We start from the raw sequence: 72,089 nt of genomic DNA on the forward strand, positions 1-72,089 counted from the left end.
AGGGCACCTACCACTTAGAGACACTTGACGGGCAGAAGCTACGCCACCCATGGAAAGTCGAGCATCTCAGGAAGTACTACCAGTAAAAGATAGCATGAAGAACACTACTCCTCATTTCTAGTTTATGTCTTTTAATTATTTGTCCTAGTTTATTCTTGTCTACAATACATTTTAAGCCTAAAGGGCTGAAGGTTTATTCTTTTTGGAACAATTTTCTACTTATGCATTCATCATAATAAGAGGAGTTTTATTCAGAAACGACTAGTAGATTTGTTATGTCTTTAAGGAGACAGCATTACCAAGTCTACAAAGTAGACTACCTTATCATTAAGTCCACAAAGTGGACGACCTTATCTTTAAGTCCAAAAAGTGGACAAGTCTACTACTAAGTGCACAAAGTGGACGACTTTATCATTAAGTCCACAAAGTGGAGGACCTTATCATTAAGTCCACAAAAGTGGACAACCTTATCTATAAGTTCAAAAAGTGGACGAGTCTACTGTAAAGTCCACAAAGTGGACGAATCTACTGCAAAGACCATAAAGTGGACGGCTTTATGATTAAGTCCACAAAGTGGACGACTTTGTCATTAAGTTCAAAAAGTGGACGAGGGTAAGTCAACGAGCAGATGGGTTCAGTATAACGTCCAATAAATGGACAAATCCGTTATAAAACTTACAAAATGAATAAACTTATTAAAATCCATAAAGTGGATGAATAATCAGCAAAGAGAAAGCTAAAGCTGTCACCCATAAAGCTGACGGGTACATGGAAAACGGTTTGAAATAAATTTGTCAGCCGAGAAAGCTGACGCCATCACATATAAAATGACGGATATATATAAAAACAACTTTAAATAAGTTTGTCAGCTGAGAAAGCTGACACCGTTACCCCTAAAACTAACGAGTATATGGCAGCGACTTAAAATAAGTTATTTATTAACTAGCTAAGAGAAAGCTGACGCCATTGCATATGAAGTTGACGAGTATATGGCGGTGACTTAAAATAAGTTATTTAATCAACTGACGCCGCTGCCCGTAAAGCTAACGGGTATAGAACAACCTAAAATAAGTTATCAACTAAGAAAGTTGACGCCGTCACATATGAAGCTAACAGGCACATAAAGCTGACGCCGTTATTATTAAGCTGACGGGTTCATCACAAGCAAAACAGACGGCTTTGCTACGTAACTAAAGTAGAAAAGAGAAATATGGCTCGAATATAAAGCAACACATTGAGATGTAATACAAATAAATTAATATTTTTACAAAAGCCCAAAACAACGGGCATCAAGCATTAAAAATCCATCTGTCTTTTACAAAAAAGAAAAAGAAAAAGAAAAAAAAGAATGCCTAAGTTCATAGAATTGGGGGGTTTTGAGACTTCCCTTCGCCCTCAACAAGAGTAGACTGAATGGCAGGGGTAGGAGGCTCTTCAGCATGATGGTCGTCGCCTTGAGGGTTTGCTGACGGAGTCAAAGTGATGGATTTGTCCACGGCTGGCTGAGCAAGAACGATGCTATCGTTCTTTCGTTTTGCCTCTAGCTTGTTAGCATCGTCAATTTCCTCATTGACGGTGTCGCCTACAGGAGTCGATGGAATAGGCTCGTCCATGGTAATCTTAGATAAATCTAAATCGGGATAAACGGACTTAACTTGTTTCAAGCAGTCCTCAAACTCGTCACCATAGTAGGCGGCACAAGCGTCTATAAAGGATTGCGAGTCCTTAAACTTCGTCATAGCGTCGCTCCTAGCCATTTCCACTTGACTTAGGATGAACTTCAGCTCCTTTTCTGTCGTCAGCTTGGCTTCTTCTTCTGACTTTCGCTGACGACTTTCCTCTGCTAACTTCTCCTTTAGTTCCTTCAACTCCTTACCAAGGACACAGTTCGCATCCTTATATTGCGCTTGCCCGTCGCCTAATACTTAATACGCTCATGCAGACGGGTAATCACCCTGTCCTTGGCAACACACCTCTCTGACAAAGCCTTCATACGAACCATAGCCTACATTGCCAAGAAAAACGATGTCAGGTCATTAAAACTAGTCAGGCACCAAAATAAATGCATACCCGAGTAAGATCAAACAGGTTTGACGCCCCTATCTCGTCCATTGCCTGCTCGACACAGGGGTCCATCTCCTTGTCTTTTAGAATGGACCCCGTTACCTCCACGGCATAATCTTTATGGGTTAGAAGGTAGCGAATGGGTCCATGGCGGGCCTGATGATGTCATCAGCCCTTTGCTTGCCCCATGGACGAACTTGAGAGGTTTATCTCCAGGAGTTATGGAAACCTTCTTCCCGGAACGATCATCCTTACCGTCAGCGTTCCTCTTGGCTCCTACCTTCCTGACAGAATTCAAGACTGATGACGGTGTCGCCACCCCATTGGCCTTCTCCTGTTCTTTCTTCTTGGCAGCGGCGGTAGCTCGTATTCTTTGCCTGGCTGACTCCATTTTTGCAAAAGATAGAGAGGGTTAAAAAAGAAACAACGTCAGGGAGCAGATGGAAGAAATTGGAAAATGCTCACGTCGACGAGAGTAAGCGTTTAGCTTGCAAGCCTCCTCTGTCGACTCTGGATCGCCACAATATAAATGTAAAGTGTCTAGTGTGATTAGGTCTCGACACTTCCTCTCATCCAAAGAGATAGCCATCACTCAATGGATGAAATCCTCTTGTTCTGCGGTAATGCGTGGACGAACGTTAGCTGAAGAGAAAAGGAGATGGGGTTAGGAATCAAACAAGCAGACTAAGTAAAAAAGCAGACGAGGTTAACCTGAGTTCCTGACGTATGCCTAGGTGTTGTCAAAAAAACCATGAGGCATTGACTCCCAGTCCTCCTAATGGCATACCCAGTTCGTCCTCTCTACAAAAAAGTATTTGCCCTTCCATTTTCTATTAGATTCAGGCATATCCGATACCAACTTCAACTCTTTCTCCCTTACTGCAAAATGATATATTCCCTTTGATGAGGAGATATGCTGAGGGCGGTAGCACCAAAAGAACTCGTCCAGGGTTAACTGACGGTGCCTACCACTTAGACGACCCTATAGAATCTTGGCACCAATGAATATTTGCCAGGCGTCAGGGGTAATCTGGCTGATGGATATTCCGAAAAAGTTAGCCAGCTGACGATGTAAGGCCGTTAGTGGTAATCTTAATCCTGCAGCGAACATGGAATCATACATGCCAACATCCGCAGTTCGTCCCGAATAACATCTCTCACCCTCCTCGGGGAGGCGAATTGGGATATCGTCCGGTATTTGATAACGAGCCCGCAAATTTTTGAAAATATTTTTCGACATTGTCGGCGAAAATTTATTGACGGACCATTCTAGAGGTAGGATAAAAGGACGGTCATCACCAGGAGCTCCTGAGGTGCTCTCTAAGGTTTCCTCGTCACCATCACCCTCACTCCCGTCACTGGTTCTTTCCTTTTTCTCTTCATCGGTCTTTTGGTCTCCGTCACCTATCCTTTCCTCCTCTTCACCGTCCTTGCTCACCTTACTTTCTCTAGGACTCCCTACTTCTTCATCAGAAGAATGGGCTGACGTTTCCCTTTCTGATGACCAGGATAAGTCCTCCTCAGGCTCACTGCCTGATTGAAAGACCTCGTCGTAACCCACTCCTTCGCGAATCGATGACTGTTCACTCGTCGCCTCCCTAGACATCTAACTACCTACAAACGACAGGTTTATTCGAAGAACCTAGGCCGACAACTTCACTAAAGGGCACTACTAGAAAAATAAAAGAAGGAAAAATAAAGGAAGAGAACTTACAGGTAAAAGATTCTTCGAGTAAAGGGACAGTCCCAAAAAGTTAACAGCAATTGGGTTGACAGAGTCAGAAGACCGGCGAATGAAATAAATTTAAGAGGTGACGGTCTCTCTCTCGAAATCAAAAAACGATAGAAAGTTGGAAATGAGGGAGAAAATGAAATATATGTAGGCAGAGGGGGCGCGAAAGACGAAGCGACACGCCCGTCCAGGCATGGAGCCAATCAGTCCATACCATGTGTCCCATCATTTAATGAAAGTGGCTCGAATTACCACGCATGAATGGCTTTCCAATGACATTAACTCCATAACCCGTTAGCTAAGGTTGACGGGATCATGGAGTAGGGGGCAACTGATGAGGGTGATTTTACAATTAGCTCCTAAACGCTTTAAATAGGCGATGGGAATAACGAGCCCGTCATCTCTGGTCATTAAACCACCTTCCTTTGACGTCCGTGGCTCTGCCTCATATCTGCCGGCATTAGGATAAAAGGAGCAAGCTGACGAGATCAAGGCTGCAGGTTGTGAGTTGACGACCTTTCTAGGAACAACTTCATAAGCTGATGACATTAAGAAGGAAAAGATGACGAAGGGAAAAGCTGAAGGGGATAAGCAAACCTTCGTCCATAATCTTGTTTGCTCCCCACGTATACGTGTATAAAGAAAGTTCTTGCGCTACACGTTTGACCCTAATTAAAGAGACCCTAATTAAAGAGACTCCTATAAGGAAAAGAGCTCTAAGGGATATGCAAAATTCACGAGTTACTCTCCTAGAAGGAAAGTACTTCTTGGCCAAGGCATATTTCGGCCTTACACTACTATAAATACCTCAAAACCCTTATAGACCAAGGTACGCATAATTCACCTCAGCTCTAGCACTTTAGAGTTGCGAATAAGAGATTTTCTCTAACTTGACCGTCAGAGGGTATTTGGTCGGTACCGCACTGGTACCCTTCCTAAGGTCTTTAGCTTTTGTGTTGTGCAGTTCTTCATTGGGGACACGTGAGGACTGTGTGGCTTACTGACAATTTTCGGCATCATCAAGGACGAATTGAAATAGTTGATAAAATTTAGAGTTTTACACAAAATTTTACATGACCAATTTTAATGGAAATTGTGTAATTTTATTTTTAGAAGATGGAAATTGGGTAATTTGATTGAAAGAATCTATAATATTTTCATTTTCCATTTGCGATTTACCTTGTAACTAAGCTGCTTTCATTTCAGCATTTGTCTCAACTGATGACAAACGGGAACTAATTAGGAAAGCAGATCATGAAGAGAACCTTGAAAGACCACAATTTACAGATGAAGGTAGACACCAAAGGGAGAAATGTTCAAAAACACACACATCCCAATGTGTTACCCCCCCCCCCCCCCCCAAAAAAAAACAATGATATTATTAAACGGAATGATATTAGGTTAATTCTCTTTTCGTATAGGACATCCATGATCCATCACATTTTATTGTATATTATTATCACACGTGCCCCTAAACATTATCTCGAGAAAAAGCTACAACACATGTACCAACTTATTTGAGTTGACTCGAACTTTAGACGCTATCAAGGATATTCCCTCACTTATTTTCTATTCTATTTTGGGATATTTCAAAATATTTTTTTATTTTTAAAAATAAAAGTCATTAATTTACTAATGTTTCTATTATACCTCTATTTTATTTTCAAAACTATTTAAAAAGAAAATTAACAAATATTTAAAAAATTAATCTAATTTGGGCATCTTTTTAGTTGTCTCATTAAGAATTACTCTTTAAAAAAAACTGAAAATTTTATTCAAAAGTATTTTTGTAAATTTATACATTTTTATAAGGCAGACAAGACAATAAATTATGTTATCATAAAACGTTTAACTTTTCAAACAGGGCAAACAAATTGGGACAGGAGAAAGTAATAATATTTCAGTCTTGATTTTCAAAAAAAAAAAAAAAGCTTCTGTTGTTATTATTCTATTCAAGATCAGTTACTAAATGGATTGACTCGGATCAATCATATAACCTTTTGTACTGTAGGAGACCCATCATCCAATGAAGTCCAACTCCAAAGGCATCAATCACAACTTCTACCTAATTACACAACCTTTGTACAACTTGTCACCAAGGCAGTTTCATCTATATCAGGTATTTTTCCTTTTAACATCCATTATTTCTGTTCTGTTATTTATATGTATGTTTGTCAACATATTTGTTAGGTTTTAAATCTCTATAAACTAGATTGTTTAACTTAATTAATTAACCAAGTGAATACTTAGGTTTATTATTTAGATCTAAGTTAAAATAATAAAGTCATATCATGTAAAGCAGCGGCAAATAAAGAACACAATGATATGATAATCCAAGAAGAGCAGACCGGTAAAAAACTTGGGGAGAATTTAATTTTGCTATCTTCAAGGTAAAAAACAAATTCACTAGAAAGAATTGAAGTTTACAATAAGACTTAAACCACTAACATCATATTGCTACTACACGTAGAACTTACTACCACGACCTCATGAGCTATCCGAGTGCATAGACAATTTCTTTTCTTGGTCTTTGCAACATAAGTATCCACACTTGTGACTTTGAGATTCCACTCAAAGGTTTATCAACACAACCTCTCTTGTTGGTGACTTCAAGACCACCCTTGAAAGTTTAGATTATCAGCACCTTTGATGACTAGAGAATGTAGCAACTTCTACAACACCGGATCTTGAGATTCTTCAAGGAATAACACCGGTAGAAGATATGCGAGAGCTTTTTGGGTACAAAACCCTAGATACAATAGAGGCACACTCTTCTCTCTCTGAAAAACCTTATAAAAACGTGCTTAAGGTTTCTTTTATATATTAGAAGAAATAGATCTGAAACCCTAATCCTTTTTGGGCTTGAACTGTTGTTCAGGCTTAATTAAAACTTTGCAGACCCGTATTTCGATCGATCAAGCCTATCTCTCGATCGGTCAAATCAGGCATATTCTGAATTTTTCTTTCTACGGTTTGTATGTTCTTGAATCTTGACTTGAGTCGCCTTGAGCATTGTCTAATAATACCTATAGACTCTAGGACCTATATCTAGATAAGTTTGTATTCACGATTTGTTAATTATTATAAACTTTTAGAACCTAACAGTATTGAAATGCGGGTTATTGTTAATTCAAAGTGGATATTATAAGTCAAATTTTATGGTATCTATGAAGAAAAAAAAATTATGTATTAAACTATTATTGACACTTTCATTTAAGATATGATTTATAACTGAACCCCTTTTTCATTTTCAGCATTTTGCCGAAAATGCGCAAGGAAGGAAGCTGATATTGAGAATCCCGAAATACCCCAACAAGGAGGTAGATATCTCTTCTTCTTCTTTTGTAAGAAACAACAAAAAGGTAGATATCAAATCAAGAAAGATGTTTGCACTAATTGTATGAGCCTGTTTAAAAAGTTTGAGAAAATAGCTATTTTGTAGATAACAAAATTTGAAAATATTTTCACAATAAATTAAAATGTCAGCGAATCATGGGTCTATATATACACACCGAAATTTAACAAAAATCAAAATAAGAGTATTATAAAAATCTTGTCAGGTTTTGTTATGAACTAGATTCTCTCCCCAAAAAAAAAAAACGCTATAGCGCACAGACTCATTTGAGTCGTTCCACTTGAGCTTTTGTTGCTATTGGTCTATTCAAGAGTTACTAAATGAAATGATATGGATCAATTATCCTTTTTGTACTGTAGGAGACCCATCACCCAATGGAGTTCAAGGGCATCAATCACAGTTTCCACCTAATTACAGAACCTGCAGCTTTTCGTTTGTAGAACTTGTCTCCAAGGCAGTGCAATACATATTTGGTATCCATACGCCATCCATTATTTTCTGTTCTATTATTCAATTACTTAAAAAACGTGTGTGTACTTCTCAAAAAAAAAAACGTGTGTGTACGTCACATTTACTTGATCACATTGGTTGTAAATACATGTTTAGGATATTCGGAGATAAAAAAGAAGGTAAGTGTGATGAGGGTGAGGCACACATGGTCAATTCTGATCTTGGATGAAATGCTACAATACACTACAATGTATCAGCATAAATCGGGCAGTGATTTGTTAAAGGATCTGAATTATCGTGAAAGTGTTTTATACCCAAAATCGCCGACTCTGATATATCTGGTGAGCCATCAGATCGTTGTGTCGATTGGAAAAATGTAGTCCAAGATTTTGTGCGGGCTCCCATTCCAATCAGTAATTATCTAATCCTAGCCTATTCTACGCTAATTTTTTAAGAAATATATTTTTTTTTTCAAAAATGGAAGAGAAATTATTAAATATGCTAAGAGTACAACGTGGACATGATACATGTTTCCCTCACGTAATAATAATTTTAACTAATTAAAATTTTGATAAAATTTACTATTTATGTGAGAAAATAGAGTATCATATTGTTTTATTCCAGAAATACTTAATAATTTTTTAAGAAAGAAACAAAATAGTTTTTGTTAAAACTGGGTAAAATTTTATTATCCTTTGCAGAGGCAGAGCAGGAAGAGATAAAAGAAGAGGTTAAAAGTTTTAGAAACTCCTTATTCAATTCGGCGAAGACAGCAAAAAGTGTAACACCCATACTAATTAATAGCAGTAAAAAATGGAATTACGGAAATGGTTGAGAAAATCCTTGAAAAGTTATCTAGTTGCCATGTATGATGTGGATGAAGAGAAGAAGAACATAGTGCTATTGGCGGTGGAGCATAAGCAACCTCGTGTATTCGAGCTCTTACTCTTACCCAAAGAAAAAGGTACTATAAAAAACAGTGTATTCTGTGAAGTGGATAATGATAGAAATAGTGCTTTGCATCTTGCTGCAATGAAAGCAGATTTTATTTGGCCAGTTCCTGGAGCTGCATCCCAAATGCAATGGAATATCAAATGGTATGAGGTATGAGCCCAAAACAGAGCACACCTTTCTTAATCATTGATTTCCTGCCCCCTCTAATATCTTCAATCATGCTTCGATATAATTTGAGTATTAAGGCATGGGATTTTTTTTCTCTCTATAAAAATATAATTATGTATATCATTATTATTTTCAAATTTTTTTAATGTTTTTTATTGAATTTATGAAGATATACTTATAAAAATTTAATTAATATTTCAAACATTAATATTTAATCCATCACAAGAGGTCAATACGTTTTTAGCCAATCATTTATCTCTCCTTTCTATTTGTTTTCTTCTAATTTAGCTTACTAAGATTTGTTGAACTTTTTACCCAAAAAAAATAAACAAGATTTATTGAACTAATAACTTTCTCACTTTATCTGTGTCTCGTCTTTATGGTTATGCTTATGATTTATTACTTGTGGTTATAAAATTGGGAAATTTTGTTGTTGTTTTTGTGTGAAACAATTTCTCCATATTAAATTTTTATTAAAAGTTTATTTACTTATTTACTAAAAATGTTTTAAAATATGATTGTACATTTAAAAAAAATAAAGTTTTAAAATGTTGTACAATAAACAAATGTTTTAAAATATGATTGTACATCAAAGATACTTTTAAGCCTTTCGTGAATAGTACTTATGTTATTGACAAATTTACGATATTATGGGCCTTTTTCATTGTTGATAGGATGTCACTTATTTTGACATATATTGGTTTAATTTATGTACCAATTTAAGATATTTTATATTTTAATCATTGTTACACAAGAGATGTTTAGATGACTTAAGTAAAAAAAAAAAAAATACAACAGGACACCCTTAATTGGTCGTATAATTTTGGTCTCCGAACTATTGTTAATTCATTTATGAATTATTGAATGTTTCAATATTGTGGTCCTTTCAACTTTTAAAAACAAAAGTTGAATAAAAAAAAAAAAATTCAAAAACAAGTCAATAACAATTATCATCCGTACTCTTTCTCGTCCATGTTGTTATGCTGACGTGATCAATAAACCAAGGCTTTGAGGCTAAAAGTATTTAAATTTTTTTAATATTAAATTAATGTGTTTTCGTACATTTTGATCTTTTAATATTGACATGCAATCTAGTGTGCCACATATGCATTAAGGACATTTATAGTAAAAAGAAAAAAGCATTTTCGATAATCAATAAATTTTGGAGGGATGAAATATGGTTTATCAAAATAAGAACATATATAGGTTTCTAACATTCTCCCAAACTTTAAGAAGGTGAGTATAGTTTATCCAAAAACTTAATCACATTTCAAGAAATGGGTTTATTTATTTACTCTTTTTAGTATAGGATATGGAAATTGTTTGAAATGTGAAGAAAAGCAGGTTATCTAATGTAATTTATATTAAGGAAAGAATGGATCTCCCACAAGCCATTTGAGAGTTATTTCAATGGTCATAAGAGTTATTCTTCTTGAAATTGTTACAGAACTCTCTCTCATTCTAGAGACAAAAAGGTCCTTTCACATGAAATTGAGCCACAGTGGGCAAAATGGTATTTCTCTATATGAAATTTGGAAGTTTCTATCAAGATGTATCAATGATTATTTCTCATTAGTTGAAGAATGATGCACAAGAGCTACTAAAATACTGGATTAACAGATCTGATTTGAAGTCAAAATAGGCGTTTTATTAAAATGGAAATTATGAAGAAAATATAACGTTTCCCACATGACCAGCGTACATGTTGCGGCAGGTGAAGGTCTAGTTGCTTAATATAAAGAAAGTGGACAACAATCTTATAATTACATGTAAAAGGATGAAGGAAACAAAGAAAATTTATTCACATTTGTTTATTCATACAATAACTAAGAAAGGAGTGATTTGAATTCAAGTTCACATTTTTTAAATATATTTATTTTTAAAGAAGTGCTATGTCCACAATATTTTCACAATAATTTTACAACAAATCATAGGTAGTAAGTATTTTTTTGCCCACCTGTAATAATCAATAACAATGTGACACTTTGAATTTATTATAAAAATGTTATAGACATAACCTTTTTTATATTTTTATAAATTAAGTTCACTCTATCAGAATAATCAAATTAAATAATGAAATCTACTATTAATGTGAGATGAAAGAAAAATGGTAACATATTGTTGTACTAAATAATGCTTGATTTTGTATTTGTTCTCAAGCCACGTTAAGTACTTATTTATTTATTGGAAAAATAAATATCAACAACAACTTAAAAATTTATTGAACTGGAAAACAAAGTTTTTACTAGTTGCCCATATAACAATTACACTACTACCATATTTGTGTAAAATACCTCTATACTCACGAAAAAGAAAAAGAAAAAAAGGAGAAGAGTGTAATATACGGTCATTTTCTAGAGAACGTCTAATTTCTGAATCATGATGCCTTCCAAAGTTTGACATATATCTTAATTACATATTTTAAAGTCATCTGCTCTCTCTCTTTCTTTTTTTTTTTTTTTTTTTTTTTTTAACTTTTACGGGAGACTATTTACTCTTCACTTTTGAGTCTAGAACCCTAACTTTTTTTTTTTTGGGAGTACCATATCACCACTTTCGTATTTTAATTCCCATTAGCCTTTTCAAAGAAAAAATAATCCCATTACTCTCAGTCCGTAATTTCTGACATACTACATTATTACATAAAAGTGAATTAATAATAACATATTCAATCCTTAGTGTTTAATTACCGGATTAGTTTTCTCAAAAAAAAAAAATATCCGAATAGAATTAGGAATGATTAATTAATGCACTACCGACTACAGTAAAGCACACGTAAATACCTATGCTTTTACCGCATTCTTAATTCTACAACTACTAGGACATTAACGAGATTGTAATTTGAATCCTCTCCTCCTATTTCTATAAATACCACCCCTCTCTAGTCTCCCTTTTAGTTTCACTCGTCTCTCTTTCTAACAAAGTTTTCTTTTTTACATAGTTTAATTTCTTGCGAATTTTTCTCTCTCGAAGGTTTTCTCAAATAAACCCCAACTAAGAAAGTACGTACTCTTTTTTCTTTGCTCTCCTTTCTAATTCCCTTTACTTCCTTGTTTATTCATAGCTGCACATACTATGTACTGTGTTACAAAGTTTTGATTTTGCAAGGAAAACAAAATTAGATAGTGTTTTTATCGCAAATAATTAAGGTTTGGTTCTATTTATATACAGAGACAAATTAATTTGTCCTCCAAAATACAGTCAATTTAATACTTCAATTTGATACGTGGGTTTGTTCAATATTACCGTGAATAGCAAAATTTCATTATGTTTTGCCTTCAGTTACTTTGCTTCTTTTATTTTGTTATAGATCTTAATGTTTTAATGTTTTTCAGCAAGCATGTATGGGTTTTTGTGTGATTGATCATGTGGTCCATAGAGAGAGAGAGAGAGAGAGAGATTTTATATTATTTTATTTTTATCAGAAGAGAGACAGAGATTTGAATGTATATGTATTTTATGTTCATACTAGCGTTTCGTTAACGTGTATTGGGTTGGTCTCCTATATTAAGCAGGAAATCTGGTTGCGTGTCACCAAGAGTTTGCACTTAGTAAGGAAAAAAAAAAAAAAAACTGGTTACTGTGACAATTAATTGTTAAACAAAAGAGGGGTAAGGGTAAGACAGTCATTGTATTGAACAAATAGAAATCTAGCATTAATATTCTCCTAAAAATTTTAGGGATTTTGGAGTCCATGCATGCAATTGTAGAAAAGGATTATAAATACCCTTTCTATGAGGGTCGGTGGGTGTATAATTTATGGTCCACGAAACCTTTCTTTTATTTTATTTTAAATCTTATTATTTTCTCAATTTGTGAATAGGGATCGGTAGTAGAAATAGATCAATTTTGGTAAGAAATTATTGCTAGAGGTCTTAAAGGTTATCTATTAATAGTGCAAAACCTTCACATGATTTAGGACTCCTTCAAATACTTTTTTTTTTCTTCTAATTTTTGCCTTTTAATTTTGATATAAGGTTGCTCTTTTATTTCATTAAAATATAAAAACTCCCGCAAAGCAGTATTAAGTGAAATCATTGTACCATTGTACCGATTATTCATGTATCAACTAAGTGACACGTTGTATCTCCGAGCTTATCTTTTCATCTTCTAGACAATGTACATTATGAGTTTGATCTAGTGCCTTGCTTTTGATGAACCATGACCAAGGTGGAATTTTATTATGGAGCAGAGGGCTTAAGAACTTTTTTCATAACAAAAGCAACAATTTTTAACTGTAATGACATTTAAAACAAAAAATTATCTTTACCCCCCAAAAAAGTTGTCCTGTTCTATAATTCATATTGCAAGAATATCAATTATTTATGCATAGGTCAAGCACCTCTTCTAGAGCTTGATTTATTTTCATTCTTTTTCATTTATGTTTAATTATATATAGTGTGCAATTTCATCTAACTATGGTATATCCACAGCTCCCTTCAGGCACTCAAAACATGGAATCCAACTCAGAAGAAAGATTTCACGACAATGAAGATGTAATTGATGATTTTTATGATATATGGCTGGTAAGGACATTGTATGTGATGATCTCAACTTTTGTTTTATTAATATAACAAAGCTGGATATTTTGAAAATAAAGTAATTTTTATCTTGGAACTTATTAAGCATATTAATTTGTTTAGATAAAAATTTTAAAACCTCAATTTTTCTAAATACAATATTATACTCTTATCTACTCTCAACAAATAATATATTAAAAAAGAAAAACCAATAAGCCACCCAAGTACACTCTAAAACTTTTTTGTTGTAGTAAATTACTAAAAGTTTGTGTTTGATTGCTACAGAAAAATCATCCATCCGTCTTGAGCTCTTTCGAAGAAATAAAAAGTATGGCTCATTAGAAACAGATGGTTGTGTTTTTGGATTATGACGGAACTGTCTCACTAATTGTAAACAACCCTGATCAAGCTTTCATGTTTATTGAGGTTAGTACTTTATCTAAAAAATTTAGAACATACATTTATAGTCGTGACTTCTAACTATATATATACATCATTAAAGATTATGTATATTTTTAAGTAACAAATTGCCTTAACCTCTATGGAGGAAGAATTAAATTGCCTAATTATTTTGATATGATACTTGATTGGTTAAACATTGTGCAATAGAAGTAATGTCTATACCATATAAAAAGTAAATTGAATCAAACCATAAACATACTGTTTTTCTGCAAACTAACCGCACCATATAAATGAATTTGTTCCTCCAAAAACATGTTGGCTTATAAGTTATAACACTCTATTTGTGCCTCTCGATTGACAGATGCATGCGTTCAGCGGTAAGAGAAATCGGTGAACATTTCCCAACTGCAATTATCTCTGAAAGGTCTAGGGATAAGGTAAATAACTCACAACTAATGAAATAATGAGCTAGACCTGATCATATACGAACTTTTTTTTACTAACAATTTTTTTTTTCTCTCTGCTCTAGGTGTTCCAATTTGTGAGATTGAATAACATCTTTTATCCTGGAAGTCATGGGATGGATATATCAACCCCATCAGTTTCTCTCAATTACGGTAACCATGACCATCAAACTAGGACTATTGATGAGAAGGTATATTTCTCAATTGTTTGTGCTTTATTTTCTCTACTTGGTGCTTCTTGTAATGAAAACTGTGTTATATTGTGTTCAAAACTCCTATATAAAATAATTGCAAATTTGCAATGAAATATCCATATCGTTTTTCATTCTGAGCACATTAATTGTTTTATCTTGCAGGGTAATGACAGGGTTAACTTCTGCCCAGTACGAGACTTCTTGCCTAGAATTCAAACAGTAAGAAATGATGTATATCTATGGTTGAATAACTTTGTATTCTCTTTGTCAAAGTTAATAAAATGGCAAACTCAAATGCATGATTATTAGATAAAAATCTCCACCTTTTGTTCCTAGGTCTTTGTAGTATTAGAATGCAAATAAATTATCTCTTTCTTTTTTGTTTTTATTTCAATAATGTTTTTGCTTTTCTTGTTGCAGATAAAGGATAAATTGGAAAAAAATAGCAAAACAAATAAAAGGTGCCTTGGCTGAAGACAATAAGTTCTGCCTCTCTGTAAACTTTCGGTGTGTGAATGACACTACAAAAAACGGGGCCTATAGCCGCGTTTCAAAAACGCGGCTATAGACCCCGAAAACGCGGCTATATCCTATAGCCGCGTTTTCTAGAGCCGCGTTTGTAGACGCGGCCTAAGTGGCGCAGCAACAGGCCTGCGGGGTCTGTAGCCGCGTTTTTAAAAACGCGGCTACAGACCAGACCTGAAGCCGCGTTTTTGAACCACGGCTATAGGCATCAGGTCTATAGCCGCGTTTTTCAAAAACGCGGCCATAGTCAGCGACCTATAGCCGCGTTTTCGGAAAACGCGGCTACAGACCTGCTTGAGCCGCGGTTCTTGTCGCGGCTACAGGGTGCAGACTATAGCCGCGTTTATAAAAAACGCGGCTATAGCCCTCTGTCAGTTCGTTTGCCAACCTTGCACAGAAGCTATAGCCGCGTTTTTAAAACGCGGCTATAGCTTCTCTTTTTTTTTTTTTTTCCCTGCCCTCTGTTTTGGCTGTTTTTCACTGTTTATCATAACTGAAGAATTTTCCCAGCCCACACAAACATCCAAAATATTCAACCCACACAAACAACGTGAGCAAGAGATTTCACCTCAATAAGATGAAGATTTGAGGCACAAAAGAAAATTCTCCAATTTGAGCAAGTGAGACCCCAACCTATAAAAAAAAAAAATCATTCTTTCATAAATAAGCAATTTCTTTTCTTAATCCAGATCTAAAACTAATTGAACAAGCCATACAAGTCAATTTAGGAGAACAAAAGCAAATTCTCCAATTTGAGCAAGTGAGACCCCAACCTATAAAAAAAAAAAAAAATCATTCTTTCATAAATAAGCAATTTCTTTTGTTAATCCAGATCTAAAGCTAATTGAACAAGCCATACAAGTCAACTTACAATGAATGATGTTCTAATGCTATAACCAAAGGCCTTAGTAACAATAGCAACAACAATGTCTTAACAACTATGACCAAAATAACAGATGCTAGCAATATATCCACATGGTTCCATAGGAAATGCCCATGTATGAGCATTCCAATACTTGAAAGGAAAAGTGCTGCAAAGACTATTATCATAATTTCAAATTAGTCAGCAGTCTACACTCATTTACCCCGATTCAAACACTATTCAGTTTAACTTTTCAAAAGTTAAAATAACATAAGAAAACATCACAACATGAAGTAGAACTAGAATTTAGTTTTAGACAATAGTTAAATTTATATACATGAAACGTTTGGAAATTATTAATGACAAACAAAGTACACAGTCCAAAGTATGTTGTGCAAAGTCGGTAGTAGATATCATAACACCAGCCACAAATGAACCCGGCTCAAGACTAAGGCCTAGCTTATCAACTTTGCACTGAAAATGTTATTGAATATTTTAAAATATTAAAAAGGTGTAGATAACTTTGAAGATACTCAACAATTTCCCACACTGGAGTCAAATAACTCAACAACTCACCACCTTAACTTCAAAAGAATTTTTCCCAACACAACACAACCATCTAAAATAAACAAGTTCCAACACAAATTATCCAAAATAAATAAGTTCCAACAGCAGCAAGTTTCCAACACAACACAACCATCCAAACTAAACAAGTTCCAACACAATACAACCATCCAACAGCAGCAACTTTCCAACACAACACAACCATCCAAACTAAACAAGTTCCAACACAATACAACCATCCAACAGCAGCAACTTTCCAACACAACGCAACCATCCAAAATAAACAAGTTCCAACACAACACAAGTTTCCAACACAACCCAACCATCCAAAATAAACAAGTTCCCAAAATTACAACACAACACAAGTGCCAAAATAAACCAGTTCCCAACATCACAAAAAGCCACAGCCACAGCCAACAACATCACAAATAGCCAAACTGGCTATTAACAAAAATATATATATATACAAACATTTGTTCATGTCTATTCACAAAAAACGTTTGTTGTGAGGCCTGAAGAGTTTCCTCAGTGGCATTTGGCTCCATTTTGACATACGCTTTCTTGTCCACTTCATGGTAAAACTGCACAAATTATTCACAACTGTCAAGTTAAACTTGCCAAATTTTTGCTTGCAATACATAATACTCTAAATATGAGTTCAAATGAACCATTTGTATCAAATGCCAAAATGGAAGCATATAAGATTAATTAGAAATAGGGAGAGCTCATTACAATTGGGGCTACAATACAACGAAAATATAGTACTACGAATCAATCTCTGCCCCATATCAGTTATGTTGTTTTCATCAACTTAGTAACATAAGAGGAAGGCTAGCTGTAGTTCAACTAAGTCATAAACAAGAGTAGTGTAGTAAGTTGTGTAGTCAATTTCCCATTCGTTAACAAGAGTATTGTTTTTAGGGAAATTTTTAAAGGAATTTTGTTTTACCTTCGGATGCACAGTTGCATTCCCATCAAGCATTGCCACTCTACATATATATTAAACGCATTGTATTAATATCACATAACAATGCATTGTAAAAAGTAGTGTTTCGTTAAAGGGAAATTGGTTTGCTACCTGAGAAGAATATAATTCACGGATAAGTGGGCTAAATGCGTTAAATTGGTTGAACATCTCTCTCATCGAACTCCTCACTTCGTCCAGTTGTTGTTTATGTCTTGCCTCAGATTGAGCTAGTTCTTCCCTATGCCTCGCCTCAGATTGAGCCAGGTCCTCCCTATGCCTCGCCTCTGATTGAGCTAGTCGCTCCCTAAGCTCTTCATGACTCGTCTCCAACCCTGAAATCCTTTGCGTTGTTCTGGTTGACGACAGACTCGAGGTAAACAGTGAATTGTTGGTGGCACTTCTTCCTGATGGGGTGATTCCAAAACCTACCCCGCGTACACGTCCGGGGCGCTCAGGACGATCCATCACCCGAGCATACGCATCGTCTCTCGACCGGAAGGATTCCACTACCGACCTCTCCTTCTAGTCGCATGCCCTGTTCATTCAACAATGCTGCCATCCTATCCTGTTTTCCCACAAGAACCAAACAACATATTACACACCATAAACAATACAAACACAACATACACTACAATTCCATTCGATCAAGTTGTGCTTACCATGTTCTCTTGTACACGGCTACTAACAGCAACCCCATCTTTGGTGCGGTATACTTGTTGATATACATCTGCACGCTCAACCGGCGCCCCTTTAGCTTCCGCCTACATGTTGAAATTCTTTAAATACCTTCAAAACACTTGGAGCTGGCTTACAATATAGCTGTAGTTATGCAGCCATAGAGGTTAATGAATTCTTTTCAAATCACATTTCGATTTTCAGATTTTCTATTGCTAATTGTACATTTGATTCCTCTATATATAATCCTTTTTGTTGGTTTCCTTTTGAGGTATTCAATTTTTATGTTTAAAAAAAATAATATTTTCAGGTGATATGTTCAAAATGCAATAATATTTCAAATCAGTATGAAAGTATGATGGATTTGACTGTGGAAATTCATGGGGATGCTGCATCTTTGGAAGAATGCCTAGAACAATTCACAGCCAAGGAGTGCCTTAATGGAGAAAATATGTATAAATGCGAGAGGTATGGTTGCATCTATTTTTCCATCAGGTTCAATTAAAAAATTTAGAATGTAAAGAAAAAAACTATAATTACGCATACCGGGTATCGACTGTGATATATGTGTTCTACTGAATTTCATTTCTTTTTACCTAGCGAAAAAAGAAAAAAATAAAAAGAAAGAAAGAAGAAGACTTGTAGAATAGTTTGAAGCATAATTTTTTTGAATTGTTTTTTTGGCCTTCCTTTTAAAGAGGATAATCCAAATTTGTATTTTTTTGGGTATGGTTATGGTTGAGATATGCCTAATTTGGCTGTTTTGGAAAATTTTGATGAACAAGCTACAAATGAATGGGAGTGCGGGAAATTTACGGTCCCTTTTTTTATGCTTCTAGTATGAAGAAATGCCTTTTGGCATCTTTATTTATATTTTTTGCCTCTATGTTTCTCACAAATTTGTGTTGCATTCAAGAAAGTCTTGTTCGAACAATCTAATATATTTATGTACAATCTAATATATTTATGGAGAGTTTCTTGCATATGGTGGTTTAGTTTGTCGTGATCTTTTAAGTTTAATTTACTGATGTTTTGGTTCTAAATGATGTGTTTTCCGTGTCAGCATTTGATCTCATGTTAGAAAGAGCCTATTTTTGCTGTTTACAGCTGCAATGACTATGTTAAGGCTTGGAAGCGTCTTTCTGTAGAGGCCTGCTCCAAATATTCTTACAATTGCCTTAAAAAGATTTCAGGTCTGAGCTATATTCATTTTACATGTTCTATCTTATGTTTTGTAATGCACTCTTACTATGTTAAATGCAAATTCTAACCTATATTATAGATTTTCACTAACTTATCCTTATTCCTAAAGCATATGAAATGAGGTTAAAACCATAAATAGGTGTTCACAAATTCTAAGTTTATGTGTGGGAATGCCTGTATGTGCAGAGAGAGAGGGAATTGTAGGTATTACTTTTTGCTCTTCATTTGAAACACTAATCAAATGTGTATAAGTTTAATTGGGTGGGTGAAGAGAACTTGAGATCACACCAAGGCCTATAGAGAACTTACAATCTAAACAATAATCTGATGGGTAGTTAGAACTTTAATCCTATGTTAACACTCCAACCCGTGAAGTCCCATAGAGAGAAAATTACTTATACGTAACCTAAAATTTTTCTGGGTAAATTATACTTATGATTTTTGAAATATATGATAAGTTCGATTTAGTCCCTCAACTATTTAAAAGGGACTTCTCCAAAATATATATATATATATATATATATATATATATATATATATATATATATATATATAAAAGGGAACAATTTAGTCTTTCCATTAAATGTCCAACCAGTTCTTTCTTATGTGGCTAATGACATGATGAACAGATTGATTTCCCTCCTTCAACTCGCTGCAATAACAAAAAATGATATCATAATCTACTACTCACTATGGTTTTGCACCTAAACTACTTGGAAGAAAAAGAAATACAGCAATGCAATTGAATGGAGGGACATTGTCCTCTTAACTTATAGTTCTACCAACCAAAATCATGTCTGCCTTGGATTACTGACTTCTATGTCATTTGGATGAACACTCAGGATTCTCCTCAAATTTAACAAATTTAGGATTAGCTATGTCCCTAGCTTTCCCAAACCTTAGCCTCCTATGTACATATATGGCTCTTAACCCCTACCTTTAGACATGACTCACAATATATATTTGAATAACCTGTAACTTTAGCAAAAAAGTCTTATTTTCTACAAAGCTGCAATGGTTAAAATGGTTGGGATTGCAAAATGATTTGTCCCAAACTCATTGTAGTGATTTTTTAAACTCAATCCTGAAGGGAAGTACACATGTGGTCCTTTCATGTTATATCAGATTTTCCTTTATATAATTACATCACATAAGCCACACACCCACACACACATCAAGGAAATAGTATATAGAAAACTAAAGAGTAAAATAAGAGAAGAGAAAGGATGCGAAAAGGTCATTTGGACAAAGGAAATCATAAACTATAGCCTAAAATTTAATCAGAAATTTTTGCAAAACTTTTGGACCCAGACCTGGCTATTTCCTCCTGTTTACCTCGACTAGCCGCGTTTTTTCCACTTGTTGTCTGCAACCACATTACCATCAATACAAAAAAAAAAAAAACAAAACATATCTTGAGTAAATTACCACGAAGATGAGACCAACGAAGAAAGTCAGTACCTCTGTTTTGTCATTGAACCAATACTCAACCATCTCCCTCCATTGCACTGGGATAACTTGATCCGCATCGTAGCGGCAACCTGTTCACGTGTCATGCCGCGTTTTTTGACTTTCTTCTTTAACTTGGTCCTACGATTTCTCCGAATTTCGCCTAGCTGATGCATTGCCCATGCCTTTTGATTGGGTGGTGCGACAATGGTGGGATCAATTATATATCGTTTCTGAAATGCAAAAGTGGAGTTACCAACATGTACTAACTTAATTAGAACAACGGTTGAATAAGGGAATTTACTTAGGACAACAGTTGTAAATGTAGTAACTTATACTTTATTTTCATACTACCTCAATTTCCACCCAACAATCCCGTTTATACTTTTCAGCAACGCTTGGCCACCCAGCAGGCGTAAGCGGGCATAGTAGGCCATTCTCGCAAAACGACCCCAACCACCGTTTGAACAAAGACCCGTCCCGCTTAATCGGTTGGCCTTCAGCATTTAATGGCAACTGGATTTTGTAGTCATCACCAGTCATTGCCCATATGTCAGCCAACTTCGTTTTGCCACGTCTTCCAGGCCTATTTTCTGGTGCTGGATTTTGTACCGGTGCTGGGGTTTGAACGTAATCATCTGTATATACAAAACCACCAATATTAGAACTAATTTATCAAAGCTCACAAGTACTGAAAAATATCACACCACACAAAAATTATGCATCTACCTAGTAACAAATATAATAAAAAGTTTATGATTTCATTTAAACAAAACATTAGTAAATGTAGGCCTTTCTCCCACACATTCATGTAACCCATTGGTTGTGCAAGTGTAACTGTCAATCATGTATTACAGAAACATATTTAGTTCACTTTGGATTAAATGAGGTCGCAAACAACCAATATGTTCCCTACTAGGCCAAGTTAATTGTTGATAACATTTGCTTACTAGCTTGCATTATAATTAGAATGACTACTAGTTCATAACATTCCAACATTCCAACATTCCAACATTCCAACTAGCTTCCATTGTAACTTCAACTATAAAGGAGAGCACTTTACCAAAACGAAGTGTTGGCACTTATAAAAATAAAAGGAAAATCAAATTATGACCTCTTTGTATGACAAGATTTTGTGGGATTAATCATTTTGAAAATATGAACAACCTCATTTTTCCTTAATAAATTCAAATTTAGAACGTACAATTTCAGCCCAAACTTATATTTTATCATTCTTAAGTGCACTTAATAGACCAAAGAGAACAAAAATGGACCAAAGTGGACGGAATATGCCAAAGTTGATGAAATTGGACCGGACTGATCAAGTGGACCATATTGGACCGAAATGGACTGAAGGGAAATCAATGGACAGAGCAGACCAAATTGGACCCAAGGGAAATGAATGGACCAAACGGACCAAATTGGACCACATATACTGAATAGACCAAATTCGACCGCATATACTGAATAAACCAAAGTGGACCGAAATGCTACGCTAATGTTATATAAATATAGATTATTAGAACTGAATTATGCATCTATAGTAATAAACATCAAACTTTAGATAATGTGACATGTTAACTACCTGGGGGCTGTGTCTCATCCTCACTTCCCACCGGTCTTGCCTCCTCAGAATGATGTGCTTCTTGATCTATTGCCTCCACCCTTTGTCGAGAATTCGATGATCCTTGCCCAACGTAAACCAGCCCTAATTGACGTTTCCTCCCCATTCTTGCGTCCAACACCTTTACAACACAAACATAAAGATAGTTATAGCCAACAAGGAATCATATGAATAAATAACAATTTCCACATATATGTGCAACATTGTCAAACATTGCACGCAATAGACCTTTACAAATTCTACTTACAATTTTAATAATAACTATAACATAATTACGCATACAACAGCAGTATCCTATTACACTACTCATCATCACTGTACTCGACTGCGTTGTCATCTTCATCGTTGGACTCATCATCAATGAACTCACAAGCATCGAAGTTGTCCATTTCATGAACATCTCTTTCCCCAATGACAGAGGCATCAATTGTCATGCCCTCCACATCATCTCGACCCCAACGAAGGTCATCCCTACGAACATCATTACCACTTATACTATACGGAATGTTCTCATGAAACCCATCTGCCTCATCCTCGTTACAATTGGGGCCAATACCGGCATCAAAGACATCTCTGGCTTTCGTTTTAACGACGACATACCAATCTTTCTGTCTTTTATCTTCAACATAAAATACTTGTATAGCTTGAGACGCCAAGACATATGGTTCATGCACCATTTCCTCCCCACCATGTATGGAGTGAGTAAAATTCACCATAGGAAACCCAAACTCATCAGTCTTATATCCCCTCCTATTTTGATCATCAACCCATGTACACTTGAATAACACATGTTTGATACTGCCAGAATAATTCAACTCAATAATATCTCTCAACACACCGTAGTACGTAATGCCACCTTCAGTGGCGACACTAACTCCACTATTCTGCGTTGTTCTATTTGCCTCGACATCGGAACTCCTAAATTTTAACCCATTTATGACATAATGTTTCAGCCGATTGACCGAAGTATATGGCCCTTTGGAAAGTGTGACAAGTGCATCGGTAAGTGCGTACTTTCCCTATCGGCATCGATCATAGACATCACCTAATATAACCAAACAAACTTATTATCATTAGTACAATCATTCTACTTATGGGAAAGTTGCAAGCTTAAGAAGTGACACCTACGTGAGACCTAAACCAGCTACAAAACTTCTCCATGTGGTGCTTATGAATAATAGCATTGGATATACGACAGTGGCCCCTTCGAAGTTCATCCTCTATGGCCCTTTTGTGCATCCTGCATGCGATGGCAATTATATTAGTGTTAACACACGTAGCGAACATTGGATTTTCATACAATTATATTGGTGTCCGTAGTACGTACTCACGAAATTGGTAAATGTTGTCGGAATTGAATAGAACGTAGCGATGAGCTTGGGTCAGCTCCCTATTGCCTAGTGCCACACTTGAAACCGCCCCTGTTGACTCCTCCATCGTCCTTGTGGGTCGATTAAATATAGTTTCAACTCCTTCCATATACCGTGAACAAAATGTTAAGCATTCTTCCACTATGTATCCTTCAGCAATACACCCTTCTGGAGCAGCCCTATTTCTTACGTAAGACTTAAGACGTGAGAGGTACCTATAATGCGCATGAGAAGGTTAGCAATTGACACTAGTTTTTACAAAGCGCACATTATTTTTACATAATTTGACATGTATCACATACGACTTACCTCTCAATGGGGTACATCCAACGGTACTGAACTGGACCACCAATCTTGGCTTCAGTAGCCAAGTGCATGACCAAATGTACCATCACAGTGAAGAAAGATGGAGGAAATATCTGTTCCAATTCACACAACGTGACTACAATGTCTGCCTCAGCACTCGCTATATCTGAAACCGTAAGGGTTTTCGAACAAATTTTCCTGAAGAAACATGCTAACTTTATCAAAGGCCTAGTAACGTGCGATGGCAAAGATCCTCGTAAAGCAATTGGAAGGAGTTGTTGCATCAGGATGTGATTATCGTGACTCTTTAAACCAGAAATCTTGCGTTCTTTCAGATTGACACGGCGGGAGATGTTGGAAGCATATCCATCAGGCACTCTGACGTCCCGCAAAACTTGCAAGAAACCATCTTTCTCCAATGTAGACATATGAAAACACGCGGGCGGTATCCTGTACTTATCATCACCTTTTCGTCGTAGGTGGAGCTCACTCCTTATTCCCATGTCCGCCAAGTCAAGGCGTGCCTTGTAATTTTCCTTTTTCCAGTCCTTCAAGTTCAACACCGTGCCAAGTATATTGTCCATCACATTCTTCTCTATATGCATGACATCAAGATTGTGTCGCAACTTGTGATCCTCCCTATAAGGCAAGTTGAAAAAAATACTTCTCTTCTTCCAAACACACTGGTTTGCCTCACCTCTCTTTCTTTTCTTGTATTTTTCTTGACATTTCTTTCCCAGACAACGTCCAACTAAACTTTCAGTGTCCACAATTATGCTTGCCGCAACTTGTGGCATAGGAGCCCCTCGCATATCAGTAGATCCATCAAATAATGTATCTTCTTCCCGAAATTCGTGGTCCCTACCCAACCATCGTCTATGTCCCATGTAACAGAATTTGTGATCATTTTTTAAATATCGCGAGTCAGTCTCTAATGCACAACAAGGACATGCATACTTACCCTTCGTACTCCAACCCGACACATCTGCGTAGGCAGGAAAATCATGTACAGTCCACATCAATGCTGCACGCAATTGGAATACATTTTTGGAAGATGCATCGTATGCTTCTACTCCAACATCCCATAATTCCCTCAGTTCTTCTACTAAGGGTTGCAAGTACACATCTATCGCAATCCCTGGCGATTTAGGACCAGGAATAACTAGTGATAGAATCAAAGATGACCGTTTCATGCACAGCCAAGGCGGGAGATTGTAAGGGACTAGCATGACAGGCCAAGTGCTGTGAGTAGTACTCAGAATTCCGAATGGGTTGAACCCATCCGCAGCTAGACCAAGTCTGACATTACGAGGGTCAGATGAGAACTCTTCATGCGTACTGTCAAACATTTTCCATGCATCCGAGTCAGCAGGATGCCGCATTACCCCGTCATCTGTACGACCATTAACATGCCATTTCATAGAACTAGCTAGGTCGGGTGACAAAAACAGTCGCTGCAATCTTGGCTTTAAGGGGAACCACCGTAGGATCTTTGCAGCTTTCTTCTTTCCCTTACTAGATGATGCATTATTACCTGTAACAGATGCCTCATTCGTTTTCCACCTTGAAACTTTGCAACAAGGACATGCCTCAAGGTTAACATTCTCCTTCCAAAATAGCATACAATCATTGGGACAAGCATGGATCTTCTCATAACCCAAACCCAAATCTCGAACAATCTTCTTAGCCTCATAATGGTCCTTTGGCAACTTAGCGTCTGAAGGAAGCATATCCATCAGGACTTGAAGCAACATAGTAAATGACTTGTTCGTCCAACCACAAAGAGTCTTCAACTGGAACAACACAACGATGGCTGAGAATATGCTAAATTTTGTACAACCAGCATATAAGGGTTTGTCCACATCATCTATCATGTTGTAAAACTTTTGTGCATCATCAGTCGGTTGGGCTTCAGCCGGTTGTTGCACTCTTTCACCTTCTTCCATTGGTTCGGGTGGCATTTCATGTGTGGGGCACAAATCATGCAACATCCCACGAAAGTCACCATATTGTTGTAGGGACTCTTGCACATGACTACTCCCACATTCGGTGGCCGTTGGCACATCGGCCGATTCCCCATGCCATTTCCAATGTGTGTAACTTTGAAGCATCCCCTTTCTCCACAGATGTTCACGTGCCACCCCTGGCGGGACCAAACACAAATTCACACATTTGGTACAAGGACAAAAGATTTTCCCATCGCTTGCATGTTCAGATGCAAATTCCACAAACTTAAGTACACCTTCAATATATTCCATTGAACCCCTCTGCTTCTTCATCCAACTTTTATCCATTGCTAGACAAGATTTCGAAATTCGACCTACAACAACATTTGGTAATGCATAGCCAGTAACCCTTCAAATGAGTTAAGATGAAATTATGAGTGACAGTTGAAACTTGTTGAACCAAGTGTTCGTAAAATAGAGGACAAATTTTAGTCAAACAATCCTATCTTTCACCAAAAGCATGCTAGTGCATTTAGGTTATTGTCAAATTGTTCTATAGAAATGTAGAATGTGTCTTTGGATGATGGGTTTGCAATAAATATAGTATTATGAAGAATGATTTTAACGTGGTTAAGAAAGATTGAGGATGTTTCGTTTGACAATAACATTTTCTATGTACAAAATTGTAGACCCCTAACCATGAACCTTATGAGCTAAGGTGGCATTTAAACAAATTTGTTGAAGATTATAATATAAATGGAATGTCACCAACAAAGGATGACGTGTAGATGTAAAGTCTCACTTATTGTGAATATAGTCGTATTTTCAAATAAAGAAGACAATCAAACTAAATGCAACTATGATCATGTGACACTTATTACTTATTACATAGGGGACCTATAGCTACGTTGTTAACAACAATGGTATAGGTGGTGGGTTTTAGTTGCATTTATAACAAACGCGGCTATAGGGCAACTATAGCTACATTAGGGAATACTCTTTCTATTTTTTGTATTCATATATTACACCCACGTGCATGTCCCACAAGGCAACTAATTAAAAGAAAGCTACCTTATATTCGACAAGCAGTGGAAAATGAAGAATCACAGGTGGCTCAGTGTTTTCCTACCTAAAACCCCCATTAAGAAGCAACAATAAATAAGAAGTACGATAAGATGTAGAAAATTGGACCACATGTACACAATGTGGTAACAATCATGCACACATGTATATTTGAAAAGAAAGGTAAATATTATATTACACACGAACTATGAGAAATTTTATTGTAGTTTGTAATAAAAATTTACAGTTTGTGACTTACGTCACCGTTGACCTCGACAAGAATCATTAATTGGTATTTCATTGGAACTAATTTTTGGTTAATGACAAAATAGAATAGAAAAATGGTTATCTTGCTTACTCAATTGATTTTCTATAGAATTGTAATATTTCATTTCGGCTATAAATAAAATTGTTGCCCACATAAACAAGGTTTGAGGGAACTCACTTGTAGTTAAGGAGAAAATGATGTAGGAAACTAGATATCAGAAGCTTAGCCAGGTCACTTGCAGGCCAAAATCTACTGCCCGCACCAGATAGAATGAGAGCTTGTGGTTTGGCTTTTAAATTCTATTTACAAGAAAAATAACAAGTTAGTTATTTCCAGAAATATAGGCACGGGGCTTTGCCCACTTCTTTGAGGTGCCAAGAGTTGGTCTAAGTTGCCTCGAAAAATTGATAAGATTTGTTGATTCTATCAGTAAGAAAGAGCCTAATGCATCCATGTAATTAATAACTAATTACTTGTTGAGAGTTGATTGTCACATTTTCTTATGGAGATTAAAGTTTATTTAATTTATGAAAATCGTTAGGCAATATCAATTTATACGAAGGGTTAAAATTAATTTAATTTATGAAACTTGTTTTTATTTATGAAATAAGTTAGCCAAAAGGGAAGACATATAGTCTGGAATAAGGATCAGAGGAAGTTTAGGTTGCATATATATATGTGTGTGTGTATGTGTGTGTGTGGGTGTGTGTAGACACGCACACACACTCAGGCGTCTCTTCATGCAATTTCAAGGGCGAGGAATTCACCCATTCAAATATAGTACAACTTCTCTTTACAGGGCGAGAAATTCACCCATTCAAATATAATTCCACTTCCCTTTCCAATAGGGTACTGCACGCATGCATGTCCCAACTGTGTTTGTTTTACAATTTTTTTTTTTTTTTTAAATTTGTTTGATAGGGCCTACATATGTCTCAGATATGGCCCTATCATACAAATCTGAATGTACATAAAGGCTTACAACGATGCATCAAAAGCATCAAATGAAGCAAGATATTAAACACAACAGAACACATTGTAATCAACAATGTATCCCAAGGAAAAAGATATATATATATATATATATATATATATATATATATATATATATATATATATATATAACAACTACAGTTCTACAGCTTACAAAGAACGATGTTGAGCAATAAGTAACAAAAGAGGAACAGCCAGCTTTGGTTCGTCCTTTTGGAAGCAATGAGTCCCGTAGCCTGATAGTGGAGTTGATCAATGGCTGCATAGAGAAAATATCTTCAATTGACATTTCTGAGGTATACAACAGCCATCAAATTCAAATATAGTTATCATATAACTATTTAGCTTACATGTTGTTATAATTTATTAGGAAAAGTGGTGAGCTGTGTATTCACAGCATCCAAGCAGCAGCACTTGATCCTGCAAAAATACAGTGCCAAGAATGTCAAACAATGACCACCTAGTCAAATTGGCAAAAAAAGGAACATATTTTTTAACGACTTCCAACCAGTCAGACTATATTCTATGTCTCTAGCTAAAGTAGTTCTTCATGTTCAAATTATTATCGTTTTAATCCATTAGCTTGTAAAAAAAAAAAATAGTCAATTAATCTAATTCTTTGTCTAAATAGTTTAGTAAACAACTATACCATTTAAATGTTATTTCTACTATTAAAAATTTAAAAGAAAACATTCATAAGATTCATTATTTAAAAAAAAACTTATTGTTTGATATTATTAAGTTAAAAATTCTTAAATTACTTAAAATCCTAATAAATGTAGAAAAAAAATAATTAAATTAACGCATTTAGTTATTTTATAATTGGACAATTATTTGCTTCCTTTCTAACATACAACTTACATATATTTATCAAAATATATAACATACAAGAGAAAGAATATATTGAAAGAAAAATCAAAGTAGACTTAATCTCAAATGTGTACCAAACTCTAGAATCATAAATTGAAAAAGTAATAGTTTCATGACTAACAACACTTAACTCCATAATCAGTTTAGTACAAAAATAGTTTTAATCAAGTTGTAAATCAAGTGATTTCATTCAATTGGATATAAAATTTAATCAAAGAATACACAACCCATGGCATATACCCAACTCCAAGACCATACCCCAATTGAAAATTAACAAAAAATTTAAAAAACAAAAAAAGGATAACAAAGGACGCAAAAGAGTATCAAAACAAATCTTAGGTGACTAGTTATTAGTGATGGATAAGAAGATGATATTAGTGACAAACCCAAATTAAAACCAATAATAACTTACTACCTAGGATTTATTGTAAAATTGTTATGAATAAAACATTTCTCTAAAGTGTGTGTATATGTATATGTGTGTGTGTATATATATTTACATATATCTGTGTAACACATGTATAGGAAAATAATAAAGGATAGGATTGAACTAGAAACCAAACTGAATTAGTATAAAAAGAACCTGCCCTACTTGCTAATTATAGCAATATTATATTAAAATAAGAGCATAGATGTTGTGGATTTGCTTGCTTTTTGCCAAAGGAAGTATGGACAGGTTACAAGTAGTGAAATGCGAAAGGCTATTCCATTAGGACAGAATTTTCATCCAAACTAGTTTGAAGGAATATTCCTTCAATCCACTACGTAAGAGATCAAATGATCACCCATACATATTTTTAATCATATGACTCATTAAATAGTCACGTGACTTGTTTAAATCACTTAATGAGTCATGTGATTAAAAAATGAGCGGATGGTCATCAAATCGCCACATAATGAGTTAGAAGATATTTCTCCAAAATGATTTGGAGGAAATCTTTTTCCATTCTGTTATGTCTAATGGAGAGAAAGGAATAATTGAGCCTTTAAATGAGTAGAATTCGTAGTGAATTCCGTACCATATTCCCGAGAACTTTTTATGGTTTGATTTAAAAATTAGCCACCATTGACTTTAGTAGAATCTGGTTATCTCCTAAATTTTAGATTGTAAAATTTGTAGGAGTTGCTCTAGTATACTCCCTGTGTACTGGAGTAATCTTCTCATATCAATAAATTGATCTTTTATTCATTAAAAAAAAAAAAATGCACAAAGTAATTTTGTAGAGTATTCTCACAGATGTTTAAGCTCAGATTACATTCACACACACAATTGAACCAACCTTCTTGTCAAAGAGAAGCCAAAACTTCCACATATAAACGGACCAATTAGTCCTTCATTGAAAAAGAAAGACTTAAGGAATTATTATAGTCACAAGAAAGAGAACAGTGCCTCCTTTTCCTCTTTATTTAAAAATTAATTTTTATAATAAATAACGTATTCCATCTTGTTAGCAAACCAATTGCAATGAAGCATATATACATTATTTTTATATGAAAATAATTTTATTATAAAAAAGAAAATTAGCCCTTTTTAAAGAATAATATCTTTATCTAACAACCTATTTGCATAACATTCACAATTTATTTATTTAATTAGTTCATTAGTCTAGAGTGTATCTCACGCACTTGCTTAACGTCTTTTCCTCCCACACTGACACCAGCTTCCACAATGAATGGGTGGCCTTCAAAAACTTGAGCACTGCATGTAATGGTAAAAGAGAAACGTCACATTTACAGGGAAAAGGAAAACATCAATGAGCAGAAGAAAAATCTAACTCTAAAAACATACAATCTAGTTCATATACAAAAAATTATATTACCATACAACATATGAGTGTAACCCTTTAAGTCTTTTACACTTATTACAAGGAAAACTCATACTACGTATGAGTCAGTTTCATAGAAGAAGCAGATCAAGCATGCGAGGTTCAAATACAACCTGCCTGAATAAGTTGCAACCATGTCTGGATGCAGCTCCTTTATAATTCCAAGACGAAGATTGTATTCACCTGCAGGGCTAAGAAGGAAGCTGGAGTTGTTCCAGATTTGAGCATAGGTGGGCCATGTGAACGAAGCATGAAGGAACACGTAGAACATGTGATGGTTTTTGCTAGTTAAGCTGCCAACCAAAGGCTGCGAAATGGGGACGTGTTTTTGAATTTGAGAAAGAGTCATCAAGGAAAGAAGAAGAAGACCGATCGAACCGTTATTCAAAGTTCTCTTCAGCATCTTTTCACTCACGCTTATAGTAGGTTTTACACCCTTCCTACCTACTAACAGAAAAGGCTATATACTTCTTCGGAATTATCAACAGAAAGTAATGTGGAAAAGAATTTCTGGGAACTTGATTGTACTTTAAAATCTTTTTGGTAGGCTATTATTAATAATTTAAAGCTTCAATGGTATTTGATGTGAGAAGAAAAAAGAAAGTTGCACGAAATTCCCAATTGCAATTTCTTCTACCCATCCAATTCAAATTGTGGAAATGAAGGACTTCATCTATTAAATTCCAACATAGTTCATGTAAACAAACAAAAATTTATGAGGACTCCTTCAAAAAATTCTTAATTTGACCCATGTTTAACCCCTCTTCTTTGGACTGTTCAGGTTTCATGTCGTAGTATCTTTGAAACTTATTTTATTTTTTATTTGTCATATAACTATTTTCGACAACTCTCTTGGACCCATGTAAACAACTTGCATTTATTTTTTTTCCTACCGGACACCCAATTATCACACTTTTTGCCATCATTATTATCGGGGGCGATATAAACTCAAACCCAAATGCTTAAAGAATGTGTTATACCCTAAACCTTCGTATTGTAGCTCTAGATTAACCCAAACACAACCATGTCTTTTTTATCGAAGCAACTTATAAAAGAATATGCGTCTGTGTGTGTGTGTGTTCACCTATGGATGCTTAGACCCTTCTTGAATACATGTGACATCTTCTATATGAAAAACCAAGAGCAACAGACAGAAATCTGAAATAAGAAAAGGACCTTACATATATATACTGTCAAGGCATTGCTCAATTTTTATAATAACACATTATATAATACATTTGTGATTTCATTAATTAATTAGTTACTGTGGCATGCAATTGAGTATTGGTCCACATCAAAAGCAATACAGTAAGAAACATCCACTTTAGTTCATTTCTGATTCCTTCAGATACAGTGACATATATGTCAAATTATGCTGGCAACAAAAGCACTAACACTTAAACTTGTACAGTTTATGTTCTCACTTGACCCTTTCAACAAGTTTTCTTTCCCTGTTCATCTTTCGAATGCAACAAAATGCAAGTAAAGATTACAATTTGACTATTACAAGGTGAGATAGGGGATATAACAGGTTCAGCAATGTCAATGTGGGTTTCCTTATCAGATTGTATTAAGTAATTAGTACACCCAACATATATTGACCACCCTAGTTCAAGCTGTACACCAATAAGTTTTCAAAATTCGCATCCACAGCCATTGTGGACTAATTAATTGTTCAATATTGTACAGACTAGCAAAAAAAATATAAGTACAAAGAGGATTAAAAAAATCATGGGTTCCAATTAGCAATTACCTTAAATGCTAAATATCTTCATTCTTGATTAAGGGACATGCGATTATATCACTTAAGCTGCGTTTAAGATAATCTTCTATAGTGTCATATGTCCTTGATGCTTCCTTAAGATCATGTACCTGAATGTATAAATGGGAGAATTAGATTTAGGAAGTCCAATTGAATGCAATCATGAAGTATTTACAAATTGGAGGGCATTAGGAGCAGTACATGTAGTCACTATAAGATATATAGAATTTAGAAAGCAGGCTCAAAGGCTTACAGAGAAATAGTGGCATTTATAACAGCTACAAGGTTCTCTCTATCACAAAAGAAGGTAAAAAGCACACATGAGGTTGCTCACTTTTCTAACTTATTCAGAAAAGCACACATGTAAAAACAAAAATAGAAAAGAAAAAAGAATTGCCAACGGTGTCTTTTCATGTCTTGGATAAGCACAAGAAAGACACATGAGGTTGCTCACTTTATAGAAACAATCCCCTTCGTAACTGAACACCTGCCTCTCAAAAGAATCACGCAGAGTATGTTGGTTTAAAAGTGATTAGATTAGACTGATAGCTAAAAGGGAGAAGCGTCATGCCTAAATCATTTTCACCCAATTCATTCATTTCCTATACAAATCTAAGTAATAATGACATTTGTTTCCCTATATTAGACTTGTATATCATTACAAAGAAGTCCAAAACTAGAAATAATTAGTATTACCTCTAACAATACGCATCTGCCACATATATATGAGCTCAATCAAACTGTAGTGTCTGACTATGATTAGTTATACTCAACCTAAAAAGAAAAGGAAATGCATGGACTATTTATATAAAAATAGAGAATCCAGCTGCATGCAATATAATTATACAAACACAGTCACTGTGACTAAGATTGGTTATATACTCACCTAAAAAGAAAAGGAAATGCATGGGCTATTTATAAAAAAATTGAGAATCCAGCTGCATGCATGCAATACAATTATACAAACAATCTCATTCCTTTTTTTGGTTAGAGGATATGTGACAAGCCCCATTATTCATTAATTATAAGGTATGTGAATTATGTGATTGCAGGACTCAAGCATCATGAGAAAGAAAATATAGAAAAATGCTTAAGTACTCTCGGAGTATATGCTCCCACATTCATGATGGACACACCATAAATTGAATGAGAAGAATGAGCACTGGAACCTGAGATAATTATTAATTGTTAATTGAGAATTTATTTTAGATGCAAAGTTTCAGGAAGTAAACAGTGAACAAAGGCCACTATTATAGGTCTATACAATGCACACTCCAAAATTTGTTGAGTGGAATGAAAAATCAGACTTATTGTGCGTTATTATTTGAATTGAATGAGATTTAATTTGGTCAATTTATACAGTTGTACCTTAAAAAAAATGTGAAACAGGACCATGATTAACTTAATGATGAGAATTCTTTGTGGTTGTTATGGTCGGCCAATGCGAATAAGATCCATCAAAACATTTCTTCAATTTTTTTTTTTTTTAGAATAACAAAAAGAAACATGATAATATTAATAACGCACCAATGACATCAGTGATCAGAACATAGATGAAAGCAAAGCAAAAGGGTATCGAAAAGCAATCCCATGGATGCTTATTATGGTGCAAAAACGTGTGAACTCAGGACTTAAAAACCACAGCCACCTCACCATTTGTGTAGCCACATGATGCACCACTTAACACCATCATTGTTTTAGCTTTTACTGAAAGACCATATATTCTAAGACATTCTCTTTTCTCACTGCTCTAGTCTCTTCCAATCCCTCTCTATCTATCTCCTATAAATACAATCCAACAAAGTCTTAATATAACATATATGGACATAACTTAATCCAAAAAATTTAAGTCTAAGAGTTTGAGCTCCACTATGTTATACTAACCATTAATTCTTTTTATTAGTATCCAATGTGAGACTTCATTATTTAACTAACCACACCAATCACACATGAATATTTAAATATTTTATTAATATGGAAAGCTTCTCTAGCTCTGATCAAATGTTTTAATTTACTCACTAGAGGTATAGAGAATTGGATTCAGAATTCCTTGCTTAAAATCTGTTATGTTTAGGCCATGTGCATGAAGCTAAGGGGTGGACCGTTAAAAAAAAAAAGCCAAATATTTGTATGGAACTTAAATCAGCAACTTAAAGTAGAACAACAATCTATAGCAATTATAAATTTGTTGGAGTAATTGAAAGGCATATGCTGTCCTATTTTCTGATCATATAGGCTTCTATAGTTTTTAATTTTGATGGTTTATGTCATGGTAACAAAGCCTAATTTAACCAAGGGGTTCAAACATATGGTTCCCTTATTAGATGCAGGGTCAAAGTTAGGGCTTGGAGTTTAGAGGCAACTCTTATATTGGTTACGTGTGGCGTTTCTGACTTTCAGCTGCTACTTAGTTGTTGATGGATTTTTTCTTTTTCTTTTTTGGTCTTTTATGAAAAATTATTTTGTTTGAAAATTTTAAAATGCCAAGTTGTTTGTTTTATGTAAAATTGATTAATTGGGCTTAATTGTTTAAAACTATTTTAGAGTCCATATTTTTAGGTTGGCAAACAATGTAAATATTTAATCAATTTATAGTATTTTGGTGAAATTGACTATACTAAAGATGTATTTTAAAGTTTAAGACAAAGACCCAAGCTCAGCACTGGGGTCTCCATTTCTCTTAAGTGTAGTGCCCCTTTTGCCATTCTAGAGGCCATAACTCATAAATTCACTAGAAGATTGCATTTCTTTCTGTGATAATTTTAATTTTTACCTAACAAAGAGTCCTTACCCAACTGCCTTTGCATGCTTTTACAACCCTCTCCAAAGCAAGAAAGCCTGAAAATCCTACCAACCAATTAGGCAGCAACCAAGGTAGGTGGTAGGTACACCATATGTACAAAAGTTTCATCGTTTGTAATTTTTTTTATGTTATGTTTTCATCTTTTAGTAAATGTTGGAATTTGAATGATAATTATTATAAATAAAAAATTTCATTGGTTCAATTGCTACTCATTAGCTTCCAAGAAAAAATGCAAAAAAAAAAAAAAAAAAGTCAATTGCATTGCAAATATTATCAAAACAATGTTGCTCAACAAAAATGAATAATAATTATAAAAAACACAAAGAAAAAGCAATTCATTGGTCCAATTTCTACTCATTAAAGGGGAAAAAATCATAAACATGAATGTACATAAGTTGAAAAGAACATATTAAAAAAATATGGCTAAGCAAAAATGAATGATAATTATTTAAAAAGAAAAAAGAAAAGAAAAAGCAATTCATTGGTCCAATTGCTACTCATTAGCTTCCAAGAAAAAAGAAAAAAGAAAAATAAAGTTTTTGTAATTTCAATTGAAAGTTCGACCAATTGAGATGAGTTAGATTCCAGCTTGACACCTAGTTTGACCGATTGACAGTACGTGTATCAACAAAAATCAGAAACACGAAAAGCCATAACTTATTCGTGTCAAACCCAATTCATAATCCGTTTGTTGCGCTATTTAAAGGATATCATAAGCTATAACAAGAGAGGTTTTCATGGAGAGAAATTATTGTTTGTACAGCTAGAGTTAGTATAACCAAGTTTTTCTCAATTTTACGATACCAGAAACATTCAAAGTAGATTGTAAGAGTTCAAGACCACAGAGAAAAATTAACATAGTGTTGCTGCTACCATAGTGATTAGCTAACACATGGGGCACTTTGATTGGCTAGCTAGGTTTTTCATTTATTTAAAACAAAAGTAACAAACAGGCCTCATAACACCAGCAAAATACATGCTTGTAAGACCAGTAAACAGGACTCATAACACCAACAAACAGGACTCATAACACCAGTAAAATTATAATCACAATCCAAGCAAGAAGAACATAACTGTTGTGTTTAGATTCTTTTCTGTGTTCATAATCATAACATTAAAAAAGTTTAAAAAATTTCACTTCAATTGATTAATGAATAACTGAAATCATGATTTCAGTAGGAAAGTGTATTGGCACTTTTGGGCAGGCGAGAATTTGTCGCATCAAATTTAATGAGTTAGATAGTTAGGCCACTATTCACTAAACTTGGATTCATGTTTGAAGTTCCAAGAAATTTTCATAATTCCCTTATTATTTTGGGAAGTTTTGAAATATTCCCAAGAGAGTCTAATGTTTGTGTTGAGAAATGCACCACAAAAAGCTTGTAAGATCCAGCTAGGGCTAATGAATTTCATTAAACATTTGAGTACGGAAAGTTGGTGCGGCAATTGTGAATGCGAGATAGGCATCAGATGGCTTTGGCAAAATTTCAACACTCACGTTGTACGTATTGACATGAAATGTTTTCGGCTAGGATAATTGCTAAATTTCGGTGTTTGGTTGTGAGCGAAAACCGAAAAATATGTTAACATATTTTTGGCATTTGGCTCGTAACAAAAAATCATAATTTATTCTACATCATTACCTCCTCTATCAAATATCCATTCCAAGTGCTCGGCAATCTCGGCCAAGTATCGATTACAATTCAAGCATCCAATTGAATATCACAGATTTTTCCCACAGATACACTGATAGAATTCACATAAATGATCATAATTACACATATAGTTCACATAAATTGTGCCAAGAGGCCCAAGACATATGCCATGAAAAAATTCACAAAAATGTGACAAAAATAAAAGGGAATTAAATTGAGAGTTTGAGAGAGTGATGTAGGACAAATAGGTGAATTTTTCTACATGTGGTTGGGGTGGGTTAAGAGGTTAAGGAGGATTTATGGAAATAGGATCTAGAGTTGTTGCAGAAAGGGTTACGGGGTTGTGTAGGGAATTAAAAGGTGCTTCGATAAGCTATTTGATGGCCATTTGGTAGAAGAAAGTATTTGAGGATTTAGGGTTTTGATAGGTAAGAGAAAGGGAATGATTTGGGGTTGTAAGTAAAAAGGAAATGGGTAGTTTTTATGGTATTTAGGGGCTATATGAACAATATCCGAGAACTATATCATAAGAGGAGGAGGAAGAAGATGGGAGAAAGAAACCAAATAGGCTGTTGTGCCTCTATGCTTACATTCAATAATTTTATTATTCAATTCCACCTCTTTTGAATACATTGAACACAAATATATATATAAAGACACTTTCTTGTACTAATAGCATTAGGACTCCAATTAGGACTACTAATTTAATTAGTAAACTAAAACCTAATAAAATAGTAACTTGGGCGTATGTCTATAAACAAGCCAAGTTGGTAATTGAACCTATAAGGTCATTGCTTGATTAATTTATTCTTTTCCCACATATATAATAAAACCATAATTAAATTTTTTTTATCCCATCATAAATATATAAATTTTTACTACAAATGGTCTATATCATATGAACCTATTTACAAACTTATACATTTCAATCTCAAGTCTATATGAGTATATTTTTAGACAAGTATACATATAAAAATGTAATGATTATTCATAATTAAATCAGGCCTTACGTTTAGAGGCTAAACTTGAAGTTGAGCTTGGCAGTCTTATCCCACGACGCCGAAACGATGGTGGGTTGGAGAGTGTTGGGGCTGAAACGAACGCACGAGACCCACTCCTGGTGCGCCTCTTGGTCAGAGATGGTGAACTTGCATTCTCCGAGGGTGTTCCAGAGCTTGATCGTGCGGTCACGGGAGAGGAGGAGTCGGAGTCGGTGAGGCCGAAGAAGAGCTTCGAAATCGTACACAAACCGATCGAGGTCAAAATCAAATCGAACGGTCGTAATCCATAAACAAAACTAAATCTAACAAGAGCGAAAATAAAATAACACTTCGGATCGGAGCAAACTTACCTTAGATAACGAAAAACGACGACGGAGAGAGAGAAAATCGAAGATCGAAGAAGAGCAAGCCAACCTCCAAAGATGAAGGCTAGGCTTTCTCTGTGTGTGTGTGTGAGAGTGTGTGTGTGTGCGTGTGTACGGGAGAGTTGAAAGCAAAGAGAGAGTGAGGGTGAGGGGTTTCTGATTTGGGCAGGTGAGTGAGAGAGAGTTTGGGTTAGGGTTATTTTCGATATGATTTAGGGAAGGTTTTTTTTTTGTATTTATATTAAATTCAGAATCCGCGTTTTCCAAACGCAGCTCCAGACATATTGAAGCTGCGTTTCATTAAACGCAGCTTCAATATGTCTGGAGCTGCGTTTGGAAAACGCGGCTTCAACATTTAGAAGCTGCGTTTAATGAAACGCAGCTTCTGCGGGTCTGGAGTTGCGTTTTTTAAACGCAGCTCCAGAAAAAATTAAAAAATAAATAAAATAAATCCCTATAGCCGCGTTTCTAAAAACGCGGCTGAAATTCTACCTGCCAAACGCAGCATCAGCACCAAAAAACGCGGCTTCAGTGAGGGTCTATAGCCGCGTTTAGTAAACGCGGCTATACTTGTTTCCTGGAGCTGCGTTTTTGTAAAACGCGGTTCAAAACCGCAGACTGTAGCTGCGTTTTACAAAAACGCGGCTAAAAAACGCGGCCAAAAAACGCGTTTTTTGTAGTGTGAAGAGGTAAATAGCATAATGCAATAATACTAATTAATTTGATATGATATAATAAAATAAAATAAAGTGATGTACACGGGGGAGTACCCAAGGATCATATAAGCTGCGCAAAGTTGACCGGCAGGATGAGGGTAGATAGGAGATCTCAACAATCTATTCAAATCTGTGGAGTTGATCAATTGCCTTTTCTTCTTGAACGCGTGGTCCTCTGAAAATGAAGTAAATAAAGGTTAGACAGCTTGAATGTTAACAATAGCTCGAGAATGGAATAAATTAGAAAACAATGAGTTAGCAAAAGAAAAATGAGTCCTACAAAATCTACCCACCTGCTTTACCCGCCTTAGTAGGGCAATGGATCCCACTGGGGTACCAGTTTCCCGAGATGACCAAATAGTTTCCTTCTATTTCTCTGTCGAAATTCAGAAGACCAGAGATGAGCCTTACTTCCTGTGTCGGATCTTAAAGTAATACCTCGAGGTTTTACTATCTTGGAAACTATACACGTAGTTGATATCATGCTCGGTAAGATTCAGTCCAAGCCTTTTGTTAAGGATGTCTACACTACTAATGATCCTAAAGACATTAGGGGTACATTGGTTAGGGCAGACCTTGAAATAACGAAGAAAGTTAATAAGGAGGTCACTCATAGGGATCCTAACTCCTCCTTCTACTACGGCAATGAGAGGGAGTACTACTCTATTGTCCCATCTTGAGAGTATTGCCTCGTCTTTCGGGCAATATCTCACCTCTACATCTTCATGAAAGTTATAATAGGCAAAGCAAGAATTAAGAAGAAAGAGATGGCAGAGATTAAATCTAAAGAGTGAAGGAGTAGACAAACTTACAAGATAATAGAAGGGCAGATGAAAGGAAGGTCATTGGAAGTCGCCTGAAGGTCATCGGAAAAGAGGGTAGTGAAGAGGGGAGAAGGAGAGAAAAGTTGTAGTGTTTGAGGAAGGAAAAAAGCGCAAAAGGAACTAGTGAGGGGGTTTGAGGTCTCCCTTATATAGGAAAAATGGGGGAGAGGAAGGGACAGAATAGACCCTTCCTTTCCCGCCCTTTTTTTTTTTTTTTTTTTTCCCGTTTTCCAAAAGGCCCATCTGGCCGTCCATTTAAGGACACACGCAGAAGATCATAGGGTGAGAATCTCAAGCGTGTCTGCGACATTTAATGCCTGACGACGCCATTATTCATAAATGCCAATTAATGACTACCACAATTCCCTTGAACCATAATCCTCACGTCAGTGATGACCTGAAGATCGTGGGGGGCTATTGTAGGGAGTGGAATAGTCTCTATTTAGGCCTAGAGCCCAGGAAGTTACTGGGCCACGGGAAAGTAGTTGGGCTTGGGCTTGGCCTTTAGGCTGAGGGGAAAGCTTGGAAGGAGATAATCTATGAAAGAGTTGAAAGTTGGGTTATCATGTTGAAGACAGAGTTGGATACCACGGTCAACCCATTCTCGTGGAAAAGGAATGTATTAACTTGTCTAGAACACGGATAATCAATGTACGACCTCCAGGAGACACTAGTGACCACGAGAAACTTCTAGAATGCGCAAGAAGAAAGAAGATCTTTTACCTCTGCATTAAAGAAGGGGTTCTTACCTAACCTCTGCCGCATTAATTGCGCAAAAGACAACCTGAACAGTACACGCAACCTTTAGGCAGTCAGAATTCCAAGATAAGGAGAGGAAACTGATAAAGTAAGAAAAATATCTCTGAGACTCTAAAAATGAATAGGACAATTGGAGGGATAAGAACAAAATGCTGAGGCTATAAGAGAAGGAGGAGGAAGAAGGCGAGGGGATCCAAGAATAGAGGGAGGAAAAAATTGGTCTAAGAAGGAAAACAAAGTGAGAGTGAAAGACATTGAGTGAAATACCATGGAAGCGAAGATAAAAAGCTTCCTAGAATTACAGTGATGGTAGCATATAAATGGTCAATGAAATTCACTGTTTGTATTTCCCATTGTAGAGTGTATATTCCCTGTTATTTATTTGTATCTTGTTTGTGTGGGTCATTGTAAAGAGAATTTTGTAGAGTAATCCTTGGGGATTAATTTCAGTGTTCCTACAATAACTTTTTATGTGTTTAGTTTTTTTTTTTCTATTTTTAAATTTAGTAATTATATAAGGAAAAAATGTGGCAAATTATGATCGGTGAAAAATAAAATAAAATAAAAAATGTAACGAATTTTTTTGAGAAGTGCTACCTTCACAATATTTTCATAATACTTTTACAACAAATCATAAGTAATAAGTTGTTATTGATTTTAATTTAAATCTATCACTTAGATTTTTTTTTTTTTTTTTGCTCACCCGTAATAACCTATCACTTAAAATTATTATAAAAATATTATATACAAAGTATTTCTCAAATTTTTTTTATTCGTTTATCCTGTATCAATTCTTTACTTAAATTACTTTTAAAAAAAATATAAAAAATTACTTAAATTGTACGCACAATTGACATCTCGTGTACTTTCTCATTTGTGGTAACACGTTCTTTCTTTTCCTGTTCCTGTTCCTTTATTTTAATAAAGAGAAGGAATAAAGGAAAAAATTCTTGTTCAAAAAACGATGGAGAGACAGAGAATTGACATCTCGTGTACTTTCTCATTTGTGGTAACACGTTCCCTCTTTTCCCGTTCCTGTTCCTTTATTTTAGTAAAGAGAAGGAATAAAGGAAAAAATTCTTGTTCAAAAAACGATGGAGAGGCAAAGACTGCTCGTTCGAGCAAATGGTATGGAATATTTATCCATTCAGTTGCACAAACTCCAAGTCTTATGGGCCCTTTTTACTGCACAATATCCTTTTGTCATCATTAGTCATCCGGCCGGTTGCACGCATCATCAATATGATGCTATAAATATCCCATGCGCCTGGGACGATATTACCTCATCAGACAGCTCAACATATTGGCCTGGAAGCCGACTTGGCGGCTAGAGACATTTTCCTTGCTAGTATGGCGGAAACCACGGTATGTGCACTCTCAAATGATTCAATTGGCAACCTCGATCCTATGCTATTTTCCCTATAAAATTTTAAACTTCATAACTTCTGCTTCTGCATTGTTGTTTGGATTTTTTTCTTTTCTATTTATTATCATAATTAAGCAAATTTAAAATAGAAAAATGTTATGTCCACAACATTTTTATAAATACTTTTATAATAAATCTTAAATGATATTATTATTAGTTAATACTGGTAGATTAAAAAAAAATATTCAGTGATAGTTTCAAATTAGAACTAGTAATAACAACTTATCACTTAAAATCTCTATTAACAATATCGTGAAAATATTATAAACATAATACTTTTTGTATATATAATTATTTAAAAAATGTTAGATATGGTTACAAGCTTATGGTTCCAGTTGGGATCTGACTCTCAAAATAAATTTGATAATATATATCAAACGGATCAACTCAACATGATTATATAGGTTCAAGTAAATATAAGTTCGGGTTACGTGCTTCGAAGAGATTTCAAAAGTACAAAATGTTACTAAGTTTCAGTTCAGGGACGGAATTAGAACTTGGAGTTAGGAGGGCGGTTTTGCTATTAGCTATTTGCTGTGGCTTCAGCTTTTGACTTTGCTGCTTAATCGGCAAGAATTTTCTTTTATTATTATTATCTTTATGTGTGTATAGAGTTTGTCCTTTGCTAGTAAAGACAAAATTATTTTGTTTAAATTTTTTTAAAGAGCCAAGTTATTTATTTTTGGTAAAATTGATTGATTGGTTTTAATTTTTTTTAGCTTTATTATTGGTAATTTTTGTTTTTGGGCTTGTATATTTTGTTTTAAATTTTAGATTTATCAATTTTTTATGGCTTTTAAAAGGAGGAAAATACTAGATCTACAAACTTTTTTTATAAATTGTTGCTGTGATGAGTGGTTATTACTTATTAGTAAGTAAAAATATAATGTGAAGTAGTGGACTCATATGCAAACCATTAAAGATTTGCTACTTTAATAATTTGTAAAAATGTAGTAAAAAAGTTTGTAATTATAGCATTTCTCTTATAATGATTAATGATATTATTAATGGGGAAAAATATAAGTTTATTGAATGAAGCTACTAAAATTAGTACTTCTATGTTACTAAAAAAATTTAGGGGGGCAAAAAGAATAGAAATTATTTGGTCCACATGTTGTTTATATTTTGCCCCGCCCTCACTTAATTAATGATGAATCTTATCTACACTCAAAAATAAACCCAAGGTTTAGTAGTATCCTCAAGTCGATAAGGCCGTTCTGTAAATTGAAGTTTCAGTACCTCTTTTAAATGATTGTAGTAACTAGGTTCAACGTTCAAGAGTGTTCTTTATATTTGTTCGATTCAATATTTTGGTCAATTTACGAAATACCCACGATATGTACTAAAAAGTCTTCTGCTCCAGCGGCTAAGACTCAGCACCTAAGATACATCAATTTTTAATATATATATATTTGCATGAAAATAATCAATATCCTCTCTTTTATTATTATTATTTTGCGGAATGGAGAAAGGATGGGGTTCGGGAGACTCATTTTCCAGTATATAATGATTTAAAAAAAAAAAAAAAAATTTAATCCTCTGTTGCAGACTTACTCCACATTCCTAATTGTAATTCTGTCCATTTTCACCTTCATTGTTCCAATTAGAACGAGATTTTAGATGGTGGAAAACTTCGGGAAGAGATTAGCGCTTTTGTAGACAACGCTGGTGAGATTTTTCAGCCATTGGATGATACATTTTTACACTTATATTCCACGAGTAAAAAATTGTATCAAAGTGCCGTCACGGGTGATTGGAACGAAGTCCTTGACATATGTAGTAAAAACGAGTTTTTAACTCTCCCGATCACCAAGTCCAATGACACCGTGTTCCACCTAGCAGCCTACAAAAACCAAGAGGCTATTCTTCAAAAACTTCTAGAACTATTACCTCAGGAAATTCAGATCTTAACTCCTGCTTTAAGAAGGACAAACAAGAAAGGAAATACCCTTCTCCACATTGCAGCATCAGTGGGGAGTGTGAACATGTGTCGCAGCATCATTAAAGCTGACACCGGCAGCATCATTAATATTGAAGCTGATATCACAAAATCAGAAAGAATACAACGTATTATTAACAATGAAGGTGAGAGCGCTCTCTTCTTAGCAGCATTTCATGGTCACAAAGACGCTTTCCTTTACTTGCATTCTATCTGCAGCCCGGAAGAAGGCTACCATCTCTGTAAAAGGAATAAGCAGGATGATCAGGAGACTATTCTCCACCGTGCCATCACTGAAGAATACTATGGTGAGTTTAAGGGATTTTGATTAAATTACATTTTGAGTTTTGGAGGTGGATTATCAATCCGTATCCTGATTAAATAAATGATTAAGTTTGACATTTCCTAATAGTTGTTTATACTTTTTGGAAGTTCTAAATTTAGTTACAAATTAAACAGTTGATGAGAACATTTGGTTCTTGTGTTTTGACAGAATTGTCCTTAATAATACTTCACCTCTATAAAGATCTTGTTAACCTTCCCAATGAAAAAGGCATGACCCCTCTCCATCTCCTAGCAAAGAAGCCTTCTGCCTTCAAAAGTGGTAGCCGTCATCGATGGTTGGAAAATATCATCTATCACGGTAAGTATATATACTCTATATTTTTCAGAATATGTTGATAGTGTATCTTAAGTAAATTAAAATCAATTATCTGATTTTGTCTTTCTTTTCATCTGGTCTGAAGGCACACACACTCTATCCTACTTTCAAGGAAAATTTAAAATTTTGGCAGATCCTAGGATATGTGTAAATCGAGAATGGTTAATCATCTTGTCTTTGCCTTCTTGTCCATACAAATAGTAGAAGAAAAAAACAAAAAATTCAAAAATAAAAATGAAATAATACATAAATTCTTAAAAGGAGATACTAATGGATGCCTTTAGCGCATAAGTTAACAATCTATTTAAAGAAAATTTATATGGAAGAAGAAAAAAAAATATTTTAATAGTTTTTTTCATTTTTCATAAAAATGGTGTCGAAATTTTCTTAAAATAAATTGTTAAGTATTGTTCTAAGGGCATTCGTTAGATTTAATGGCTTAAGATAACGACAGATGATGGTCAATAGATGGTGATCTTGGTAGAGAGAGATCGAACATCAATAGATTATTGACTACTAAGAATAATAAGGAGAAGAAACTGAGAAAGTGAGAAATAGGTAGAGAAGATAAATTTAAGAGAAAAGTGATGAAACAAACAGAACCAAAACCAAACGAGAAAAAGAAGTGTACAAAGCCAGCATCTCCTATAGAGCAGATCGAGTTGTTGAATAGGAAGAGTCTTAAAATGTGATTCTCTCACATCCTGAAAAGGTTGAGGGAGAGCATTTGAATGTTGCAACTTTAAAGCTTATAATAATGGGAGGAAAAGAATTAAAGAACCGAGACAACTAGAAATTTTGATAAATTACATTAAAACACTCTATCAGACTAGTTATGATGAAATAAAACTTGGTATACCCGATTTTCTAGAAAAGACATTGTCCCCCTAACTTATCATAATTGACACTCCAGCCCCTTCACCTCTTGCAAATTAAATGACAATAAAGCTTCAGAAGGAATATTCATTTGAAATAAATTTTCCCAATAAAACAAATGTCAAACAGCCCCCTTCCCTTCTTCAAAAAAAAAAAAAAAAAAAAATTCCACTTCTCAAATCAATAAATAAATTATACTATTATTTATTGATTTATTTTATGTTGAGTGCTCCTGCCTCCGTGATCTTTATGTGACCGGTCTTTTTTTTGGGTGTGTGGAAAATATGTGACTGGTCTTTCTGCGCTAATTAATATAAGCTTCAAGTCCAACCTCCTTGACTTTTATTTTTTATTGAAAAACTACGTATTACTTTTAATTAATAGTGACTAATGAGTTAAGAGGATGGATTGAAATAGTTTAAAAAGTTCACAATGTTAACAGAGAGATTTCGAAAGTCCAATTTTAATGGAAATTACTTAATTTATCCAAAAAATCTATGATATTTTCTTTTTGTGTTGTGCTTTGTAACTGAACTTCTTTCATTTCAGCACTCCCCAAAACGGGCGAATTTCGGGCTGCCGATATTGAGAACCTTGAAAGACCACAAGTTACCTATGGAGGAAGACACCAAAGTGAGAAATATTCACTCACACACGTCACAATGACTTGAGCTTTTATTGTCATTGGTCTGCTCAAGATAATGATAATAATAAACAGATAGTCATTAATTAAATGCCTATTTGTCTTTGTGTATAGGACATCCATCACCAAACGGAGCAAAAGGGCATCATCAATTATTCAAGCGCAAAATCTGTTTTGATTTTGTAAAACTTGTATCCAAGGCAGCGTCATCTATATATGGTATTTCAGCTTATACCGTTCATCATTCTGTCTGTTGCCGCGTAATTATTCAGTAGTCTCATATTACAACGACATTTATTCTCTTCTCAAGATAGGTCTCTCTAATCAAATATATGGAGTTCATCATTTATTTAAGAGAATTGAATATCATATCGTTATACTCAGAAAATACTGAAAAATTTTCCTCCTTTGATATTAGTATATATTAATGACACTTTCGTTTGAGATATGATTTACAACTTAAGTACTTAACTCCTTTTCATTTTCAGCATTTGGCAGAAAATGCGCTGATATAGAGAACCAAGAAGGTAAATATCAGAGCGAGAAATGTTCAAAGTTCAAACTACGATATTATCAATAAGCGTGTTTAAGAAGTTTGAGAAAAAGCTAGAACACATTCATTTTAGTGGTTTGAGTTAAGCTAGCTATTTAAGACAATTATCATTTTGTGTTCTAGGAGACCCGTCACCCAATGGAGCTCAAGCGCAAGAAGTACAACTTCCACCTAATCACAGAACCAGCTCTTCGTTCGAAGAACTTGTCTTCAAGGCAGTGCTATATATATTTGGTATCCATACACCCATATTTGTTTCTGTTCTATTATTGAATTGAACATTCACATCAAATATATTAAATTAGCATCTTAAAATATTATTTTATCTATTTTAACACATCATTTTATAATCCATTCAATCTCAAAGATTTTATTTTATTTTACCATTTTATTAAAATATAATTTATTTATTATTTATATTTCTTTTTTATTCTCCACATCTCTTTCTCAGTGTCTTTCTTCTCCAAGTTAAAACAATCAACCCACTTCTCATGGCCACTGCTAGCCACCACCCACTCAATGTCACTACCCTCACCACCCTCAAAATGAAAACACTGAAAGTGAACCCACCGTTAAAAAAAACATATATTGGTTTTGTTATTGTATTTTAGAAGAAGAATCATCTTGTTGAACTAATTTTAGATCCAAATTAATCAAACACACATCACAAGCAAGACTGATAGACTAAATGCAAAGTGAAAAAATGGTATTTCCCAGAACCCATTTTTTTAAAATAAAAATTTAAGTAAATTTTTTTGTCTCCATTGAATAAATCAACAAAGAAACCAAAAATGAAAAAGAGAGTGTGAAGCAGAAATAGAATAATCTGAAATGAAAAACTTGAAAAGGTCGCTGATAGAAAATAGATAAACAAAATCGAAAATTTTACAAAGTAAAAATCTCAAATAAAAACAAAAGTGTTTTCAAAAGATAGAAAGGGCAAGAAAAATATAAAAACTATTTGCTTCATAATCTCAAAAAAAAAAAAAAAAAACCAAAAATCACACACCACAATCCATTGAAGCCTCGTGAGCCACGGTTTCACTTGAGAGGATTGTTTGAGTTGAGAGGAAGAAGAAGAACAAAGTGTAGTGTAAAAAAGAAGAAAAGAAAAAGGGTCAGAGAGGCAAAGAGAGAAAAAGAAAAAGAAACATGGAGAGAGAGAGAGAGTGAGAAAGAAAGATACAATAAAAAAGAAAAAATATAGCAACTTACTATAATAAGCTGTTAGTTGTAGCACCTTTACTACAACAAGTTGCTAAAACTTTTGAGGTTTAACACTTTTGATGTAGAGCATATTTTTGTGTTTTGAGCTAAAAATAACATTTATCACTTTTTACATCTTTGATGTGAATGCTCCAAACAAATTAGTAAAATGCAACGTGTTAAAATTATGTAATTAAATGATTAAATTTACCACCTCCTAATAGTTTAAACTTTTGAGACAATCAGTAATTTAACATGATATTAAAGTTTACTTTGAAAGTCATTAATCCTAAATCAAATTTGTTAACATTTCCCTTATTTTAAGTGCTTATAAAGTGTGGAGGGCAAGGGTCGGGGTCAAGTTTTTAGGAGGGAACTTCACACACGTATACATTTAGATTAGGCTAGAGTAAAATTCTATCTTGTATAAAAAAATATAAAAAAAATTGTGGTAAAACATAAAGGTGAATGTGACAAATAAATTTTATTCACTAACAAACATGTGTGTTTGTCGCATACAATGACAGAACCACTTGTAGTTCAGGGGTCTCCAAAAAATTGTTCTTCTCATTATAATATATTATATTTATAATTAGTTTTTATGAAAACCATTCGACCCCTCATCTTTTTGAATTTTCTAATTTCAATATTCTTAATAGCTTCTTTTTGGTTTATACTTGATTTAATCACAACCTCTGTGTCATATACAGTTAGCAAATTGTTAAATATAATATTTCATATGATCTTCATGTGACATATGAATCATTGAGCACTACATGCATGACATATGATTTGAGAATACAACACACACATAATATTCTTTTAGATATAAAATCGCTAATAAAAACATAAAATATTAATAGGATTCTTCAAACTATTTTGGATATAAATGATAATGACGTAAATTTTTTTTCATAAGCCTATATATATATTTTAGTTATTTTATTCTTTTTAAGGATAGAGTAATTAGGTTCGATTGATAAATGATAATGGAGATACTAAGATAGACGAGATTAAGGTTAACCCTGACCTCCTTAAAGAAAATTTCTTTGCTTCACCATTAGTCACATATTAATTATTTGGTCATATATTGGTGATTTCACTTTAGGATCTTCGGAGATGGCAAGGAACGTAAGGATGAAGAAAAAGAGGCACACATGGTCTATTCTGATCATGAACGAATTAGTGCAAAATGCTTCACTGTATAAGTTTTCACGAGGCAAAACTCGTTTTCCTTCCGTGTATCCGGTGGTACCTGATCATGCAAAAAATTTCCCTAATGAGGATGAGTCAAACCCTTATGTCATAAAATCCGACTCCGGTGTAATTGAACATTGTCCGTATCTACAAAAAGGGCAGCGAAGCCATCATGGTAATCAACTTACCCTTTTAGCTACGGTACAATTATACTCTTAACTAACTTTTACAAATATGAAATCTAACCAAAAACGAAAAAAAAAAACTTCAAACGCACACACCTAACCAATTATTTTGATTTTTGAATGAATTTGAATTACCTACTTATATTTAAATATTATATACTTTATAATGTAACTGATATTTAAGTTCTTAATTAAAAATCCCTGAATTTATTTAAATGGAATAGCGACCTTATTATGATATGCACATATTAAATTCATGGAAAAAAAAGATGCACTATTTATGTTTCTACTATATTTAAAGTTTTATGAAACATGAAACAACAAAATACAAAAACTTAACGATAAAAGACAAATTTTTAAGTTCCATCGAGATTTGTAGGGGGTAAAAAAGTAATAGAGTGATACAAAAATAAAATTTTATAATACAAAGTATTCATCCCACAAAATTAAGATGTCGAACATGAAAATAAAAAAATCAAGATACTTTGGTGGCATCCATTATCTCAAACTTTTTTTTAGCATTTACTCAATCTGTAAAAACTCTAGAATCTAACATAGAGTCTAGAAGTTTGGCTCTTAATAAAGTATTACACAAGCACACAGCCAATGGATGTAAAAATACGAAAAAAGATACACAAACACAGAATATTAAAGAAAAAAAGAAAAGAAAAACAAAAGTAACTATGAAAGAGAAATTCATGTAAAAGATACCTTAACGTCGAAGAGTTTGTAGAAACAAAAAAGAGCAAAAATGGTGAGGGTAAACCGCATAGAGGGTTTTGGTGTGGTGCTATATATATAGTAGTAGATCGGTTTGGTTTAAAACTCTCCACGTTGCTGAATAGTAGTTGGTTTTAAAACTCTTCAGTTTGTTAAGTAGTAGTTAGCTCAAAACTCTCATTTTGACATAATAAATAAATTAATAAAAAATTAAGTATAAAATTTTGGAACTACCAAAGCGTATGTGGCGAAATATTGAAAGGTCAACTAATAGTTAAATGACTTCGGTTTAGTTTGAAACTATTAACATTAGTAGTTGGTTTAAAATTCTCTAAGTTACTAAGTATTAGTTGGTTTAAAACTCTTTAGTTTGCTAGGTAGTAGTTTGTATAAAATTCTCTTTTTGATGTAATAAATAAATATAAATACAATAGTCAAACGTCTTTAATTTGGTTTAAAATTCTTCGTATTGTTGAGTAGGAGTTGGTTTAAAACTCTTCATGTTACATAGATAAAACATAATTTTTCAAAGCACAAGTTGGTAACTCATGAGTTAGATCAAAGCCACGAGTGTATAAAACATAATTAGCATTAACCAAATAAAAGGAAAAAAGGAAAAAGAAAATGAAAGAATAGCATTAGTCATTGCGAGTAAGTGGAAAGTCATTATCCTTATAATAACTCCACCGGGGACCTAGAAGAGTGAAAGAAATTTATAAAATTCTCTTTTAATAGTTTGTGATAAGAAAAAAATTAAACAGGAATTTTTAATTGTCACAATTAAATCCTGAACTTCAAAATAAAAAGGTTTCAGGGTCGCGTTTCGCAAAGCATATTGACATGACCCCAATTCAGGTGGTTAGAAAACATCACTTAAATCCTCCTTAAACCAAACCTCAGTCCAACTTGCAAGAAATATCAAGCCATACCATTTTTACGAAACTATAGAGAAAATTATATATCTTTTTGAGGGAAAAAGAGGGCATAATATAACTTAGTCACCCAAAAAAGGAAATGGTACAGGTTTTGACCTCGGCTAAAATTTATTGTCTTGTGCAATGGCAGAGCATTTTAAACATGAAGAGATTGATCTGTCAGAGACTAAGGCAATGAGTCCAACACCTGTGCTAATTGCAGCAATGAATGGAATTACTGAAGTCGTTGAGAAAATCCTTAAAAATTATCCCATAGCCATGCATGAGATGCATGAAAATAAGAACATAATACTATTGACAGTGGAGCATAAGCAACCCGATGTATATGAGCTTCTACTCTCACTCAAGCAGAAAGGTATTATAAATGACAGCGTATTCTTTGAAGTCGATCGTACAGGAAATAGTGCATTGCATCTTGCTGCCACAGAAGCAAAATTTAATTGGCCTGTTCCAGGAGCAGCATCCCAAATGCAATGGGAAATCAAATGGTATGAGGTACGTACAATCCCAAAACACCATAGGTAAATAGCAGTGTTCTTAATCAATGATTTAAAGGTACCTATGATATTTTTCCTAGGTTTGCAGAATGAATGATATCTTCAGTTTCACTGCCAAGTGTTCCACCTTAACTCCATCAACTGAAATATGCTGTGTGTTTGAATTTTCTTTTTTGTTATTTTCAACTTTGATTATTTCATAAACAAGGCTGGCCTGATATAGTTTGGGGTCTAAAACAATAATTTTAAGTGGAGTCTTTATATTTAAATATCAATTAAATAAATTTATTTAATACTAATGAAGCTAAGGTTAATTTGATGAATTAAAAAAAACAATTTTATGAATTACTACTAATCAAATTAAAGTTAATTTCATACGGAGAATCAAATCTTATGGTTTAAGAATAAATGTTTGACAAAAAAATTAAAATTTATTATTCTTTTAGAAAAGAAAGTTTACTTTATCTTAGATAAGGTGATGCATTGTTGTTAATTTTGATGGTGTTAAGAAAACAACATGAGTTGGGCCATATAAAAGATAAGCTGAGTAATGTTGACAATATGCAGTGTAAGATATTGGCTTACAAAAATTAAAGTATCAAAACAATTTTTTTCCCCAAAAACTTTATGGTCTTCAATTGGATTGAGATTTTGTTGGTATAAAATTTTTGAGACCAGGTGAGCAAATAGTGCACAATTTTTTTTAAACCACTTATTATCACAAAATCTTGGAAAATACTTGAGTACTACAAATTTCACTATATAAAACACCAAATTTAATGTGATAATGAATGGAATTGGTGGGCTTCAACCACCTAATAAATAAAATGTTTAATTTTTTTTATTGTGAAACAAATTTGTAATATTCTTAACATCACTCTACAATTTTGGATATTTCATATGAGATAAGGTTATTAATAAAATGGTGAAATCATATTTGATGAAGATAACACAAAGTATTTCTTAATACTTGAAGCAGTACATAAAGAAAGCCATGCCAAAAAGGTTCCTACTTCTCCACAACAATGACGGCCAAACCCCAGAGGAGTTCTTCACCAAAAACCATGAGGATCTTTTTAAAAATGGCAGGGAGTGGCTAACCAAATAGGGGCATAGCCAGAAATTTTTATTTAGGAGGGCCAAACTTGTGATACTAATTTATTCATTTATACAAACTTCCATAAATATGCACAAACACAGACATTTATACACACATATAACTTAGCATCCTTCATAGTGAATACTTAAAGTTTTTATTTTTAATATAAGTTACCAAATTATCAACCAAAATGAGTAAAAAAATTTCAGTTAAATTAATGAAGATTCAAAGATAGGAATGATTCAAACTTTAATAGATATAAGAACACATTTTACAATAAAAAATGAATGTGAGAAAAAAAAAAACATTCTCTATAACACTACATATTGTCATCATTGGACTAGCTCAAATATTTGGGGGGAAGTCCCATTTTTGTAGACTAATAATTAAAATGCTAAATATTTATATATAATACTAAAACAAGCACATTGAATGCATGCTTAGTCGTAGCAAGTCTCTTTGTCACGTCTACCTATACCACATCAACCACAGTCGTTGGTGGTGTCAAACAAGAAGATGACACTCCCTACCTTGAACACAAGCCGGCATTCCAAGTTTTTGCTATCTCATCCTTTTACTCCTTCTACTCTTGAATAATATCTGTGGTTATGTTCCTTGCAATTCTCACATCCGGGTGTGCAGAAAGAGATTTCCACTATGCTTTATCAGGGAAGCTTTTGCTGGGTTTAACAGCATTCTACATGTCTCTTGCTTCTACATTGATATCCTTCTCCATGTGACATTTCTTCATCCTCAAAGATCAACGAAAATCTCCAGCTTTCCCGTTTTAGTCAAGCTTTTAGGCTGCCCATTCTCTTTTTGGAAAGTATATAATCTCTTGAGCACCCTCATCTTGTAAGCCAGTTTTCAAGGGTGAATTCTACTCATAAGTTTGTATCATTTGGTATCAGAATCAACCATCATATCAAGTAATTGAACGTAGCTCATTGAGTCTGTGATCAAATGAGTTGTGATTTTGTAATCAGATTTCGGAGGGTGACTTAGAGGCTAGATTAAAATTTTTTATTAAGTCCTGGAATAACTAATAGGCGAGTGGAGTTACCAAAAAGAGAAAAAGGACTGCCATCAGGTTAGTATGCTACGAAGCGTGGTGCTATATTATAATCCTAGTGTCCTATATGGTTTAATCTTGTATAAGTTTAACAATGTGTATATAAGTTTTTGGCTACCTACCCTTTCTAAGCCGATTTTGAAAATGAACTCTATCCAAGGGTTTTTATTAGAACACCTAATTGAAAAAAAAAAAAAAATAACACTCTTTTGAGTTCGATATAAATTAAGGTGTAAGGTGCTGAACTTTTCTCATTTACTTTATTTGAATATAATTAGATTTGGCAAAATTATTTTCATTTTTAATTAGAATATAATGTGTGTGTGTGAGAAAGAGCATGTCGATCTTGGATGAGGAATCAAACGACTACAGACTAAAGCATGTCGAAAACTACTACAGATCAATAGAACGGTGTCATCGACTGGACCTTGCTTGATTTCGGAAAAAAAATTAGTGTGTTTTTTTAGCTTTGTAGCATGCTTGGGCCCAGGTTAATATAAAACCATAGATCAATGTAGTGAAAAAATAACTTCTTTTTTTTTTTTCTTTGTTTTTGGAACGCAGTTTGTAAAGAACTCCATGCAAAGAAGAATTCCTCTCCTTAACAAGAATGGCCAAACCTCAGAGGAGATCTTCACCGAAAGCCACAAGGGTCTTGTTAAAGAGGGCAGCAAGTGGCTAACCGACGTATCAAATGCAGGCATGGTTGTAGCAGGTATCTTTGTCGCGGTTACCTTGACCATGTCCACCACAGTGCTTGATAGTGCCAAAGAAGGAAATAAACGTGGGAAGCCATCCAATCTTTTCGCTGGCTCATCATTTTTCTCCTTCTGCACTTCATTCTTAGCAGTGGTCATGTTCCTTTCAATTGCTGCATCAAGGTACAGAAGAAAAGATTTCCGCTTCTCCTTACTAGGAAAGCTTTTGGTCGGTTTAACAGCATTGTACGCGTCTGTAGTTTCTACCTTGATATCTTTCTCTACAGGATTTTTTTTCATCTTTTGGGATCAACTGCAATCTGCAGCTTTCTTGTATGCGCTGACCTGCCTTCTGCTTATAATATTCTTTTCTCTCACCCAGTTTCCGCTATACTTTCATTTGGTGTGGGCAACCTTCAAGAAGGTGCCAAAACGTAAATACAGAGCGACTATTCCTCACTGGGTTCCTTAGAAGATTAACTTGTATCGACATTCCTAACTTCTCCAAGAGTCTGACGGTTCAAGTTATTAATTGATAAACTCGTTTGTGTTTTCTCAAAATAAGATGGATGCTGGACTTGTATTGTCTCCGTGTGAAAGTTCAAATAGAGTATAAAACACCAATGAATGTTTAGACCCCTAATTTCAAAATTACCAATACAAGTTTATACACAAACAATATATGTGCGGAGTAAAGAATATAAGCTAAACCCAAATTGGTAAAATACTCTAAACCAAAATTAATCACAAACATTGCAGTAATTAAAGGTAAAGAGTAAGGAAAGAGATATGCAAACATAAAGACAACACGACAATGTGTTATCGAAGAAAAAATCGAAGAATTTGGTGAAAATCCTCTCCACCGCCTTCCAAGCGGTCAAATAATCCATTAGAAAATGAAGTTGGGATACATAAATAATAATAGACCCTCCAAGTCTAATCTACCTAATGCACTTAAGCCCTCCAAGCTACTTGCTCCAACAGAGTTATGCCGAACCTTGTCTTCTCTAGCTTACCGGATCCTGCAATAAGCCCATTGCATCAACCAAACGAATTGGTCTTCTTTGAGCTGCTTCCCAAGCACCAAAATACCTCCTCACTGATATTAGTATGGTGAAATAAGGATTTGGGTAATAAACCTCTCAAGGGTATGTCAATGGAAATGGTGAAAGTAGAGAAATTTGGAGAATCAAATGACAAAGATTGTGGATAAGTCAATCTTGGTTTTCTCTAAGGGTTTCTCTCTTAAAATTCTCTCTAGAAGCTCTCTACATTTCATGGGTTTAAGGGTATTTATAATAGGGTACGTGAGGAATGTGAAAAGACATTTTTAATCCAAATAGGGCATTCTGGCGACTCGGCCTCGTGACTAGAACTAGTCGCGAGTCTGAGTCGCGAGTTAATTGCTAGGCCAGATTATACTTTTTGTCTTGTAGTGTTTCAGCTATCGTAATCCTTCAGCTCCTTGCATTCTTCACACGTGTGCCACTTTGGTAACTTGCCAGTCGGGAGCCAAACACGAGATCCAATTGCGAGACTCCTTTGAGTGCATACATCTTGAGTTTTCTTCACACTCTCTGACACACAACTCTTACATAATTCCTATATAAATATAGGGTATCTAATTGCTAAATTATAAGCAAATTTGGTACGGAATAAAGCCAACACATGATTGAATAAATTCAACCTTACAATCTCCCCCTTTGGCTATTCCTTGACAAAACTCTAAAATAAACTTTAGACTTAAAATGTGAGTTGGGAACAGTTGTTAAAAACTCACTCACACCTAACTCTAGATTCTATGAAGCTCTTGAACCATATGAATGAGTTACTTGAAAACAATAACACAATAATATCATTGTAAGCAGAATCCTTGAAATGCATATGGAGTAAGCACAATACGATCAAGCAACAAAAATATAGCAATAAAGCATGGCTTGACCAAACAAGAACAATCACTATAAATAGTTATCACAATGATCATTCACATAAGGAATGAACATCCGTACATGTAAGCTAATAAGCTCAATGCAAAGTATCATTTATATGTCCAACACTCAACTGATGCAATACCACTAAGATAGATGCATCAAGGATACAAGATCTAGCAAGGGCACAAGAGTGAAGTACTAAAGAAAAGGCATACATAATCTAAAAGTACTAAATAGCTACAAAGCAAAGGTACAAAATAAAGCATAGTCAAGTACACAACATAAGCCATGAAATATGAACATAGACTATAAAAGACATGAAATAAAATATTAAGCTTGCTGTGGCTTTTCTTGCTGCTCTTGCTTTTCATCTCCAATGCTCCCCCTTTGACCTAGCTATTTCTCCCCCTATCATGACACTCTCCCTTTTATGAGCCATCTCCCCCTTTTTGTTACGGAATAGCTAGTCTTCATCTTCCTTTTATCAACACATAGTGCAGTAGTTTCCTTCTTTGGAGTCATCTATAAAAACAGAGCAGCAAGTACTACAAAACAGAGCACAAAATATGATAACAAACTTAATTAGTAACAAGTTAGTATCAACATAATGGACAATGAATTAACACCCTAAAAATTGAAATTTGAAGAGTAATTCAACCAAAATTGACATGTGAGGACATAAATTATCAAAACATGAGAGAATCATGACAATAAGCACTTAAACATGTCAAAGTGTGTGTGTGTGTGTGTGTGTGTGTGTGTGTGTGCGCGCGCATCAAATGCAAAAGTGTGCAATCGAGGGCAACGTGGAAAAACCACATAATCATATGTTGTTTTAAGATCAAGAAAACAAGATTATCCCTACAGTGTTTGTATTCCATGGAATCCAAAGAGGCACACAAAAACATCTAAGAGACATTTTATCATGAACATGATATGCACAACACAACCATGGTATAATGCACAAAAAATGAAGAACAATCATGTAAAACATATATAATAGGCATTATACTGACAAAATCAACAAAACCCATAAACCAAACTCAACAAAACATCATCAAAACCATATTTAAACATCATAGTTTCAAATCTTATCACAAAATCCAAGAAATTTTAGGCTAGAAACGTGAAATACTTTGGAAATAAAAGAAAACCCATACCTTTTCTTAAAGATTAATGAAGGATTGATGAAGAAAATGGAGGTTTTGGAAGAGGGAGAGGCGGACAAGACAATGTGTGTGCAAAACATGCGTTTTTGAAAATTGTCTTGGATTTAACTCTCTATGTGCAAAACATGCGTTTTTTGCAACTAGAATGAGTTTCGAGCAAGTCGCCAAGTCAAGTCGCCAAAATCTCTTGACACAAATTTTTGAAAAAAATTTGTCTAAGTGTTTTTCGCAAATAGGAAGTTCACTTGCGAGCAAGTTGCGAGGGGACCCGCAAATCCTTCTGAGTAAGCTCGGGACTAGAGCTCTACTCGCGAACAAGTCACCAAAATGAGTCACGAAAATTCCAAAAAGTCATAATTTTCGAAAAAATTTCTAAGTCTTTTCCATGACTGGGGGATTGACTCGCCAGAGATTTGTGAGAACTTCTAAATAAGCTCGCAACTGGGGTATCGCAACTAGCTTAACCTGCGAGTGAGTCACCAAAGCAGAGTTACACAGATTTTTAATTTTTTGAACTTTTTCGAAACAAAATACTTTCCAATAACAACTAAAAATACTAAAAAATCTTTTTTTGTTTGATCAACATGTGATTGAGCATGTGCAACACATTTGATCAAGTACAATCACACAAATAAATAAGACATTCATTGAACATAGACAAGTGTGATGTGTGTGAATATAAAAAATGAGACAGTCCTTAGTCTAATGTGAAGTTTCAATGATCAATTGAACCAAGACATACACAATTAGCACTAGGAAGAGTGACCAATCTCAATTATAGAAATGTGCATATATGACCTCCCACATAACTTGATTACATAACGTTGAAGCTTTTCATTTGGCTTCTTTCATTTCATAACATTTGATCATTTATGAACAAGAACATCTCATTTTAAAATCAATGCCTGAAATTTTTTATATTTCAATTTGATGAACAAGCTTTTGGCTTTTTGGGTATCATACATTTTCATTACAAGTCGCTTTCCTTTTTTTCTAGTCAAATACTAGTATGTGCGATGACTTTTACTCCTCATTATCTCTTTTCGAGATTTAACATTGGTTAAGCTATATTAAGCAAAAACATTAAAGAGTGGGAAGATATATAGGCACGAGTCTATGCATGTCTAAAGATCAACAAGACCATTGACTAATCATTCATGACAAGTTTGAAGATCAATTTACAATAATCACATAGATGTCAAATTTTTCCCATAATGATCTAAGTGCATAGAGAACAAGCTATGCTTGTAAATGAATAAAGCCATTTGTACAAAGGTACAAGGCAACATCTGCCTATGACAAAACACAATAATGTTGATCAAACTTTTTGGATTTTCTACTTTTTGGATTTTCTACTTTTTATGTGTTTTTGGATTTTTGACACAAAAGCAAGTAAAGATTGATAAAAAAGAAACAAACACTCAAAGCATTTAAAAAACAACAAATAAAATAGTAAAAACATGCTACACATGATACCATCAAAGTAGTGTGTGCTCAACACAAGTGAGAACAAAGCAAGATAGATAAGCAAAGCACACATCACACATGAGATTCAAGGAATTGTACCAACACCGATGGAGTGAAACAAACCGTGGACCATCGAGGGGTTTGGTGAAGATGTCCGCCTTTTGATAGTCAGTATGTATGAACTCAAGACAAACTACTTTATCCTCTACCAAGTCTTGGATGAAGTGGTAACGTATCTCAATGTGCTTGGACTTTGAATGTTGTACCGGATTCTTCAAGAGGTTTATAGCACTGGTGTTGTCACAGAATACACACATTGTATCTTGAGGAATCTCGTAGTCGTGAAGCAACTTCTTCATCCAAAGAAGTTGTGTGTAGCAGCTCTCAGCCGCTATGTACTCTGCTTCTGCTATAGACAAGGACACCAAATTTTGTTTCTTGCTTATCCACGAGACAAGGTTGTTGCCAAGGTAAAAATGACCACCTGAAGTACTATTCCAATCATCCATACTCCCAGCCCAATCGGCATCTGAATAAACCGCAAGGCAAGCATTGGAACCCTTTGAGTACCATAAACCATAGTCTGGTGTGCCATTGACATATCGTATGATCCTTTTCACAGCAATTAAGTGGGATTCTTTTGGACTTACTTCTACCCTGGAAGGATCAAGACTAAGCTTGGTAGAAGAACTCATAGGAGTGGAGGCATGCTTTTTGGAATCTAGTCCAAACTTCTTAACAAGATTTCGAGCATATTTTTCTTGAGAAATGAATATGACACCCTTCTTTTGTTTGACTTGAAGACCCAAGAAGAAGGTAAGCTCCCCCACCATAGTCATTTCAAATTCTTTCTTTATCTCTTCAAAGAACTTTATAGCTCGAGCATCTATGGTAGCTCCAAATACTATGTCATCAACATATATTTGAGCTACAAGAAGATAATTTTCATTAGGCGTAAATGCATTTTTAGTCCCTATATTTTGACCCGATTTCTATTTTGGTCCTTACATTTTATTTTTACCACTTTTAATCCCTAAACCAATTAACGCATGATGTTTAGGTCCTTTCCGTCACTACTTAACTAACGGCAAAAGCTGACGTGGCAAACGAGTGCACTGTTGGCATAGTAAATACTAACGTGTCTATTAAAATAATATTAAAAATGCTGACGTGTCCATCTACGTTAACTTCCATATCAGTATCTAATCTTAAAAAATAAATTTATTAATTTTCAAAATTATAAAAAACAAACAAAAAAACATAATTAAAAACAAAAAAATGGGGAACTTAGTTCTGTTCTGTTATGTTTGTGTCTAGTTTCTTTTTCTTTTTTATTTTTCTTCTTCTTCCCACTTTGCAACTTTGTCAATTCCTTCTTCTCTCTTTTCACAAAATTAAATATACTAGTTTTTAGACACAATTTTTTTAAAAAAAATTTGAAACCCCATAAACCTAGATCAAAATCCCAACCCACTAGCAATATATATTCAAAATTGTCTTAAGCCCTTTCTCTCCAAACTGGTTTAAGTTTAGACTCTCTCTTTAACTCACCCTCTCCCTTTACCTCTCTTATTGACCCTTCATATTAGATCGTGAAGAGAGAGAGTGGGCTTTCGTTTCCTCTCTTATTGGCCCTTTAGATTAGATGGAAAAGAGAGAGAGTGGACATAGGTGAGAGAATTAGAGAGGGAGGTGTGGGTTTGGGAGCTACTGCCTAGGGTGGTGGCGTTGGTGAACGGTAGTGGGCAAAGGCAAAGAATATAAGGATGGTGGCTTAGGGTGATTTTGGAGTGGTGGCTTAGGGTTTGGTGGACAGGGATGGATCTTGCGACGACGCTCTTCTTCAGATCCCAGCGAGTCCACCTCCACCACTGAAGCGGCAGCGCTCTTCTTCAAATCGGTCATTCTATTTGGGTCTTGCTAGGTTTTGTTGGGGTTTGTCTTGTGGGTCATGCTGTTTAGGTCTTGAGACCGTGAGAGTTGATCATTATTTTGAGTGGTCATGTTGTTTGGGTCTTGAGACCAAGAGAGTTGTTCTTGTTGGGAATGAATGGGAGAACTCGAGTTCATCAATGAAAGATTCATTGTGATTTGGGTTTGTTCTTGTTTGATCTCTGTTTTTTAATCTCTGTTGTTCTTGTTTGATCTCTGTTTTTTTTTTCTTTTTTGGTTTATGTTGTTGTAATTTGGGTTTGAGTTATTGGTTGCTGGGTTTGTGTTCTTTGTAATCTGGGTTTGAGTTCTTGTTGCTGGGTTTGATTGGGAAAATCAAGAAGAACAGTTTGTAATTTTCTTATGAAAATTATTAATGATAAGTAATATTTTTTTTTAAATTAAATTAGATTGAAGGTTTTTTTTTTTAAATTTTAATAATATTTTAATTACCACATCAGTGCCACATCAGCACCACGTCAACTAATAGGGTGTTCTGTTAGCCACGTCAGCATTTTCAGTTAGTTGGGTGACGGTAAAGACTTAAACGTCACGCGTTAATTGGTTTAGGGACTAAAAGTGGTAAAAATAAAATGTAGGGACCAAAATAGAAATTGGGTCAAAATGTAAGGACTAAAAGTGCAATTACACCTTGTCATTTTTCTTAACAAATAGAGTCCGGTCGGCATATCCTCGTTTGAATCCTCTATCTAGGAGGTACTGTGTGCCGATCATACCTAGTTCTAGGAGCTTACTTCAAACCATAAAGTGCCTTCTTTAATCTCAACATATGATCCGGGAAGTGAGGATCTTGGAAACTTTTGGGTTGTTTAACAAACACTTCTTCATTAAGGTATCCATTGAGAAATGCACATTTAACATCCATTTGATAGAGTTTGGAGTCTATGGTACACGCAATTGACAAGAGAATGTGAATAGACTCAAGTCTAGCTACGGGAGCAAAAGATTCATCAAAGTCTATCCCTTCTACTTGAGTGTAACCTAGAGCCACCAATCGAGACTTATTCCGAATAATCTCACCATCCTCATCAATCTTATTTTTGAAGAACCATTTGGTGCCAATAACGTGAGCATCTTTAGGTCTTGGAACAAGTTCCCATACATCATTTCTCATGAATTGATTCAGCTCTTCATGCATTGACTCCACCTAATTCTCGTCTTGGAGAGCTTCTTCTACCCTTTTCAATCTTGTTTTTGAAGATCCATTTGGTGCCAATAACGTGAGCATCTTTAGGTCTTGGAACAAGTTCCCATACATCATTTCTCATGAATTGATTCAGCTCTTCATGCATTAAGTCCACCTAATTCTCGTCTTGGAGAGCTTCTTCTACCTTTTAGGTCTTGAAACAAGTTCCCATACATCATTTCTCATGAATTGATTCAACCCTTCATGCATTGAGTCCACCTAATTCTCATCTTGGAGAGCTTCTTCTACCTTTTTCAGCTTGAATTAGGCAAGATAGCAATGGTAAGTTACATGATTGGCAACAAGTGTGTTTCCCTTTCTAAGACGAAGTCCTTCATCTACAGTCCCGATAATGTTACTTTTCGGATGGTTTTTAACCACTCTTGATGATGGCTTCTTTGAAGTAGATACTTCATCGTTCCGAGAGATGGGGTGAAAGGACTTGATAATCTAGACATTGACCTTGTCTCCATTCTAGAATTTATGGGAGTAGATTCCTTTTCCGGTGTAAGTCCTTCCACTTCAACATCAATGGTGAGTTCTTTGGAGCTTGGTTCTTCTCCATCATCATCAATTTCTACTCTCGTTATGGCATCATCAATCACCACATTGATGGATTCCATCACCGTCTTTGTTCTCTTCTTGAAGACTTTATATACCCGGCTTGTGGTAGAATAACCAAGGAAGATGCCTTCATCACTTTTTGCATCAAATTTGCGAAGATTTTTCCAATCATTTAGAATGTAGCACTTGCATCCGAAGACACGGAAGTACTTCACTTTAGGCTTCTTCCCATTCCATATTTCATATGCAGTCTTCTTTGTTCCCACTCGGAAGAATATTCTATTACCAATGTGACAAGAGGTGTTCACAACTTCTCCCCAAAACTTTTGAGGGATTTGTTTATTGAGTAACATAACTCTTGCCATTTTCTAAATCACCCGATTCTTCCTTTCAACCACTCCATTTGGTTGGGGAGTTTTAGGAGCTGAAAATTCTATCATGATACCATTCTTCTCACAAAAGGACTCAAATCATGCATTCTCAAACTCCTTCTCATGATCACTCCTTATCTTGACTATTGGAGCTCATTTCTCGTTTTGAAGTTTCTTGCAAAGAATCTCCATCTTCTCACATGCTTCCGATTTCTTTCTAAGAAATTCCACCCAAATGTATCTTGAGAAATCATCAACAATGACCATGATATACCTTTTTCCTCCTAGGCTTTTGGTTCTTGTAGGCCCTATTAAATCAACATGAAGAAGCTTTAAATAGCGTAGGGTAGAAATCACATTCACCTTGTGATGATTTGACCTTGTTTGCTTTCCCATTTGGCATGCATCACAAATAGTCTTCTCCACCTTTCCAAATTTTGGAAACCCCATAACGGCTTCAAGTTTAGATACTTCAGCCACTTGCTTGAAGTTTGCATGCCCCAATCTTTGATGCCAAAGTTCTAACATGTCAACCCAAGCACTTCTACAAGATATCTCTGGTGTAGGAACTACTCCGTAGCAATTTTCAGTAGTCCTATTTCCCTTCAACACTTGGATCCCTTCTTCATCAATGATCACACACCCCTTCTTTGAGAATTGGAATAGGAAGTCCTCATCACATATTTTAGTGATGCTCAAGAGGTTCGCCTTAAGCCCTTTGATGTATAGGTCATCCTTCAATAGTGGTAGCCTCGGTATCTCAACGGTTCCTTTCCCAATTACTTGAGCACGACTACCATCTCCAAAAGTCAGATAATCACCGACCTTCTCCTTGAGTGACTTGAACAATGATTTATCTCCTGTCATATGTTGAGAACAACTGCTATCAAGATACCATAAATAAGAGTTAAATATCTTCAAGGAGGTGTGCACAAATAAGCAAGCATAGGACAAACACTTTTTAATAACTCTAAGAGTTCATTGTTAGGACAATCTTTAAACATACTCACAGAGTCATTATCACAAACATTTAAGCCACAATTCAACATAGCCTTTTCCATAGCTAAAAGAAGGTCTAGGATCACACTTAATTAGGTAATGAAACCACATAAATGTACCTACTCTGATACCGATTGAAATTTCAAATAGCGTATAAAGTACCACTGAACGTTTAGACTCCCAATTTCAAAATTACCAACACAAGCTTATACACAAACAATATATGTACGGAATAATGAATATAAGCTAAACCCAAATTGGTAAAACACTCTAAACCAAAATTAATCACAAAAACAACAGTAATTAAAGGTAAAGAGTAAGGAAAGAGAGATGCAAACACAAAGATTACACGACAATGTGTTACCGAAGAGGAAACCAAAGTACTCGGCAAAAAAACCTCTCTGCCGCCCTCCAAGCGGTCAAATAATCCACTAGAGAATGAAGTTGGGATACATGAATATCAATAGACCCTCCAAGCCTAATTTACTCGATGCATCTAAGCCCTTTAAGTTTCTTGCTCCAATAAGGTTACGCCAAACCTTGTCTTCTCTAGCTTACCGGATCCCGCAATAAGCCCATTTCATCAACAAAACGAATTGGTCCTCTCTAAACTGCTTTCTAAGCACCAAAATACCTCTTCACTGATATGGGTATGGTGAGATAAGAATTTTGGTAATAAACCTTTCAACAGTATGTCAATGGAGAGGGTGAGAGTAGAGGAATTTGGAGAATCAAATGACAAAGATTGTGGGAGTCAATCTTGGTTTTCTCTAGGGTTTCTCTCTCAAAATTCTCTCTAGAAATTCTCTACATTTTGTGGGTGTGTGAGGAATGTGAAAAGACATTTTTCATCCAAACAGGGCATTCTAGTGACTCGACCTCAGGACTGGAACTAGTCTTGAGTCTGAGTCGCGAGTAAACTTCTAGGCTAGATTGTACTTTTTGTCCTGTAGTGCTTCAGCTGTCTTGACCCTTCAACTCCCTGCATACTTCACATGTGTTCTACTTTGGCGACTTGCCAGTCACGAGCCAGTCGCGAGATCTAGTCGCGAGACTCCTTGGAGTGCACACATCTTGAGTTTTCTTCACATTCTCTCACACACATAACCCTTACATAATTTCCACCTAAATACAGAGTATCTAATTGTTAAATTACAAGCAACTTTGGCATGAAATAAAGCCAACATATGATTGAATAAATTCAACCTTATAATGTGTTTTATTTCAATAATGTAAAACATATTTATCTGGGTGAGTTGATTATTATCTACCTTCTTAATTAAGTTGTTGGTCTACAATTTATCTTGGGAGTTCAATTTGTCTGAATCTTTTAGTTTTTATTATCTTTATGAATTTGAATGTTGTGATGAGTTCAAGTTTATATAGTTTGTAGAAAATGAATTGTTTATAGAGTTGCTCATTTTTTATACACATTCGATGATTATTTTACTATCTTAAATTAGTCATTGTCTATGTTAGAACATATGTATTTCACTTGTTAGGAATATGTCTTCATTCTATGTAATTGACTAATCCTTTGACAAAACGCACTTTACTTGTAATTGGGTAAATCTAGGATATTTTTGATACTTCAAGAAACAAGGTTTCAAGATCAAGTGTTAAAGCCATGCAAGTCTGTCCAAGAAACAAGCTGAAGAAGTGTCTGTCATTAAAGCTCGATAGCTAGTTCGACAGCTAGCATCTATCGAGCTTAAGAAGCTGTTCTAGCCTCGTGGCTCGATAGCTGCTCGACAGCTTCTCAACAGATACTATCTGTCGAGGTTTAAGAAAAACAGAATTTCTGATCTGTTTTCTTCCAATTCGTGAATGTCTTTGGGCCTTCTTTTCTCATAACCCTAAACGTATAAAATGATTATTTTCAGGGCCGTATCTAGTTATACAGCTGAGAGCAGAATTGCACAAGAGCATAATTCCACAAGTGTGACCAGAAACCTAGTTTTGCCCTAGTTCTTGAAGAAGCTGCTATGTTTGTACACCGTAGGGTTTTGTGACTAAGCAACTTCACGATCTTCATCTGTTGAAGAGAAGAAGAACATTGCAGCCAACATCTTCCTTAAGTTGGTGATTGAAGTCGCGTACTAGGATCCGCACAATTTGTTAGTCACGTACTGGGAGCTGTGCATTACAAGGAGAGATTGTCACTACAAAACAAGTCCAATTGGGTATTGGGATAAGAGTTCAACTATAGGTTGGTATAAGGTACTGGGATTCCTTTACTTGTAACCACTTGTTTTGATAATAGTGGATTCGTGGGAGTGGTGACCTTAAAATCACCTGGTGGGGTTTTTATCTTAGAGGTTTTTCGCATTCGTAAACAAATCACCGTGTCAAATTTATTTTCCGCTGCATTTAGTTATTTGGTGATTTGTTTGAGCTACCACGCGTTTGCATGTTAATTTGATTAATTGATAAACTTGACTAATTAATCAATTAATCTATCACAAGAGGTCAATACATTTTTGGCCTTTTTTTAAAAAAATCGTTGATGAACCTGTAATTCTAAATAAATCCCTAAATGTATAAGAATGGAGGTCCTTCTTCATTTCCTACAAAATATATAGGAGAAGAAAATAAAAAGAAACGTAAAGAAAAGTTTAGAGTACCTAGAGAGAGAGAGAGAGAGAGAGAGAGAGAGAGAGAGAGATAATGCTTTTGTAATCACTAATTTCTATATTGCTGACATAGTCACTACTAATGTTTCAATTTAAAGTCCAAATATCAAGTTAAGAAAATTGAAGTCTGCACATAACTATGATATTAAATTAAAATTAAAAAAAAAAAATCCACATATGTATTTTGATTCTCTCTCTCCTCTCCCTCCTCTCTACTCTTGTTGAAATTTGAGAAACAAATAGTTTTCCTGTTGTTCTAATAGGAGAAGGATTGCCTAGAAGGTTGCACCATCCAAAAACTTTTCTCTTAATTAAGTATATTGCACGTATCTTCCCCCAAAAAAAAAAAGAGTATATTGCACGTATCTTTCTTATCACTGAGTTTTTACAAGGCCGAAATGATACTTACATACTACCATGTACGTTCTCCAAATACAACACTAAAAAAAATATTTAAATATTTTTTGACCCGACCTGACAAATCCGAAAATACTTGACCCAAACCTAATTTTTATGACTCGAAGCAGAAATTGGTTGACCCTTGACCCTTGACCCGACCCGACCCAATCTCCCAAAGCGAAGGCTTCTTTGAAGATCAAGAACACATGTGCTCCAATCTTGCTGGAAGAGGAAGTCAAAAACGGAGCCACCATGGCAGTCTGGAGGTGTGCACAAAATCTCACTTCCTGGATTTTCGCCAAAACTCTCTATCAATTTGATTTCTCTTGTTTATCTTATCATTTCTCATTTCTCCTTGTCCTCTTTTCATTAGAAATGGTGAATTTTACTAAAACCAAACCGTTTTGGCTCACTTGACTAAACCAAAAAAAATATTGCTCTCTTGCTCATTCACTCTTTTTATATAGTTAATAGATATGTTGGTGATTTGAGCAACTATTTATAATGATATTTAAGATTGTGCAGTAAAACCAGCCGGATCCACCAAAGAATTAAAAAAAAAAAATCGTTACAAGGGATCCACCAAAGACTTGGAGTTAATTAAGTTAAGGATAAAGTTTAGCTACAAAATCAGTTGTAATCTTAGGCTACAAACTCACTAAATATCCTTTTATTGGAGGTGAATTTTGACAAATTTACCATTGGATTACATCTTCTTCTTATATTCTCCATGTTTACAAATTTTCAAGAAAATTAAATATCAATAGCTATGTCATCAACACATTTTTAAATTACAAGTTTTTGTAATTTAAAATTATGTATAAAATATAAGTTTATAGATTATATAATAAATAATATCCGATTGACATAAAATTTGACATATGTATTAAGAGTGTAAAGAATATGCAATTCAACGGTTAGATTTTCAAAATATGCAATAATATTTATTTTATTGAGTGAGTTTGTAGCCTAAGGTTACAACCAATTTTGTAGCTAAACTTTGTCCTTAAGTTAATATTCCATATCATTTCCCCAATGAGTAGTCTCTCTCCAAGTCCGTTTTTTGGACCAGAATTTAAACCTTTTTCTTTTCCTAGATAGCTTATGGTTATGCTAATGAGTGTCCTTAAGGTATTGGTTAACAATCCATTTTAGGAAAGTTTTGACACCACTTTTATAAGAAATGTAAAAAGTTATCAAAATATTAATTGTTTTTTTTTCTTTTTCCATAAAAATTTTCTTTAAATGGATTATTAATTATTGTCCAAAAGGTATTCATTAGTATTTTCCAGCAATAATAAGGAAAAAAAAAAAAAAAAACTAGAACCTTGTCTTAAATAAATAAGTTTATTATTAAGACAAGGTTCTAGTTCTTTTTTTCTTTTTTCTTTTTTTCCCTTATTATTGTTGAAAAATGCTAATGAATACCTTTTGGACATTAGTTAATAATCCATTTAAAGAAAATTTTTATGGAAAAAGAAAAAAAAAATTAATATTTTGATAACTTTTTACATTTCTTATAAAAGTGGTGTCAAAACTTTCCTAAAATGGATTGTTAACCAATACCCTAAGAACACTCGTTAGCATAACCCTAAACTATCTAGGAAAAGAAAAAGGTTTAAATTCTTGTCCAAAAAAGGGACTTGGAGAGAGACTACTCATTAGGGAAATGATATGGAATATTAACTTAAGGACAAAGTTTAGTTACAAAGTTAGTTGTAGCCTTAGGCTACAAACTCACTCAATAAAATAAATATTACTGCATATTTTGAAAATTTAACCGTTGAATTACATGTTCTTTATATATGTCAAATTTTATGTCAATCGGATATTATTTACTATATAATCTATAAACTTATATTTTATGCATAATTTTAAATTACAAAAACTTGTAATTTAAAAATGTGTTGATGACATAGCTATTGATATTTAATTTTCTTGAAAGTTTGTAAACATGAAGAATATAAGAAGAAGATGTAATCCAATAGTGAATTTGTCAAAATTTACTTCCAATAAAAAGATATTAAATAAGTTTGTAACTTAAGGCTATAACCGATTTTGTAACTAAACTTTACCCTTGACTTAATTAACTCCAAGTCTTTGGTGGATCCCTTGTAACGATTATTTTTTTTTTTTAATTCCTTGGTGGATCCGGCTGGTTTTACTGCACAATCTTAAATATCATTATAAATAGTTGCTCAAATCACAACATATCTATTAACTATATAAAAAGAGTGAATGAGCCAGGGAACAATATTTTTTTTGGTTTAGTCAAGTGAGCCAAAACGGTTTGGTTTTAGTAAAATTCACCATTTCTAATGAAGTGAGGACAAGGAGAAATGAGAATTGATAAGATAAACAAGAGAAATCAAATTGATAGAGAGTTTTGGCGAAAATCCAGGAAGTGAGATTTTGTGCACATCTCCAGACTGCCATGGCGGCTCCGTTTTTGACTTCCGCTGCAAGATTGGAGCGCATGTGTTCTTGATCTTCAAAGAAGCCTTCGCTTTGGGAGATTGCCAGGCACTGTTTGGAAGCTGCTTTTATACAAATGTCATGAATGGAATACAGGAGTGTGATTTATACAAAGAACCAATGTTTTCCTACGTTAATAAATATCCAATTTCCTATCATCTTTACAATTTCAAATTTCCAACTATCTTCTCTTTCACAAGTTGGACAGCTTTGCTACGAGCTCCCGCAATCTGTTTGATGAAATGCCTGAACCAAAGTCTCTCTATTTGTTTGACAAAACCCTTACTTTTTTCTTGCCATTTATTTTTAAGATGTGATGTGATGATATTTTATTTAGTTAGTTTCATAACATAATCCGAACATTAATTTGATCGTACAATAATCTAAACCATGATTGTAGAAACACAACTATAATCTCAGCCTTATTGTCTCAAGATATTTGTTTGAGGTGTGATGTTGTGTTAATCATGCTTTGTTCAATTTTATTTATTAATAATGCTTAAGTCAACATATTGGCATTGATTAATGCAACAAATTTGACTGTGTCAAATACCTATCTATGCTAGACCATTATAGGAGCAGTTGGTGACCGAGGCTCTATGTCATTGTTGTATAACTGTTTTAGAAGCATCCCTTTAGTTCAATGAGGACTAATTATTAATGTGATTTGACCATTAGTTGTATGTGTGTAGGGAGAGTCTTTGGATTTGAAACCGATCATTGTGAACTACATTAAACAATTGGGGGGAGTGTGAGACAATGATGTTTGTTTGTTATATTTCGATAGTAGCAGTGGGGTTTGTAGTTGTGTGTTTGTGAGCTTCGGCGCCTGGTGGAGAAGAAGGTTGAACTTGTGAGCTTAGTGGTAGAGAGTGTAGGGTGAAGAGAGAGAGAGAGAGAGAGGTGGAGAAGAAGGTTGAGCTTGTGAGCTTAGTGGTAGAGAGTGTAGGGTGAAGAGAGAGAGAGAGAGAGAGGGAGTTTGAGATTAGTGGTAGAGAGTGTAGGAGATTTTTTTTTTTTTAAGCTGATGAGGTTAACCAAAAACAAAAAGAATTAAAATGATTATGAATTTTTGTTTTTTAAGAAATGATTTTAGTTTAAAATCATAAGTAGACCAACGTCGAGAAGATCAATGTGAGCATATCAAGCCAGCAAATCAAGCTTCTCTCTTGATGCGGAGAAAACGATGGAAACAATGGATTTCTTTGGAAAAATGAACTAGGCCTAGGTGAGAGAGAACGATGGTGTTGGAGCCCCGGATCGGAGTGGTCGAGGATGCTTTGTGTTGTTGATAGCGGGTTTGGGTTTGGTGATTTTTTCATGTTCTATAGGTTTGGTGGAGGATAGGGATTTTGTATGAAATTTTGCATTGTTTTGGGTTTGATTGTGCTCTTGTTCTGGGTTTGATTGTTCTTGGATTTGGGAAGAACATGAAAAACAAGTTTTTGTGTTCTTACCTAAAAAATAATGAACGCAATAATAATAATAATAATAATAATAATAATAATAATAATAATAATAATAATAATAATAATTAGATTTTAATTGGTCACGTCAGCATTTGATGTGCTGACAGTGCACTTTGTTTGCCATCTCAGATATTTCCGTTTGTTGATTGACGGAAAAGACCAAAATAACACGCGTTAATTGATTTAGGGACTAAAAGTGGTGAAATTAAAATATAGGAACTAAAATAGAAAAAAAGCTAAAATTTAGAAACTAAAAGTGCATTTACTCCTAAAAAATAATAATGTAATAAATATCATAAGTTCTATCTATTAGATAATAATAAAAATATTGAGTTGGCACCATCGTCACTCCTATGCTATTTGCTATAAAATTTTAAATTCCATAACTTCTATATTTTTATGTCAAGAAATTAACAGATAAAGAAAGTGTTCCAGATTTTGTCTTTTGTGATCGGTTTATTATCATATTGCGATATGTGAGTGTGTGATATTGCATAATTAGCAGACCCGAAGAATATGATGTTATTGTTTCCAAAGATGTCAAATATGTTTAAAAGTTTACAGTTCCTAATGGGATTTGAGATTTTCAATTTGTACGGTAGTATTTATTTATATATCCAAATGATCAACCCAAGATGATGATCATATAGGTTCCAGTACATATAAGTTAGGGTACAACTTTTTCAAAAGCATGAAATCCTACAAAAATCTTCTTTTAGACTTCTGACTAAATTAGGGTTTATAAATGTTTCTACAAAAAATAATAATAAACTAGAAAATAATAAAATTGAGATAAGCTAGGAAAGAAAGTAAATCTAAAATTCAAAATCAACTAGAATTCTTAACTCAAATAAAAGACTAATTTGGAAACTAAATAAATTTAAATTAATTAAGGAGGTAATCTATTGCTTTCTTCACCAAATATTGACATTATATTCTCGATTTCTGTTGGGCCTCAATTTGTCATTATTCTTGCCACTGAATATTTGTAGGATTACCGTTGGATATGCCAAGATGGAATCAAATATAGAAATACAGGATATCCTTGAGGTAAAAAGATTATTAATT

General features: G+C 34.5%; 3 protein-coding genes across 3 annotated transcripts; 2 read left to right on the forward strand and 1 right to left on the reverse strand.

Moving 5' to 3' along the window:
• Window positions 1-22,474: 22,474 nt before the first annotated feature.
• On the reverse strand, window positions 22,475-26,142 carry LOC142612495 (uncharacterized). Its single transcript, XM_075784582.1, has 4 exons — window positions 23,852-26,142; window positions 23,500-23,757; window positions 23,301-23,412; window positions 22,475-23,191 (listed from the first exon to the last, which is right to left on the reverse strand). The coding sequence occupies exons 1-4, from the start codon at window positions 26,140-26,142 to the stop codon at window positions 22,475-22,477; spliced, it is 3,378 nt and encodes a 1,125-aa protein (XP_075640697.1).
• Window positions 26,143-42,048: 15,906 nt separating this feature from the next.
• Window positions 42,049-46,823, forward strand: LOC142612496 (uncharacterized). The gene is made up of 5 exons (XM_075784583.1): window positions 42,049-42,063; window positions 43,732-44,371; window positions 44,557-44,706; window positions 46,150-46,233; window positions 46,732-46,823. The coding sequence occupies exons 1-5, from the start codon at window positions 42,049-42,051 to the stop codon at window positions 46,821-46,823; spliced, it is 981 nt and encodes a 326-aa protein (XP_075640698.1).
• Window positions 46,824-51,162: 4,339 nt separating this feature from the next.
• Window positions 51,163-54,843, forward strand: LOC142612497 (uncharacterized). Its single transcript, XM_075784584.1, has 3 exons — window positions 51,163-51,534; window positions 54,272-54,588; window positions 54,732-54,843. Exons 1-3 carry the CDS (start codon window positions 51,163-51,165, stop codon window positions 54,841-54,843), a joined length of 801 nt encoding a protein of 266 aa, XP_075640699.1.
• The last annotated feature ends 17,246 nt before the right edge of the window (window positions 54,844-72,089 follow it).

Source organism: Castanea sativa, chromosome 10, assembly GCF_040712315.1.
Source record: "Castanea sativa cultivar Marrone di Chiusa Pesio chromosome 10, ASM4071231v1".
In the NCBI taxonomy this organism is placed as follows: Eukaryota; Viridiplantae; Streptophyta; class Magnoliopsida; order Fagales; family Fagaceae; genus Castanea; species Castanea sativa.

Coding starts and splice junctions, on each gene's coding strand:
- LOC142612497 (XM_075784584.1), top strand. CDS start 51,163: ATGGCAGAGCATTTTAAACATGAAGAGATTGATCTGTCAGAGACTAAG. Junction 51,535..54,271: donor GGGAAATCAAATGGTATGAG/GTACGTACAATC, acceptor TTTGGAACGCAG/TTTGTAAAGAACTCCATGCA. Junction 54,589..54,731: donor CTTTCAATTGCTGCATCAAG/GTACAGAAGAAA, acceptor TGCAATCTGCAG/CTTTCTTGTATGCGCTGACC.
- LOC142612496 (XM_075784583.1), top strand. Junction 44,372..44,556: donor CATCACTGAAGAATACTATG/GTGAGTTTAAGG, acceptor GTGTTTTGACAG/AATTGTCCTTAATAATACTT. Junction 46,234..46,731: donor CTATGGAGGAAGACACCAAA/GTGAGAAATATT, acceptor TTTCATTTTCAG/CATTTGGCAGAAAATGCGCT.
- LOC142612495 (XM_075784582.1), bottom strand. CDS start 26,142: ATGGATAAAAGTTGGATGAAGAAGCAGAGGGGTTCAATGGAATATATT. Junction 23,758..23,851: donor TGGATGTACCCCATTGAGAG/GTAAGTCGTATG, acceptor TGCGCATTATAG/GTACCTCTCACGTCTTAAGT. Junction 23,413..23,499: donor AACATTTACCAATTTCGTGA/GTACGTACTACG, acceptor CATCGCATGCAG/GATGCACAAAAGGGCCATAG.